Genomic DNA, 62320 nt, shown 5'->3' on the forward strand with positions numbered 1-62320 from the left:
CCTTGTGCAGGTCTACAATTTTATCCCTGATGTCCTTACACAGCTCTCTGGTCTTGGCCATTTTGGAGAGGTTGGAGTCTGTTTGATTGAGAGTGTGGACAGGTGTCTTTTATACAGGTAACGAGTTCAAATAGCTGCAGTTAATACAGGTAATGAGTGGAGAACAGGAGGGCCTCTTAAAGAAAAACTAACAGGTCTGTGAGAGCCGGAATTCTTACTGGTTGGTAGGTGATCAAATACTTATGTCATGCAATAAAATGCTAATTAATTACTTAAAAATCATACAATGTGATTTTTGTTTTAGATTGCGTCTCTCACAGTTGAAGTGTACCTATGATAAATATTACAGACCTCTACATGCTTTGTAAGTAGGAAAACCTGGAAAATCGGCAGTGTATCAAATACTTGTTCTCCCCACTGTATGTACATATTGCAGTGGAATCTTCTCCTCAGAGGAAGGGGAGGGCCATTGTAATGTAACATTTTAATTGTATGTGTCCACATAACTGAGTATGTGACTAACCTTGTGAAACTGTGTGAAACTGCCCTATTATAATCTCCTGTTCTTGGGAGTATAATCCTGTGTTTCAAACCAGTTTGCTCCTGTGTCCTTGTATAGATGAAAAGGGAACTGAGAGTCCCACCCAAGAACAGGAACTATAAAGATATGTGCTTATCACCCAATGCTTCAGATTTCAGACTGTCCACACTGCTCTGTGTAACTCCAGCAGATCCTTATTTTATAATATCCACCACAATTTGGCTGACATATGGCTCCAATATGACCTGTGGCTCCAAGGGTAAACTGCCGGCAGAGGCTCACTGAGCTGTGACTCTAGGGTAAATTCCTCCTCGCCAGACGAGGGAACGGAGAGACCCGCTTGAGGTCCACGGGAGTTTGCGCTAAGGGATAGAGGAGCATGCTCTACCGCATAGTGCAATGTGGGTAGACCGGTTAGGATGTCCTGTTAGACTAGAATATCAGGTTAGGGAAGGACTTACTAACCAGTGGACAGGAAGAACTGTTTCTCATACATTTGAAACTAAGTATAATAACAAAACTGTGTTTATGTAGGTACGATATCCATTTGGACGAGTTCTCCAGTGGTTCAACGACAAATTGGGCAATATTTTAGCAGTCATGCAATTGCATGGTTTAGGTTGCAGGAACTGATCACTCCTCTATGTTGTGTGTGAGTGTAAAAGAGATAGGAACTCAAGATGAGATCATCCTCGAGCAAAAAGTGTTTTGCAGCCACCACATGCTACACAAGGCCATTTAAAGTATTGGTAAGCAAATGGGGACCTATTGTTGCGAGGACGTGTCACAATGGCACAGTTTAACAAATCGAGATTTTCCCAAAGAAGGCACCCTCAATGTCATTAAGTTGAAATTAGTCAGAACGGTTGGATAAAGTAGGGAAAGGCAAGAAAAATAATATAGGATGGGATCATTTTATAAAGTGGGAAGTTGAAGCAGAGACAAGGACAGAGTGAGAGAGGATAAGTGCAGAGGTAATGATGAAATCTGAAAAAAAATAAAGGCAAAGCAAGTAGGAACAGACGTAAAGATGAACTGTATCAACATCATCTACCACACTACACTCCCCCCACCTCAACAACAGCTACCACCTCCACAACCAGGACCCCCAGCAGCAGGAGTGTGGGCTGTGGAGGCAGACGGCGGAGAATCTGAGGAAGACATAGAAGAAAAAGAAACACCTCTGACCACCATACACACTGAGTTCCTACACCTCAGGACCGCCCCCGCCGAGACCCTAAGCCTCCCAAATGACTGGTCACCAAAATGACCTGTTGAGTTTATCCAGACGTATCACCCCATCCACCTCCTGTTTCCACACTACCCTATGCTGCACTGCTTCCCCTGATGTCAATACCAAATCCAGTGGCAGGCCATGACGCAAACGCCACTCCAACCATCCTCCTGTTATAATCTCCTGTTCTTGGGAGTATAATCCTGTGTTGCAAACCAGTTTGCTCCTGTGTCCTTGTATCGATAAAAAGGGAACTGAGAGTCCTGCCCAAGAACAGGAACTATGAAGATATGTGCTTGTCACCCAATGCTTCAGAATTCAGATTGTCTACACTGCGCTGTGTAACTCTGTTATTCTCTCTGAGCTCAGAAATAAAGAATCTTGGTTTGACTTGGACTCCAGCAGATCCTTATTTCATCATTTCCATTATCATTTCCACCACACCATCCTACTCAATGAATTTCAGAAAAATGAAAAAGTTAAACATAAAAAATTATCCTTTTTAGATAAAACTATACTAAATATGTATATTCATGTCACCAAATAATTGATTGAAACACACTGTTTTTCAATGAAGGTATACAGTAGCCTCAGCAGCACTCTTTAGCATTGCACCATGGTGTAGCTGGAGGACAGCTACCTTCTGTCCTCCTCTGGGTACATTGAACAATTCAAAACCTACAGTAGGAGGCTCATAGTTCTCACCCCCTTTGATAGACTTCCGGGATGACATCCTCCAACCTATCAATCAATCAAATGTCAATCAAATTTATTTATAAAGCTAGTGGTTTGCCCTTTTACAAACAGCAAGCAATGCAGATGTAGAAGCACAGTGGCTAGGAAAAACTCCCTAGAAAGGATGGAACCTAGGAAGGGACCTAGAGAGGAACCAGGCTCTAAGGAGTGGCCAGTCCTCTTCTAGCTGTGCCGGGTTGAGATTATGACAGTACAGGGCCAAGATGTTCAAACGTTCATAGATGACCAGCAGGGTCAAATAATAATAATAATAATCACAGGGGTTGTAGAGGGTGCAACAGGTCAGCACCTCAGGAATAAATGTCAGTTGGCTTTTCATAGCCGAGCATTCAGAGTTAGAGACAGCAGGTGAGGCAGAGAGAGAGAGTCAAAAACAGCAGGTCCGGAACAAGGTAGCACATCCTGTGAACAGGTCAGGGCTCCATAGCCGCAGGCTGAACAGTTGAAACTGGAGCAGCAGCATGACCAGGTGGACTGGGGACAGCAAGGAGTCATCAAGCCAGGTATTCCTGAGACATGGTCCCAGGGCTCAAGTCGCCCAGGAGGTGAGCGAGAGGGAATTAGAGGGAGCATACTTAAATTCACACAGGACACCGGATAAGACATGAGAAATACTCCATACATAACAGACTGACCCTAGCCCCGCTACACAAACTATTGCAGCGTAAATACCGGAGGCTGAGACAGGAGAGCTCCCGTAATGGGGTTAAAATCAGAGAATCCCGGTGGAGAGAGGAACCAGTCAGGCAGAGACAGCAAGGGTGGTTCGTTGCTCCAGGGCCTTTCTGGTCACCTTCACATCCCTGGGCCAAACTACACTCAATCATAGGATCTACTGAAGACATGAGTCTTCAATAGAGACTTAAAGGTTGAGACCAAGTCTGTGTCAGACCATTCCATAAAATTGTTGCTCTATAGGAGAAAGCCCTGCGTCCAGCTGTTTGCTTAGAAATTCTAGGGACAATAAGGAGGCCTGCGTCATGTGACCGTAGCGTATGTGTAGGTATGTACGGCAGGACAAAGACAGAGAGATAGGTAGGAGCAAGCCCATGTAATGCTTTGTAGGTGAGCAGTAAAACCTTGAAATCAGCCCTAGCCTTTACAGGAAGCCAGTGTAGAGAGGCTAGCACTGGAGTAATATGGTCAAATTTTGGGGTTCTAGTCAAGATTCTAGCAGCCGTGTTTAGCACTAAGAGCGAGAGAGAGAGAACTATCTATGTTTCGTAGTGTATTTTTTTAACTTTTACTTTCATTACTTAGCTAGCAAATGCAGCTATCTAGTTTAGCCTACTCAAACACCTGGTTGAAACAGGGAGGGATGCTATGTTAGCTAGCTGGCTATGTGTGGCTGGCAGCCTTCCAGCTACCACAGAACTCCTGTACTTCATCCATTGTCAGTCTGCCTCCATCCCCACCAGCATCTTCAAAGGGAACTGGGACTTTGTCCGTGGACAAGGGGTCCTCAGATTAAGGGTTTTCAATGTTTGGGGGGTAGCTCCTCACTGTCACTGCCAGAATCTGATTACTGACTTTCAGGCTCATTGTTAGAATTTTTTAAAATCTCCAGAATTTCCGCATTTGTGAGTTGTCTCCTTTTGAAAGACATTGCTAATACTACAGCTTAGCTCACTAGCAACATACATAAACAACAACACTGAATGGTTCAGAGTGGGAGTGAGAGGTTACGTGATTGACTGCCTGCACGCACCATTTGTATCAAATTATTGATATATTTACTGTTTTATTCACGTTTAAGTACCGGGGATGAATCATGCATTACGATTATTGCGTAGATTGTAATATGCACATATTATGTGTGTAAAATACTTTTTTGAAGGTTGTACTGATTATGATGAGCTAAGCTAATTCCAGCTATATGTGTGGAGCCATGTTTGTTGACATACTATGCCTACTGGGTTTCACGTAATCATCTGTTGGACCGAAAATGTTATAGCAAAATGAGGGGCGTAAGGGTTCACTCATTTCTTGAGAACTTCTGGAAATGAATGGTGGGATGTGAACCATGGTGGACACTGACACGGAAAAATAATCACCCACAAAACACAGGTGGGAAAAGGCTACCTAAGTATGATTCTCAATCAGAGACAACGAACGACACCTGCCTCTGATTGAGAACCATACCAGGCCAAACACATAAACACAACATAGAAAAAAGAACATAGACTACCCACCCCAACTCACGCCCTGACCAAACTAAAACAAAGACATAACAAAGGAACTAAGGTCAGAACGTGACAACTCTATAGGCCACGGAGACCATACAGATATAGTTTTGGCTACACGGCTGGAAATGGTTCAACTCTGAGACTATCGATCACTACAGAATATGAGCAAATCCTAGACGTATAATTACTAGTCTGCAGCTGGAAATTACGTAAGTCTAGGACAAGAATACCGACAACCGCCGAAACATCTATTCTATAAAACATCCATGTGTATGCCTGACGTATCCATAATTTACATAACCAGAGACTTTCTGTCGGTTGACTCTCCAGCAGACGGACCGGATTCCAACAGAGAAGACAACAACATACGGGTGTAAATATTTACACTACCATTTAAAAGTTTGGGGTCTTTAGAAATGTTCTTGTTTTTGAAAGAAAAGCACATTTTTGGTCCATTAAAATAACATCAAATTGATCAGAATACAGTGTAGACGTTGTTAATGATGTAAATGACTATTGTAGCTGGAAACGACAGATTCTTTACGGAATATCTACATAGGTGTACAGAGGCCCATTATCAACAACCATCACTCCTGTGCTCCAACGGCATGTTGTGTTAGCTAATCCAAGTGTATCATTTTAATAGGCTAATTGATCAATTTGCAATTATGTTAGCACAGCTGAAAACTGTTTTCCAATTAAAGAAGCAATTAAACTGGCCTTCTTTACACTAATTGAGTATTTGGAGCATCGGCATTTGTGGGTTCGATTACAGGCTCAAAATATCTTAAAACAAAGTCCTTTCTTCTGAAACTCATCAGTCTATTCTTGTTCTGAGAAATGAGGGCTATTTCATGCGAGAAACTTCCAAGAAACTGAAAATCTCTTTCAACGCACTCTCTTCACAGAACAGCACAAATTGGCTCTAACCAGAATAGAAAGAGGAGTGGGAGGCCCCGGTGCACAACTGAGCAAGAGGACAAGTACATTAGAGTGTTGAACAGAAGTGCTGATTGTAAAGTATGTGTTCTAATGGTACTGTTTGTTTCTGTGTTCAGATACATCAGTGGTCATCATAGTATCTGGGAATGTGGTTATGCTGCTATTGGTGCTTGTGGTCAGGCTGCTCATAGTCTATAGATGTGAATTCAATAAGGAAACAGGTGAGAAACACTCTCACACACACACTGTGTTAAATAAGGGAAATTACTCTTTTCACATCCAGTTTTCAATTCCAAGAAACTATTTGCACATACAATCATCCTTTGGCCCTGAGAAATAGAGTTCTCATTGTGAACAGGGCTCTGTGTGTGTGTGTGTGTGTGTGTGTGTGTGTGTGTGTGTGTGTGTGTGTGTGTGTGTGTGTGTGTGTGTGTGTGTGTGTGTGTGTGTGTGTGTGTGTGTGTGTGTGTGTGTGTGTGTGTGTGTGTGTGTGTGTGTGTGTGTGTGTCTAAAATGTTCTAATCTATGTTCTCTATCAAAGACCCTCAGTTATGGAACAGCTTGCCCTCTCAGGTAAAAGGAGCAAAAACCATTGAGGTTTTTAAAATCACAGTTAACAATGTACCTTTTAGCTTGGCCTTCAATCAGTGACTGTTTTAGACGTCCTCTGTGATTTATGTTATTTTATTCATCCTTTTACTGCTTCCTGTTTGCTTCCACATTTGTAATTATATTGTTTTAATTATAAATTGTGTTGTGATTTAAAATGGACTTTTAATTAAAGGCCAGTGTTGTTAAAAACGTAATTTGATTTGTTTACATTGTTGACAAAAAATGACAATGAATTTTAATTCCATTTTGTAACACAATGAAACGTGGAAAAAAATCTACGGGTGTGAATACTTTCTGAAGGCACTGTAGCAGATGGTCTTATCCAGAGGGATTTACAGGAGCATTTAGGGTTAAGTGCCTTGTCAACGAGAACGCCCTAGTCAGCTCGGGGATTCAAACCAGCATCCTTTCGGTTACTGGCCCATAGGTTACCTGCCACCCTAACTAGTAAATCATTAACAAATCATTTAAAAGTTGTTTGAAAATCTGTCTATATACTGTATATGTTTTTATTTAATATTTATTGTAGGAATAAATGATTAATATGGTGATTTGCAGTGGTCTGATACTCCTTCCATTTCAATATTATTCAATATTATTGCTTGCACAGTGCTCCTTGGGATGTTTAAAGCTTAGGAAATCTTTTTGTATCCAAATCCGGCTTTAAACTTCTTCACAACAGTATCTCGGACCTGCCTGGTGTGTTTCTTGTTCTTCATGATGCTCTCTGCGCTTTTAACGGACCTCTGAGACTATCACAGTGCAGGTGCATTTATACGGAGACTTGATTACACACAGGTGGATTGTATTTATCATCATTAGTCATTTAGGTCAACATTGGATCATTCAGAGATCCTCACTGAACTTCTGGAGAGGGTTTGCAGCACTGAAAGTAAAGGGGCTGAATAATTTTGCACGCCCAATTTTTCAGTTTTTGACATGTTAAAAAAGTTTGAAATATCCAATAAATGTCGTTCCACTTCATGATTGTGTCCCACTTGTTGTTGATTCTTCACAAAAAAATACAGTTTTATATCTTTATGTTTGAAGCCTGAAATGTGGCAAAAGGTCGCAAAGTTCAAGGGGGCCGAATACTTTCGCAAGGCACTGTAAATGTCTTACAAATTGTTTATTGCCAGACGTTATTATAAAGTGTTACTGAGAAGTGAAATGGTTTCAGGAAGTACTTAGTGAAACAGCAGGACTTCTGTGGCTCAGCGTAGACACACTCACTCTCAGAGGGGTTCTCATACACACTGCAGGAGCAGACCTTCCTGTACTGGGAGAGTAACTGGACGTAGAGGTCTGAGGTGACTACCCTGCGTCTCTTATCCATATTTTTTGTTAAACTGCACTGTCGGTTAGGGGCCCGTAAGTAAGTATTTCACTGTAAGGTCTACACTTGTTGTACTCGGCGCATGAGACTAATACAATTTGATTTGATTTGATTTAACTGGAGTAAACAGGGTGTACAGCGTCTAAAGAGACTTGAACTAGCTGGGAGCCACAAGTCATCATGGTTATCCTGCTGGTCCTCACACTGAAGGTTGTCCTCCTCTTAGGTGAGTACATCAGTCTGAATGAACACATGTCCAGTGACTCCTCTCTATAGTTGGATACATTTGGTTGTAACATTTTACAGTGTAACTCCATTCACTCACTGATAATGCTGTTAGATAAAGGGGAGGGGACACTGAGGAACACAAGGTCCAGTATGTACTGATGGATGTGATGGTGATCACCAGTTGTGTACCAGACCAGAATCCCCTCTTACAGTATGTGAAATGGAAGCTGGGGTGTTTGTACTGTTTGTAATGAGACTGTTGGTGTGTCCTACAGCTGCTATGTGGAGTGTGTGTTCAGCAGAGTTGATCACAGTGGAAGGATATGAGGGGGGCAAGGCAGAGATCAGATGCCCCTACAAAGAGGAGTGGAGGAGCCACCAGAAGTACCTCTGTAAAGGGGATTGTCCTGTTTTTAATAAAGACAAAGTTATTAAGACTGAGGCAGGGGTAAACAGTGCTTCTAACGGGAGATACTCGATGAAGGACAACAGAGAGGAAAGTGTCTTCATTGTGACCATCACCAACCTGACGTTAAATGATGCTGGGAGATACTGGTGTGGAGTGGACACATGGGGACAAGATAACTACATTAAAGTGAACCTTGAAGTCTCTGAAGGTAGTGTAAACATTGGATCCTCAAAACTTTGTCACTTCCAAACTAAACATATTATAATATACATTCCTAATCAAGCTTCTGCTATTGACCTGAGTCTTAACTTGAGATCCTGCACATTATTCAATTTTTATGCATATTATTCATTGACACAATGAATGCATTGTTCAAATCAAATCAAATTTATTTATATAGCCCTTCGTACATCAGCTGATATCTCAAAGTGCTGTACAGAAACCCAGCCTAAAACCCCAAACAGCAAGCAATGCAGGTGTATTGTTCTGTTATGCGCATGTAACAATTGCAGGGGCAATCTGCAATTGCTACATAAAGTACCAGTCAAACGTTTGGACACACTTACACTTAATCAAGGGTTTTTCTTTATTTTTACTATTTTCTACATTGTAAAATAATAGTGAAGACATCAACACTATTAAATAACACATATTGAATCATGTAGTAACCAAAAAACTGTTAAACAAATCAAGATATATTTGAGATTTGAGATTCTTCCAAGTAGCCACCTTTTTCCTTGATGACAGCTTTGCACACTCTTGGCATTCTCTCAACCAGCTTCATGAGGTAGTCACCTGGAATGCATTTCAATTAACAGGTGTTTCTTTCCTTCTTAATGCAGTTGAGCCAATCAGTTGTGTTGTGACAAGGTAGGGGTGGTATACACAAGATAGCCCTATTTGTAGAATGCTGTAGTAGCCATGCTGGTTAAGTGTGGCTTGAATTCTAAATAAATCACTGACAGTGTCACCAGTAAAGCACCCCCACACCATCACCCCTCCTCCTCCATGCTTCACGGTTGGAACTACAAATGTGGCGATCATCCGTTCACCTACTCTGCGTCTCACAAAGACACAAAGGTTGGAACCCAAAATCTCAAATTTGGACTATTCAGACCAAAGGACAGATGTCTAATGTGTGTTGCTCATGTTTCTTGGCCAAAGCAAGTTTCTTCTTATTATTGGTGTCCTTTAGTAGTGGTTTCATTGCAGCAATTTGACCAAGAAGGCCTGATTCACACGGTCTTCTCTGAACAGTTGATGTTGAGATGTGTCTGTTACTTGAACTCTGTGAAGCATTTATTTGGACTGCAAATTCTAAGGCTGGTAACTCTAATGAACTTATCCTCTGCAGCAGAGGTAACTCTGGGTCTTATTTTCTTGTGGTGGTCTTCATCATTGATGGTTTTTGCGACTGCACTTGAAGAAACTTTCATCATTCTTAACATTTTCCGGATTCATGTCTTAAAGTAATGATGACTGTTGTTTCTCTTTGCTTATTTGAGCTGTTCTTGCCATAATGGGGACTTGGTCTTTTACCAAATATGGCTATCTTCTGTATCTCACCTCTACCTTGTCACAACACAACTGATTGGCTCAATCGCATTAAGAAGAAAGAAATTCCACAGGTGTGCCTTGTTAACTGAAATGCATTCCTGGTGACTACCACATGAAGCTGGTTGAGAGAATTCCAAGAGTGTGCAAAGCTGTATACAAGACAGAGGATGTGTCACGACTTCTGCCGAAGTCGGTCCCTCTCCTTGTTCGTTCGGTGGTCGATGTCACCGACCTTCTAGCCATCGCCGATCCACTTTTTATTTTCCAATGGTTTTGTCTTGTCTACCATCACACCTGGTTCCAATTCCATCAATTACATGTTGTGTATTTATCCCTCTGTTCCCCCCATGTCCTTGTCTGTAAATGTTTGTTGTCAGTTCTTGTGCATGTTTTGTTCTGGTGTGCGTCGGGTTATGTAGCCATGTATTTTATTGTTCTGTATCCGGTGGGATTTGATAATTAAACTTAGCCGTTGGAAACACAGTTTTGCTCTCCTGCGTCTGACTTCTCTGCCGCCAGTACGCACCCTTGACAGAATTACGGACCTCTACTATGGAGTCAGCAGGAGCAGGTACCCCGGTATTAGGGGTGAAGGAACGGGTCTTCCAGTGCCTCCACCAGCACAACTGGGGTCTCCACTGAGCGCCCCTCTTCATCCTGGTCCCAGTGGGATTCGTCTCTCCCTGCCCCAGGGATACGATGGGAAGGGTGTGAACTGCCAGGGGTTCCTTCTCCAACTGGACCTATACCTGGCCACCATCCACCCGGCTCCGTCGTGTCGTGAGAGGGTGTCCGCCCTCATCTCGTGCCTCACCGGGAAAGCCCCGGAGTGGGCCACCGCCTTATGGAGAGAGGGAGATGCAGAGTTTGGACCAGTTTGAGGAGTTCACCCGCTGTTTCCGGGCAGTCTTCGACCATCCGCCTGAGGGTCGAGCGGCAGGTGAGCGCCTCTTCCATCTGAGGCAGGAGACGAGGAGCGCCCAGGAATGCACCCTAGAGTTTAGGACCCTGGCTGCCGGCGCGGGATGGAACGACAGGGCCCTGATCGACCATTATCGCTGCAGTCTGCGCGAGGACGTCAATCGGGAGTTGGCCTGCAGTGACACCACCCTTACGTTTGACCAGCTGGTGGACCTGTCCATCCGGCTGGACAACCTGCTGGCTACCCGCGGACGATCAGATCGGTGTCTGGTGGTTCCATCCCCCCGCACTCCCTCTCCGATACCTATGGAGCTGGGAGGGGCGGTGCGCAGGGAGACCGGAGGGGGTTCCAGCTCGTGCACCATCTGTGGCCGCAGAGGTCACACTGCCGGTCGGTGCTGGGCTAGTTCCTCTGGGGATTGAGGTAACAGGCAGGGCGCTCTGGCGTCACCCCAGTTGAGCCGGCACCATTCTCATCCAGAGTCCTCTGTTGCTCATATGTTTGTCTATGTTACCTTTTCTGAGTTTTCCCCGCTTTCCCAGCATAAGGTGTTCGTCGATTCAGGCGTGGCTGGGAACTTTATAGATAGAGCGTTCGCCTATAGTTTAGGGATCCCCATTGTTCCCGTGGCTGTGCCCTTCCCCGTTCATGCCTTAGATAGTCGATCATTAGGGTCGGGTTTGATCAGGGAGGCCACCGCTCCTCTGGGTATGGTGACGCAGAGGGGGCACAAGGAGAGAATTAATCTCTACCTTATTGTTTCTCCTGCGTTTCCCGTGGTGCTAGGCCTACCCTGGTTAGTTTGTCATGACCCCACTGTTTCTTGGCCACAGAGGGCTCTCACAGGGTGGTCGTAGGAGTGCTCGGGGAGGTGCTCGGGGAGGTTTCCGTTGGTGCTACTACGGTGGAGAGTCCAGACCAGGTCTCCCCCGTGCGCATTCCCCCTGAATATGCCGATTTGGCTCTCACCTTCTCTAAAAAGAAGGCGACTCAATTACCACCCCATCGACGGGGCAATTGTGCAATAAATCTCATGGTAGATGCTGCACTCCCCAGGAGTCACGTGTATCCCCTCTCACAGGCAGAGATGGAGGCTATGGAAACATATGTCTCAGAATCCCTGCGTCAGGGGTACATTCGGTCCTCCACTTCACCCGCCTCCTCAAGTTTATTTTTTGTGAAGAAGGAGTAGGGAGGTCTATGCCAGTGTATTGACTATTGGGGTCTGAATCAGATCACTGTGAGGTATAGCTACCTGCTACCACTCATAGCTACAGCGATTGAGTCAATGCACGGGGCAAACTTCTTCACCAAACTAGATCTCAGGAGCGCTTACAACCTGATGCGTATCCGAGAGGTAGACAAGTGGAAGACGGCTTTCAGTACCACCTCAGGGCACTATCTCGTCATGCCGTATGGGTTGATGAATGCGCCATCAGTCTTCCAAGCCTTTGTAGATGAGATTTTCATGGGGGACCTGCACGGCCAGGGTGTAGTGATGTATATCGATGACATTCTGATATACTCCGCTACATGCGCCGAGCATATGTCCCTGGTGCTCAGGGTGCTTGGTCGCCTGTTGGAGCATGACCTGCACGTTAAGGCTAAGAAATGATGTTTATCTAGCAATCCGTCTCCTTCCGTGGATATCGCATTTCCAGTACAGGGGGTAGATGGAGAGTGACCGCATTTCAGCCGTGCGTAATTGGCTGACTCCCACCAAGTTAAAGGAGATGCAGCGGTTCTTAGGGTTTGCCATCTACTACCGGAGGTTTATCCAAGGTTTTGGTCAGGTCCATCCGGATCCCTCTTTGGCATTCATAGTGGAGGTGGACGCGTCCGAGGCTGGGATAGGAGCCATGCTCTCTCAGCGCTCGGGTACGCCACCGAAGCTCCACCCCTGTTCCTTCTTCTCGAAGAAGCTCATCCCGGCGGAGCGAAACTATTAAGTGGGGGACTGGGAGCTGTTGGCTGTCATCAAGGCCTTGAAGGCTTGGAGACACTGGCTTGAGGGGGCTAGACACCCTTTTCTCATCTGGACTGACCACCGCAATCTGGAGTACATCTGGACAGCGAGGAGAATGAACCCTCGCCAGGCAAGGTGGGCCATGTTTTCACCAGTTTTGGTTTTACCCTGTCCTACAGACCAGGCTCCCAGAATGTGAAGGCAGACGCATTGTCCCAGCTGTATGACACAGAGGGGAAGCCCATGGATCCCCGCCTCCTGCCTGGTGGCGTCGGTAGTGTGGGAGCTGGACACGGACATTGAGCAGGCGTTACGTGCAGAGCCTGCTCCCGTCCAGTGACACTGGACATCTGTACGTCCCGTCTGCTGTTCCTGACCTGTTGATCGATTGGGCCCACACGTCACTCTCTTCTCGTCATCCTGGGATCGGTCAGACAGTGCGCTGTTTGAGTGGTAGGTACTGGTGGCCTACCTTGTCTAAGGATGTGAGGGTTTATGTTTCCTCCTGCTCGGTGTGCGCCCAGTGTAAGGCTCCTAGGCACCTGCCCAGAGGTAAGTTACACCCCTTATCCATTCCACAGCGGCCTTGGTCGCACCTGTCGGTGGATTTTCTAACTGATCTTCCACTCTCACAGGGTAACACGATCCTGGTTGTTGTGGATCGTGTCTCATTCCTCTACTCGGTCTCCCGACAGCCCTACAGACTGTGGAAGCCCTGTTTACCTGAAGTGCCTGAAGATACAGTGTCTGATCGGGGTCCCCAGTTCACAACTAGGGTCTGGAAGGCATTCATGGAGCGTCTGGGGGTCTCGATCAGCCTTACTTCAGGTTTTCACCCCAAGATTAATGGGCAGGTGGAGAGAGTGAACCAGGATGTGGGTAGGTTTCTGCAGTCCTATTGCCAGGCACGGCCGAGGAGTGGGCGGCGTACGTGCCCTGGGCCGAGATGACACAGAACTCACTCTGCCACTCCTCCACTAACCTCTCTCCCTTCCAATGCGTACTGGAGTACCAGCCGGTTCTGGCACCTTGGCATCAGGGTCAGACCGAGGTTCCTGCGGTGGACGACTTGTTTATGCACGCGGAGGAGACATGGGAAGCTGTTTTTGTCTCCCTTCAGCAGGCCGTGACGCGCAGTGAGACCCCAGTGACGCGCAGTGAGACCACGGTGTTCGCACCAGGGGACCGGGTCTGGCTCTCGACCCGAAACCTGCCCCTCCGCCTGCCCTGCCGGAAGCTGGGCCCGCAGTTTGTGGGGCCATTTAAAGTCCTGAGGAGTGTGAACAAGGTTTGTTATAGGTTACAGCTTCCACCCAATTACTGTATTAACCCCTCGTTCCATGTGTCCCACCTCAGGCCAGTGGTGGCTGGCCCACTCCAAGAGTCTGAGGTGCGAGAGGTTCCTCCACCCCCTTTGGACATCGGGGGGGCCCCGGCCTACTCCGTTTGCTCCATACCGGATTCGCGGCATCGGCGAGGGGCCTTCAGTATCTTTGGAGTGGGAGGGGTACGGTCCGGAGTAGAGGTGCTGCGTTCCAGCCGAGGATGTGTTGGACCCTTCTATGCTGCAGGAGTTCCACCGTCTTCGTCTGGAATGCCCTGCGACTCGCCCTCCGGGTCATCCCCGAGGCCGGTGTCTCGGGGGTACTGTCACGACTTCCGCCGAAATCGGTCCCTCTCCTTGTTCGGGCGGCGTTCGGCGATCGACGTCACTGGCCTTCTAGCCATTGCCGATCCACTTTTCATTTTCCATTGGTTTTGTCTTGTCTTCCATCACACCTGGTTCCAATTCTCACCTGGTTCCAACTTTATTGTAAAGGACCATAGGAGGAGGCAGGTAGCTGGGTCCATGGGCAGGCAGAAGGTCATACAAAGGGGGACAACAAAATAACAGTACAGGAAGGGAAAGGCTAGTAATGTCGCCCGGGAGATCAGGCAATAGGTTGATAACAGGAAATCCGTTTTTGCCTGCCTCAATAGCCTATCATACACAGGAGGATTCAATTACGGGAAAAACAGAGCACCGAATAGAAGTGTGTCACAAAACAAACAATACCTCACAATGATGGGGTGCAAAGAACTGAACTAAATAGTGTGTGATAATGACATACAGGTGTGTCAACAGGTGATCAGAATTCAGGTGATTGGGATCTGGAGAGTGAGCTGCGTTCAGGGGATCTATGTGTTTGAGTGTGTGAACCCAGGAGACTTGAGTGTGTGAACCCAGCCAACTTATCTTAGGTCCAGGGCCAGCTCCTTCTTGACCTCTTGGTCAGCCAGTCCAAGTGGATTATTATTTGTTCAGATGGTGACGAAAAATAAATATGTAAAAAAATGAAAAGTAGAAAAAAAGCATGTCCAAACTAAAGACTCAAAAACAAACGAAAGGCCTCATGGCCAAACAAAATCCAGCAGCCTCATGGCTCTGCCAGCTGGGACACACCTTAATTGATAGCACCTGTGTGCAACTAGAAACTTGGCTCCGCATCTAGACTCGGTTGGTGCTGCCACCTGAGGATGTAGTGTGAAAGTGTATCATGGTAGTAGTGTGTTGTTTGTCAATGTTCTAACTCTAACCTTCCCTCCATATCATAACACTATCAACACACAATGGATCCTTTTTACACTACGCTAGTTTGTAAACATATTTTTGTACTGTAAAGAGACAGATCTGGTGTCAAATCTGATTCCTGCCTCTGAGTGGTATAGTGTACAAACAATGTCTCTCCGACAACACATCTGTCACCGATTCCCCGTACTCCTGCTCACTCCGTGCACCAGTTCCGGGGGTCTACGTCACCGGCCTCTAGGCGGCACTGAACTGTCCTATTACGCACACCTGGTTCCCATTCCCTCTGATTAGTAATTGTATATATGTGCCCTCTGCTCACCATTGTGTGGTTGGTTATTGGTCCCATGACCGTTGATCTTGTGAGTACATGTGCGGTGGTGTATTGTGTCCTCGTTATTATGGGTCTCGTCATTATGGGTCTCGTCCTGGGTATTTATTAGAGGTTTAACCTCTTGTTTGGGTTACATCCCTGTGTTTTTGTACATGTGGTGTGGTGTTTATTAGAGGTTTAACCTCTTGTTTGGGTTACATCCCTGTGTTTTTGTACATGTGGTGTTTATTAGAGGTTTAACCTCTTGTTTGGGTTACATCCCTGTGTTTTTGTACATGTGGTGTGGTGTTTATTAGAGGTTTAACCTCTTGTTTGGGTTACATCCCTGTGTTTTTGTACATGTGGTGTTTATTAGAGGTTTAACCTCTTGTTTGGGTTACATCCTTGTGTTTTTGTACATGTGTTTGTTTTGGACTTCATCCCTGTGCCTTTACATGGCATGTTGTATTTTTAGGTGGAGTTAAAACCCCGTATTACGTATTCCTGTCTCCAATCCTTTTCTACAACATCCCCCTGCAAGAACTACTTTAATACCAGTAGACAGCATTTTTGTTGTTAGCCAAGCAGAAAATGGAAAAGCCAAGTGGAAAATTGTCACTTTGTTTTGTGGTCCTTTTTAGCAGCACCAACAATCACCACCAAAACAGAACCTACTACAACCGCATCAAACCCTGGTTCACCAACTTCATCATCCTTAGCCATCTCACCACCATCATCCATCTCATCAACACACAATGGATCTGGTAAATAAGCTCTTATGGCTGTGTTTTTTTACTAATTCAATCAGATCAGCTCTGAAAAAGATGATTTGAAAATATCTGTGATTGGTTAAAAGTTGCGTGAACACAGCCTATGAGCCTTAACTACTGTATGCTGGTTTCTCTTTGAAACTGGTTTCACAACACGTACTTTTGTAGTCTAAGTTACTGATTTGGAGCCAAATCTGACTTTAGGTAGTGTGGGACACTTCTACAGACAGATTCCCCACTGAGTGGTATAGTGCAAAGACCATGTCTCTCGGACAACCCATTAGATATTTTTCAGAGCTGATCTGATTGGTCAAAATATCAATTAGTAAAAAAAAGATCAGAATTGGGTTGCCTGTGTAAATCAGCCTTAACCAAATAGGGGAAATGTCCACACCTGTGATTTGATGCATTACTTAAGTTTGCATTATGGTTTAGATGAGGAGCTCCTGTATAGTTGAACAGCTAGCCTTTTGGTAGTCTATATACTATGGTGTATGCTAATATCTGCACCAATGCATGAATGTTGGCCACTACTTCCAAGGCTAATGTAAGGATAAGATGTAAACAGAAAGGATGCACATAAAATGTAACATTTTATCAGAGGCAGATCTTGTATTACATATTAGTGTGGTCCTTCTGTAGCTCAGTTGGTAGAGCATGGCGCTTGTAACGCCAGGGTAGTGGGTTTGATTCCCGGGACCACCCATACGTAGAATGTATGCACACATGACTGTAAGTCGCTTTGGATAAAAGCGTCTGCTAAATGGCTTATTATTATTATTATAAAAAGGCCTTGTGTAAGTTAAATTGCTGATTGTGAAGTATTGGCACTACTTGTGTGTCTGTGTTCCAGGAGCATCAGTGATCATCATAGTATCTATGAGTCTGGTTACATTGCTGCTTGTAGTCGGTCTGCTTATAGTCTACAGATGGAAATGCAACAAGGAAACAGGTGAGAAACGCACACGCTGTCAAAACATATAAATGCCCCTTTTCACACTTCATTTCAAATAAATAATTAGCATATTCATGATTGCACATTTCGTCACTATTGTTTTGAGTGTTCTCTTGAACACTGACGAGTGCATTCTCAACTGACGAGTGCATTCTCAACTGACGAGTGCATTCTCAACTGACGAGTGCATTCTCAACTGACGAGTGCATTCTCAACTGACGAGTGCATTCTCAACTAGCACTGATTAAGATTTAGTCTAAAGTGCGTTATAGAGATTTGGAAAGAAATAATTAGTTGGAGAACGTTCTGTTATCATTGTGATGTCATCCGATTGACTTTAGGTGTAGTATAACGTTAGCTAGCTAAGAGTGTTAGTAAATTCACTCTGGCCATCTACTCTGATTTTAGAGCACTCATCTGTGACAGGAGTGCAGAATAACTGAATTTACGAACTGCAACACCTGTTGAATATGACCGGTGTCAGTAAACGTTGTCAAAGAAACGCCATTAAATTGTTGCAGTTATAGTATCTAAAGCTCTAGATAACATAAAGAGCCTAACTCTTCTGTACCTTGTCACACCACCCTGGATTACTGTCCTCTACCTGCCTGAGCCTGCCTATCGTTCTGTACCTTTCAGACTCTGCTCTGGATTACTGTCCTCTACCTTCCCCCCTGTTTTTGTGAAACTTTTGTTACTTTGAAACTGTCTGCATCTGGGTCTTCTCCTGAGCCTTGACAGAGTGAGAAATTCTCTCATTTGTGTCGGCAGTATCTAGCAAGTTGGCCAGTTAGCTTGGCCGCTTGACTGCTGTTGTGAAATCAGAATGCTTGGATCAACACTACTCCTCGGGCAGAGGATCCAGTCTTCTCTCTGAACTCTGAGAGAGAAACGCTCTGAATTTACTATGACAATCTGACAATGTTCTGAATTTACAAACGCCCAGAAAACACTGAGCGCACTCTGACACTCCAGAGTGAATTTACGAACACCCCCGTAGTATCATGTTAGCTAGCTAGATAAGAGGGAGGGGAGCACACTGAATTATAGCTAATTAACATGAGCATTGCTAGATAGTTTTGAAGAACTTTGCTAGCTAATGATGCCATTTCCATCTGTCTAAAGTAAATTACATATTGATGACAATTGTTTCCTACAAAATAACTGCATAATGGCAATGTCATGCATTTCCAAGCTACTATAGTGTAATTTAGACAACACTCATAGCCCCTGTTAAGAATGACTGGGCACCACTTGAATTGTGGGCATCAGTATGGCTGAGCGTCATGAGAATGTTGATGAACACGGCATAACACAGCTGAGTGACAGAGGTACAAATCATCCTTTGGCCCTGATTGAACAATAGAGGTCTCATTGTGAATAGTGTGCCCTCGGCTCCCTGTTCTTGGAAATGCAGCTCTCAAATCCACCTGAACAGAATGCTGGAGCCAAATAGTGAGCTGTGTTTTGTCTGTGTTCTACAGCTGTCTCCTCTGCATCGACGGTGAACACTGGGATCAACAGAGAGGTCAGTGTGTGTACCCTGTTGGTGGAAATGCAGCTCTCAAAACCACCTGAACAGATTACTGGATACCCAATACTGAGCAATGTATAACAGTGTAGCTTCTTGATATGCCACACCTGTCAGGTGGATGGCTTATTTTGGCAAAGTTTAAATGCTCACTAATGGATATACAAAATTAGAGAAACTTTTGTGCATATGGAACATTTCTGGGATCTTATTTCAGCCCATAAACATTTTTGTTACTTTGAAACTGTCTGCATCTGGGTCTTCTCCTGAGCCTTGACAGTGAGAAGTTCCCTCATTTGTCAGAAGTATCTAGCAAGCTAGCCAACTTTAGCCAGTTCGCTTGGGTGCTTGACTGCTGTTGTGAAGTCAGAATGCTCGGATCAACCCTACTCCTCGGCCAGAGCGTCCAGTGTTCTCTCTGAACGTTCCAGGAGTGAAATGCTCTGAATGTACTATGACAATCTGACAACATTCTGAATTTACGAATGCCCAGAGGGAATTTACAAACATCTAGTGTAATAAGAGTGAGGGGAGCACACCGAATTCTATCTAATTAGCATTGCTAGGTATTTGACAAACTTTGCTAGCTAATGACAACATTGGCATCTGTCTAAAGTAAATGTTACAATTTTGATTATGTTTCCTACAAAATATCTGCCTAATGTAGCAGTCATTGAGTGTGAGATCATGCTGTTTAATCAGCTTCTTGTCACACCTGTCAGGTGGATGGATTATTTTGGCCAAGTAGAAATGCTCACTAACTGATGTAAACAAATTTGTGTACAAAATGTAGACTTTTGTGCGTACGGAACATTTCTGGGGTCTTTCATTTCAGCTCATGAAACATGGGACCAACACTTGACATGTGTTTTTATTAAGTGTTTTTATTAAGTGTATGTTCTTCCCTCTCGTAAGTCCTCCCATCCCTCTCCTCATTTTCCTCCTTTCCAGGGTTGTGATGGTGACTATGAGGAAATAAATGACCAACCCCTACATTCCAACATCTACGCCAACTTACCCACGTGCCCCTCTGAATCTCAACTTCCACAAAGACCCCAGCTGCCCCAATGAAACCAGTGCTGTCATTTAAGAGGGCACTTCTTCTGGTGATGCCACTGTCAACGTTGGTCTCAACCCTGCCTACTCCTCCCATCTACTCCACAGTCAGCAAACCCAGACACACCTGAGTCACTGTCAACCAATCAGAAGGGACATACACACACTGGCAACCAATCACAGTGACCTGTTATTAACTATGTGTGCCACCTCTTGAGCGTTGAGATTTAATTTGAGCAAACATCTGCATAATCTGCTTCATGTCCTCAATCCGATGTGCTACTTTGACTTGGGTCTCATGTCTCATGTCTGAAAAAGTAGATAGCTGGCAAGTTTCCTAGATAGCTACAGTAGTTACCTAACCAAACAGACTTGCTACAGTAGATTAGCTAAGCAAACCATCAGTCCTAGCTTGCTATTAATGAAAATCAATATTGCCAATTATGTTTTCAATTTTACTTTTGCTTTCCAAAGCAGGTTAGACCCCTGGTAGTGTCAAATAGGTAGTCTCCAACCATGGTCGCCATTTGCCCCCCCACCATGTGCTCACTATGCCCACCATCATTTAATAGTTATTGACTTGATACCGGTACCCCCTGTATATAGCCTCGTTATTTTTTTTATTTTACCATTTTTACTTTAGTTTATTTAATATTTTTAACTTTTCTTGAACTGCGTTGTTGGTTAAAGGCTTTAAAGTAAGCATTTCATGGTAAGGTCTACTACACCTGTTGTATTCAGAGCATGTGACAAATACAAGTTGATTTGAACTGTAAATGAGAGGATCATGTTATGTAGAATTAAAACATGTTACATTCTGACTTAGTCTGATATACAGTGTATTTGAAAGGATCATAAATATAACGACGAGTAAAGCAGAAGAGACACTTGTGAAATGGGTAAGTGTGGATGGTTAGAGTGAAGCCCTTTTTAATCTTTTATTTATTAATCATTAAACATAGTTAGATTATTCATACCGGTGAACAATGACCACTTTTACTAAGGGACGTTCACGACATACATATTACATTATTATATACAGTGCAGTACAGTGGATCGTTATGTGTTGCCGGGGGAACGGGGAGGGAATGTGAAATTCCATTGGTTTCTTCTTCTTGTACCACAGCACAGTTGTTCTATAAAAGTTGCCCATTGAGTTACACATTTTCACAGCTACAGTAACTTAAGGGTGAATCTAGGGTAAAGCAACTCCTGTGGGGAATATGAATTGGGACACATTGTTGATATGAGTATGCTATTATTACGCTATAAAACATTCTAAGTTAGTCGAGCAGCTCCGGGGTTCAAGAGCCAGAGGAGAGGCATGAGATCAGCGTGCATGCGTGCTGCAGACATTCAGACAGGGCAGCCATCTTGAAAATGGACTGGCCCACTTCTCCCCATTTAAGCCTCATTTTTGGTGCTTTCCCTTTTATATAAAAAAATACAAAACATAACGGCGAAAATAATTCAAGTTTCATTCCATTTTCCCTTTTGTTTTTTTGTTTTTTGTTTTTTTCTTGTCCGGCACTTAGCTACATATTGACAAAGTATACAATATTTTACAACTGAAGACTGAAATAACACTTGATTCGTCTAATCGGATATATACGGTGTAAGGCCCATATCCAATTAGAAAAGCCAACTGGAAGCTAACCAGTAGGAAGCAACACAACAAGCCTATGGTGTGAAGAAAGATATCTGACAGCTCTGCATTAACACGAGCACCCGCCCTCTGGGACAGTGGGTTCTGCTGGTTTGTCCAGCTTTATGTCAATCACTGGAAAGTGTCCAATTAAGGAAAACTTGGGGAATACATAAATGGTTAAACATTATCTGCATATTCCATTCTAAATAACAAAACTGTAACATAACATCAACAAAAATGACTTTAATGCAATATAATAGACCCTCTTTCTTTCTCTCTCACACCCACACACACGATCACACAATTCCACACTATATGGAACTACAGTACGCCCTCCTTCCAACCACAATAGTGTATTCATCATGTCTCCCTAGTACAGCTCTGCTACACAACTTGAGCCCTAAGGGCCCCGACATTATACATTGGGTTAGGAAGGGACTGTTTTTTAAATCAATAACTAGGGTATTGGCCAGGCTTGGGTATCATTTTCAAGAATTATTCAATTGATCAATAACATTTTGAAGCTGAGCCATTCACACCCTCCTGCTCTTATTCACAGTGTCGCTGTACAATCATCTCTTAACATTATAACACGGTGTCAGAAGTGCTTCAACTGGAGAGATTATTTCACACTTTTGACAGAGTTTAGAGTGATCTAAAGAAGCTACTTAACAACTCAGTCAGTCCCTCTCTCGTCTAGTGAGCAGCCAACTCAGTCAGTCCCTTTCTCGTCTGGTGAGCAGCCAACTCAGTCAGTCCCTCTGTCGTCTGGTGAGCAGCTAACTCAGTCAGTCCCTTTCTCGTCTGGTGAGCAGTCAACTCAGTCAGTCCCTCTCTCGTCTGGTGAGCAGCCAACTCAGTCAGTCCCTCTCTCGTCTGGTGAGCAGCCAACTCAGTCAGTCCCTTTCTCGTCTGGTGAGCAGCCAACTCAGTCAGTCCCTCTCTCGTCTGGTGAGCAGCCAACTCAGTCAGTCCCTCTCTCGTCTGGTGAGCAGCCAACTTAGTCAGTCCCTCTCTCGTCTGGTGAGCAGCCAACTCAGTCAGTTCCTCTCTCGTCTGGTGAGCAGCCAACTCAGTCAGTCCCTCTCTCATCTGGTGAGCAGCCAACTCAGTCAGTCCCTCTCTCGTCTGGTGAGCAGCCAACTCAGTCAGTCCCTCTCTCGTCTGGTGAGCAGCCAACTCAGTCAGTCCCTCTCTCATCTGGTGAGCAGCCAACTCAGTCAGTCCCTCTCTCGTCTGGTGAGCAGCCAACTCAGTCAGTCCCTCTCTCGTCTGGTGAGCAGTCAACTCAGTCAGTCCCTCTCTCATCTGGTGAGCAGCCAACTCAGTCAGTCCCTCTCTCGTCTGGTGAGCAGCCAACTCAGTCAGTCCCTCTCTCGTCTGGTGAGCAGCCAACTCAGTCAGTCCCCCTCTCATCTGGTGAGCAGCCAACTCAGTCAGTCCCTCTCTCGTCTGGTGAGCAGCCAACTCATTCAGTCCCTCTCTCGTCTGGTGAGCAGCCAACTCAGTCAGTCCCTTTCTCGTCTGGTGAGCAGTCAACTCAGTCAGTCCCTCTCTCGTCTGGTGAGCAGCCAACTCATTCAGTCCCTTTCTCGTCTGGTGAGCAGTCAACTCAGTCAGTCCCTCTCTCGTCTGGTGAGCAGCCAACTCATTCAGTCCCTTTCTCGTCTGGTGAGCAGCTAACTCAGTCAGTCCCTCTCTCGTCTGGTGAGCAGCCAAGCGGAGCCATTGTTATGGATACTCACACATGTAGAGAGCGTATTGGAGCAGATAGACGCAGCAGTGCAGGGATGGAGTGGGGGACAGACAGGGAGGAGCAGCTAACTGTACAGGCCAGGGAACGGTAGGGCCTGAATGTTGTGGGTATTGTAAATGTCATGCCTGTGCAGGGCTCTACTCCCTAGGTACAGGGGCCTACCCTACTATACTGTCACTAGGCTGCTATCCTGCTATAGCATCATTAAGGGGGATCCTTTCCCCTTGTCCTATACTGCCCTACAAAACCTTTCATCTGTTGTAAAGGCCAGATATGTTATCTGATTAATGTGGTATTTAGTTACCTGAAACAAGAACAAGCCAATCGATCAAAATACATCATGAAGTACCATAACGTAGTTAGTGAACTTTGTAGGGCAGTATAGATTCCATACAAACCGATCGTATTACTGGTTCACTGCAATGGAGATGGCAGCCAATTTTTGCCTACTTCCTTATTACCGTGCCAGCAACCACGATGAGTTAAAGGATTTGTTCCCTCTACTGAGTTTCTCTTCGTTGTTCTAAGCCTTGATTAACGGTGTTGAATCACTCACTCTCTGTTCTAAAGGATACTGCCTTCAGGGTTCACATCGTCCAAACTCTCCATCCCAGGTAAGGTTGCTGCAACACGCCGAAACAGCTGGAGAGGGAGGGAGAGGGAGAGGGAGGGAGGGAGGGAAAGAAAGAAAGAAAGAAAGAAAGAAAGAAAGAAAGAAAGAAAGAAAGAGTGAGAGAGAGAGAGAGAGAGAGAGAGAGAGAGAGAGAGAAGAGGGAGGGAGGGAGGGAGGGAGGGAGGGAGGGAGGGAGGGAGGGAGGGAGGGAGGGAGGGAGGGAGGGAGGGAGGGAGGGAGGGAGGGAGGGAGGGAGGGAGGGAGGAAGAGGGAGGAAGTGAAAGAGAGAGGGAGGAAGAGAGAGAGCGAGAGAGGAGGGGAAATAGTTTGAAAGAATAGAATCAAACTAACATAATAAAACGACATACTAGAAGGAATTTCCACAATCTAAATCTTATGTTTGAGTGAGTGACATGAAGCAAATTAAGAAGCTAAAATTCTGAAATGTTGACTGCCTAATTAAGAAATGCTAAATTTATATAGCAAGAATCACCTGTTTGACATTGGTGCCTGTCTTGGCACTAGTTTCGATGAACATCACGTTCAGTTCTTTGGCTCTCTGCTCTCCCGCCTCAATAGTGATTTGCCTGTGAGAGAATCAGACCATAGCATGCATTCAAATGTTTCAAGGGAAATACTTGTTAGACTTCTTAAACAGTTTATGTAGAACCAATGACGTTGAACAATTGATCCATAATTGAATCAAATCAGGTGACTCATGTTCACGCTGTAAATGAATATATAATCAATTTAAAGGGATTGAAAAAGTAGCATTAAGGCAGACAAACTACCCCTCCGGAAAGCTTATACAGGGATGCTGGCCCGTGTTGACTCCAATGCTTCCTACACTTGTGTCAAATTGGCTGAAAGTCCTTTGGGTGGTGGACCATTCTTGATACACAAAGGAAACTGTTGAACGTGAAAAACCCAGCACCGTTGCAGTTATTGAAACATAAAACAGGTGTGTTTGTCACCTACTACCATACAACATTCAAAGGCACTTAAATATTTTATCTTGCCCATTCACCCTCTGAATTGCACGCTTACACAATCCATGTGTCAATTGTCTCGAGGATTTAAAATCATCCTTTAACCTGTCTCCCTCCCTTCATCTACACTGATTGAAGAGGATTTAGAAAGTGACATAAATAAAGGATCATTGCTTTCATCTGGATTCACCTGGTCGGTCTATGTCATCCTAAGAGCATGGGTTCCTAATGTTTTGTACAGTCAGTGTAAATGTAATACATTTATCAGATATAAACTAGAGCAGGGATCATCAACTAGTTTCATACAGGGATCATCAACTAGTTTCAGACATGGATCATCAACTAGTTTCAGACAAAGATCATCAACTAGTTTCCGACAGGGATCATCAACTAGTTTCCGACAGGGATCATCAACTAGTTTCAGACAGGGATCATCAACTAATTTCAGACAGGGATAATCAACTAGTTTCAGCCAAAGATCATCAACTAGTTTCAGCCACGGATCATCAATTTGTTTCAGACACGGATCATCAACTAGTTTCAGCCATGGATCATCAATTTGTTTCAGACACGGATCATCAACTAGTTTCAGACAGGGATCATCAATTTGTTTCAGACACGGATCATCAACTAGTTTCAGGCAGGGATCATCAACTAGTTTCAGACAGGGATCATCAACTAGTTTCATACAGGGATCATCAACTAGTTTCAGACATGGATCATCAACTAGTTTCAGACAGGGATCACCAACTAGTTTCAGCCACGGATCATCAATTTGTTTCAGACAGAGATCATCAACTAGTTTCAGACACGGATCATCAACTGGTTTCAGACAGAGATCATCAACTAGTTTCAGACAGGGATCATCAACTAGTTTCAGACAGGGATCATCAACTAGTTTCAGGAAGGGATCATCAACTAGTTTCAGTCAAAGATCATCAAATAGTTTCAGACATGGATCATCAACTAGTTTCAGACAGGGATCATCAACTAGTTTCAGGCAGGGATCATCAACTAGTTTCAGACAGGGATCATCAACTAGTTTCAGACAGGGATCATCAACTAGTTTCAGCCACAGATCATCAACTAGTTTCAGACAGGGATCATCAACTAGTTTCAGACATGGATCATCAACTAGTTTCAGACAGGGATCATCAACTAGTTTCATACAGGGATCATCAACTAGTTTCAGACAGGGATCATCAACTAGTTTCAGACATGGATCATCAACTAGTTTCAGACAAAGATCATCAACTAGTTTCCGACAGCGATCATCAACTAGTTTCCGACAGGGATCATCAACTAGTTTCAGACAGGGATCATCAACTAATTTCAGACAGGGATAATCAACTAGTTTCAGCCAAAGATCATCAACTAGTTTCAGACAGGGATCATCAACTAGTTTCAGCCACGGATCATCAATTTGTTTCAGACACGGATCATCAACTAGTTTCAGCCACGGATCATCAATTTGTTTCTGACACGGATCATCAACTAGTTTCAGGCAGGGATCATCAACTAGTTTCAGACAGGGATCATCAACTAGTTTCATACAGGGATCATCAACTAGTTTCAGACATGGATCATCAACTAGTTTCAGCCACGGATCATCAATTTGTTTCAGACAGAGATCATCAACTAGTTTCAGACACGGATCATCAACTGGTTTCAGACAGAGATCATCAACTAGTTTCAGACAGGGATCATCAACTAGTTTCAGGCAGGGATCATCAACTAGTTTCAGTCAAAGATCATCAAATAGTTTCAGTCAAAGATCATCAAATAGTTTCAGACAGGGATCATCAACTAGTTTCAGACAGGGATCATCAACTAGTTTCAGACAGGGATCATCAACTAGTTTCAGACATGGATCATCAACTAGTTTCAGACAGGGATCATCAACTAGTTTCAGACATGGATCATCAACTAGTTTCAGCCACAGATCATCAACTAGTTTCAGGCAGGGATCATCAACTAGTTTCAGACAGGGATCATCAACTAGTTTCAGACAGGGATCATCAAATAGTTTCAGACAGGGATCATCAACTAGTTTCAGACAGGGATCATCAACTAGTTTCAGGCAGGGATCATCAACTAGTTTCAGACAGGGATCATCAACTAGTTTCCGACAGGGATCATCAACTAGTTTCAGACAGGGATCATCAACTAATTTCAGACAGGGATAATCAACTAGTTTCAGCCAAAGATCATCAACTAGTTTCAGCCACGGATCATCAATTTGTTTCAGACACGGATCATCAACTAGTTTCAGCCATGGATCATCAATTTGTTTCAGACACGGATCATCAACTAGTTTCAGACAGGGATCATCAATTTGTTTCAGACACGGATCATCAACTAGTTTCAGGCAGGGATCATCAACTAGTTTCAGACAGGGATCATCAACTAGTTTCATACAGGGATCATCAACTAGTTTCAGACATGGATCATCAACTAGTTTCAGACAGGGATCATCAACTAGTTTCAGCCACGGATCATCAATTTGTTTCAGACAGAGATCATCAACTAGTTTCAGACACGGATCATCAACTGGTTTCAGACAGAGATCATCAACTAGTTTCAGACAGGGATCATCAACTAGTTTCAGACAGGGATCATCAACTAGTTTCAGGAAGGGATCATCAACTAGTTTCAGTCAAAGATCATCAAATAGTTTCAGACATGGATCATCAACTAGTTTCAGACAGGGATCATCAACTAGTTTCAGGCAGGGATCATCAACTAGTTTCAGACAGGGATCATCAACTAGTTTCAGACAGGGATCATCAACTAGTTTCAGCCACAGATCATCAACTAGTTTCAGACAGGGATCATCAACTAGTTTCAGACATGGATCATCAACTAGTTTCAGACAGGGATCATCAACTAGTTTCATACAGGGATCATCAACTAGTTTCAGACAGGGATCATCAACTAGTTTCAGACATGGATCATCAACTAGTTTCAGACAAAGATCATCAACTAGTTTCCGACAGCGATCATCAACTAGTTTCCGACAGGGATCATCAACTAGTTTCAGACAGGGATCATCAACTAATTTCAGACAGGGATAATCAACTAGTTTCAGCCAAAGATCATCAACTAGTTTCAGACAGGGATCATCAACTAGTTTCAGCCACGGATCATCAATTTGTTTCAGACACGGATCATCAACTAGTTTCAGCCACGGATCATCAATTTGTTTCTGACACGGATCATCAACTAGTTTCAGGCAGGGATCATCAACTAGTTTCAGACAGGGATCATCAACTAGTTTCATACAGGGATCATCAACTAGTTTCAGACATGGATCATCAACTAGTTTCAGCCACGGATCATCAATTTGTTTCAGACAGAGATCATCAACTAGTTTCAGACACGGATCATCAACTGGTTTCAGACAGAGATCATCAACTAGTTTCAGACAGGGATCATCAACTAGTTTCAGGCAGGGATCATCAACTAGTTTCAGTCAAAGATCATCAAATAGTTTCAGTCAAAGATCATCAAATAGTTTCAGACAGGGATCATCAACTAGTTTCAGACAGGGATCATCAACTAGTTTCAGACAGGGATCATCAACTAGTTTCAGACATGGATCATCAACTAGTTTCAGACAGGGATCATCAACTAGTTTCAGACATGGATCATCAACTAGTTTCAGCCACAGATCATCAACTAGTTTCAGGCAGGGATCATCAACTAGTTTCAGACAGGGATCATCAACTAGTTTCAGACAGGGATCATCAAAAAGTTTCAGACAGGGATCATCAACTAGTTTCAGACAGGGATCATCAACTAGTTTCAGGCAGGGATCATCAACTAGTTTCAGACAGGGATCATCAACTAGTTTCAGACAGGGATCATCAACTAGTTTCAGCCACAGATCATCAACTAGTTTCAGACAGGGATCATCAACTAGTTTCAGACATGGATCATCAACTAGTTTCAGACAGGGATCATCAACTAGTTTCAGACAGGGATCATCAACTAGTTTCAGACAGGGATCATCAACTAGTTTCAGACAGGGATCATCAACTAGTTTCAGACAGGGATCATCAACTAGTTTCAGACAGGGATCATCAACTAGTTTCAGACAGGGATCATCAACTAGTTTCAGACAGGGATCATCAACTAGTTTCAGACAGGGATCATCAACTAGTTTCAGACAGGGATCATCAACTAGTTTCAGTCAAAGATCATCAACTAGTTTCAGACAGGGATCATCAACTAGTTTCAGTCACAGATCATCAACTAGTTTCAGACAGGGATCATCAACTGGTTTCAGACAGAGATCATCAACTAGTTTCAGACAGGGATCATCAACTAGTTTCAGACAGGGATCATCAACTAGTTTCAGGCAGGGATCATCAACTAGTTTCAGTCAAAGATCATCAAATAGTTTCAGACATGGATCATCAACTAGTTTCAGACAGGGATCATCAACTAGTTTCAGGCAGGGATCGTCAACTAGTTTCAGACAGGGATCATCAACTAGTTTCAGACAGGGATCATCAACTAGTTTCAGCCACAGATCATCAACTAGTTTCAGACAGGGATCATCAACTAGTTTCAGACTTGGATCATCTACTAGTTTCAGACAGGGATCATCAACTAGTTTCAGACAGGGATCATCAACTAGTTTCAGACAGGGATCATCAACTAGTTTCAGACATGGATCATCAACTAGTTTCAGACAAAGATCATCAACTAGTTTCCGACAGGGATCATCAACTAGTTTCCGACAGGGATCATCAACTAGTTTCAGACAGGGATCATCAACTAATTTCAGCCACGGATCATCAATTTGTTTCAGACACGGATCATCAACTAGTTTCAGCCATGGATCATCAATTTGTTTCAGACACGGATCATCAACTAGTTTCAGACAGGGATCATCAATTTGTTTCAGACACGGATCATCAACTAGTTTCAGGCAGGAATCATCAACTAGTTTCAGACAGGGATCATCAACTAGTTTCATACAGGGATCATCAACTAGTTTCAGACATGGATCATCAACTAGTTTCAGACAGGGATCATCAACTAGTTTCAGCCAGGGATCATCAATTTGTTTCAGACAGAGATCATCAACTAGTTTCAGACACGGATCATCAACTGGTTTCAGACAGAGATCATCAACTAGTTTCAGACAGGGATCATCAACTAGTTTCAGGCAGGGATCATCAACTAGTTTCAGTCAAAGATCATCAAATAGTTTCAGTCAAAGATCATCAAATAGTTTCAGACAGGGATCATCAACTAGTTTCAGACAGGGATCATCAACTAGTTTCAGACAGGGATCATCAACTAGTTTCAGACATGGATCATCAACTAGTTTCAGACAGGGATCATCAACTAGTTTCTGACAGGGATCATCAACTAGTTTCAGACAGGGATCATCAACTAATTTCAGACAGGGATAATCAACTAGTTTCAGCCAAAGATCATCAACTAGTTTCAGACAGGGATCATCAACTAGTTTCAGCCACGGATCATCAATTTGTTTCAGACACGGATCATCAACTAGTTTCAGCCACAGATCATCAATTTGTTTCAGACACGGATCATCAACTAGTTTCAGACAGGGATCATCAATTTGTTTCAGACACGGATCATCAACTAGTTTCAGGCAGGGATCATCAACTAGTTTCAGACAGGGATCATCAACTAGTTTCATACGGGGATCATCAACTAGTTTCAGACATGGATCATCAACTAGTTTCAGACAGGGATCATCAACTAGTTTCAGCCATGGATCATCAATTTGTTTCAGACAGAGATCATCAACTAGTTTCAGACACGGATCATCAACTGGTTTCAGACAGAGATCATCAACTAGTTTCAGACAGGGATCATCAACTAGTTTCAGGCAGGGATCATCAACTAGTTTCAGTCAAAGATCATCAAATAGTTTCAGTCAAAGATCATCAAATAGTTTCAGACAGGGATCATCAACTAGTTTCAGACAGGGATCATCAACTAGTTTCAGACAGGGATCATCAACTAGTTTCAGACATGGATCATCAACTAGTTTCAGACAGGGATCATCAACTAGTTTCAGACATGGATCATCAACTAGTTTCAGCCACAGATCATCAACTAGTTTCAGGCAGGGATCATCAACTAGTTTCAGACAGGGATCATCAACTAGTTTCAGACAGGGATCATCAAATAGTTTCAGACAGGGATCATCAACTAGTTTCAGACAGGGATCATCAACTAGTTTCAGGCAGGGGATCATAAACTAGTTTCAGACAGGGATCATCAACTAGTTTCAGACAGGGATCATCAACTAGTTTCAGCCACAGATCATCAACTAGTTTCAGACAGGGATCATCAACTAGTTTCAGACATGGATCATCAACTAGTTTCAGACAGGGATCATCAACTCGTTTCAGACAGGGATCATCAACTAGTTTCAGACAGGGATCATCAACTAGTTTCAGACAGGGATCATCAACTAGTTTCAGACAGGGATCATCAACTAGTTTCAGTCAAAGATCATCAACTAGTTTCAGACAGGGATCATCAACTAGTTTCAGCCAGGGATCATCAACTAGTTTCAGACAGCGATCATCAACTAGTTTCAGACAGGGATCATCAACTAGTTTCAGACAGGGATCATCAACTAGTTTCAGACAGGGATCATCAACTAGTTTAAGCCACAGATCATCAACTAGTTTCAGACAGGGATCATCAACTAGTTTCAGACATGGATCATCAACTAGTTTCAGACAGGGATCATCAACTAGTTTCAGACAGGGATCATCAACTAGTTTCAGACAGGGATCATCAACTAGTTTCAGACAGGGATCATCAACTAGTTTCAGCCACAGATCATCAACTAGTTTCAGACAGGGATCATCAACTAGTTTCAGACATGGATCATCAACTAGTTTCAGACAGGGATCACCAACTAGTTTCAGCCACAGAACATCAACTAGTTTCAGACAGGGATCATCAACTAGTTTCAGACATGGATCATCAACTAGTTTCAGACAGGGATCATCAATTTGTTTCAGACACGGATCATCAACAAGTTTCAGGCAGGGATCATCAACTAGTTTCAGACAGGGATCATCAACTAGTTTCATACGGGGATCATCAACTAGTTTCAGACATGGATCATCAACTAGTTTCAGACAGGGATCATCAACTAGTTTCAGCCATGGATCATCAATTTGTTTCAGACAGAGATCATCAACTAGTTTCAGACACGGATCATCAACTGGTTTCAGACAGAGATCATCAACTAGTTTCAGACAGGGATCATCAACTAGTTTCAGGCAGGGATCATCAACTAGTTTCAGTCAAAGATCATCAAATAGTTTCAGTCAAAGATCATCAAATAGTTTCAGACAGGGATCATCAACTAGTTTCAGACAGGGATCATCAACTAGTTTCAGACAGGGATCATCAACTAGTTTCAGACATGGATCATCAACTAGTTTCAGACAGGGATCATCAACTAGTTTCAGACATGGATCATCAACTAGTTTCAGCCACAGATCATCAACTAGTTTCAGGCAGGGATCATCAACTAGTTTCAGACAGGGATCATCAACTAGTTTCAGACAGGGATCATCAAATAGTTTCAGACAGGGATCATCAACTAGTTTCAGACAGGGATCATCAACTAGTTTCAGGCAGGGATCATAAACTAGTTTCAGACAGGGATCATCAACTAGTTTCAGACAGGGATCATCAACTAGTTTCAGCCACAGATCATCAACTAGTTTCAGACAGGGATCATCAACTAGTTTCAGACATGGATCATCAACTAGTTTCAGACAGGGATCATCAACTAGTTTCAGACAGGGATCATCAACTAGTTTCAGACAGGGATCATCAACTAGTTTCAGACAGGGATCATCAACTAGTTTCAGACAGGGATCATCAACTAGTTTCAGACAGGGATCATCAACTAGTTTCAGTCAAAGATCATCAACTAGTTTCAGACAGGGATCATCAACTAGTTTCAGACAGGGATCATCAACTAATTTCAGACAGGGATAATCAACTAGTTTCAGCCAAAGATCATCAACTAGTTTCAGACAGGGATCATCAACTAGTTTCAGCCACGGATCATCAATTTGTTTCAGACACGGATCATCAACTAGTTTCAGCCACAGATCATCAATTTGTTTCAGACACGGATCATCAACTAGTTTCAGACAGGGATCATCAATTTGTTTCAGACACGGATCATCAACTAGTTTCAGGCAGGGATCATCAACTAGTTTCAGACAGGGATCATCAACTAGTTTCAGACAGGGATCATCAACTAGTTTCAGACAGGGATCATCAACTAGTTTCAGTCAAAGATCATCAACTAGTTTCAGACAGGGATCATCAACTAGTTTCAGCCAGGGATCATCAACTAGTTTCAGACAGCGATCATCAACTAGTTTCAGACAGGGATCATCAACTAGTTTCAGACAGGGATCATCAATTTGTTTCAGACACGGATCATCAACTAGTTTCAGGCAGGGATCATCAACTAGTTTCAGACAGGGATCATCAACTAGTTTCAGACAGGGATCATCAACTAGTTTCAGACAGGGATCATCAACTAGTTTCAGTCAAAGATCATCAACTAGTTTCAGACAGGGATCATCAACTAGTTTCAGCCAGGGATCATCAACTAGTTTCAGACAGCGATCATCAACTAGTTTCAGACAGGGATCATCAACTAGTTTCAGACAGGGATCATCAACTAGTTTCAGACAGGGATCATCAACTAGTTTCAGCCACAGATCATCAACTAGTTTCAGACAGGGATCATCAACTAGTTTCAGACATGGATCATCAACTAGTTTCAGACAGGGATCATCAACTAGTTTCAGACAGGGATCATCAACTAGTTTCAGACAGGGATCATCAACTAGTTTCAGACAGGGATCATCAACTAGTTTCAGCCACAGATCATCAACTAGTTTCAGACAGGGATCATCAACTAGTTTCAGACATGGATCATCAACTAGTTTCAGACAGGGATCACCAACTAGTTTCAGCCACAGATCATCAACTAGTTTCAGACAGGGATCATCAACTAGTTTCAGACATGGATCATCAACTAGTTTCAGACAGGGATCATCAATTTGTTTCAGACACGGATCATCAACTAGTTTCAGGCAGGGATCATCAACTAGTTTCAGACAGGGATCATCAACTAGTTTCATACGGGGATCATCAACTAGTTTCAGACATGGATCATCAACTAGTTTCAGACAGGGATCATCAACTAGTTTCAGCCATGGATCATCTATTTGTTTCAGACAGAGATCATCAACTAGTTTCAGACACGGATCATCAACTGGTTTCAGACAGAGATCATCAACTAGTTTCAGACAGGGATCATCAACTAGTTTCAGGCAGGGATCATCAACTAGTTTCAGTCAAAGATCATCAAATAGTTTCAGTCAAAGATCATCAAATAGTTTCAGACAGGGATCATCAACTAGTTTCAGACAGGGATCATCAACTAGTTTCAGACAGGGATCATCAACTAGTTTCAGACATGGATCATCAACTAGTTTCAGACAGGGATCATCAACTAGTTTCAGACATGGATCATCAACTAGTTTCAGCCACAGATCATCAACTAGTTTCAGGCAGGGATCATCAACTAGTTTCAGACAGGGATCATCAACTAGTTTCAGACAGGGATCATCAAATAGTTTCAGACAGGGATCATCAACTAGTTTCAGACAGGGATCATCAACTAGTTTCAGGCAGGGATCATAAACTAGTTTCAGACAGGGATCATCAACTAGTTTCAGACAGGGATCATCAACTAGTTTCAGCCACAGATCATCAACTAGTTTCAGACAGGGATCATCAACTAGTTTCAGACATGGATCATCAACTAGTTTCAGACAGGGATCATCAACTAGTTTCAGACAGGGATCATCAACTAGTTTCAGACAGGGATCATCAACTAGTTTCAGACAGGGATCATCAACTAGTTTCAGACAGGGATCATCAACTAGTTTCAGACAGGGATCATCAACTAGTTTCAGTCAAAGATCATCAACTAGTTTCAGACAGGGATCATCAACTAGTTTCAGACAGGGATCATCAACTAATTTCAGACAGGGATAATCAACTAGTTTCAGCCAAAGATCATCAACTAGATTCAGACAGGGATCATCAACTAGTTTCAGCCACGGATCATCAATTTGTTTCAGACACGGATCATCAACTAGTTTCAGCCACAGATCATCAATTTGTTTCAGACACGGATCATCAACTAGTTTCAGACAGGGATCATCAATTTGTTTCAGACACGGATCATCAACTAGTTTCAGGCAGGGATCATCAACTAGTTTCAGACAGGGATCATCAACTAGTTTCAGACAGGGATCATCAACTAGTTTCAGACAGGGATCATCAACTAATTTCAGACAGGGATAATCAACTAGTTTCAGCCAAAGATCATCAACTAGATTCAGACAGGGATCATCAACTAGTTTCAGCCACGGATCATCAATTTGTTTCAGACACGGATCATCAACTAGTTTCAGCCACAGATCATCAATTTGTTTCAGACACGGATCATCAACTAGTTTCAGACAGGGATCATCAATTTGTTTCAGACACGGATCATCAACTAGTTTCAGGCAGGGATCATCAACTAGTTTCAGACAGGGATCATCAACTAGTTTCAGACAGGGATCATCAACTAGTTTCAGACAGGGATCATCAACTAGTTTCAGTCAAAGATCATCAACTAGTTTCAGACAGGGATCATCAACTAGTTTCAGACATGGATCATCAACTAGTTTCAGCCACAGATCATCAACTAGTTTCAGACAGGGATCATCAACTAGTTTCAGACATGGATCATCAACTAGTTTCAGACAGGGATCACCAACTAGTTTCAGCCACAGATCATCAACTAGTTTCAGACAGGGATCATCAACTAGTTTCAGACAGGGATCATCAACTAGTTTCTGACAGGGATCATCAACTAGTTTCAGACAGGGATCATCAACTAATTTCAGACAGGGATAATCAACTAGTTTCAGCCAAAGATCATCAACTAGTTTCAGACAGGGATCATCAACTAGTTTCAGCCATGGATCATCAATTAGTTTCAGACACGGATCATCAACTAGTTTCAGCCACAGATCATCAATTTGTTTCAGACAGGGATCATCAACTAGTTTCAGACAGGGATCATCAATTAGTTTCAGACAGGGATCATCAACTAGTTTCAGACAGGGATCATCAACTAGTTTCAGACAGGGATCATTTACGGGGATCATCAACAGTTTCAGACATGGATCATCAACTAGTTTTTCAGAGATCATCAACTAGTTTCAGACACGGATCATCAACTAGTTTCAGACAGAGATCATCAACTAGTTTCAGACAGGGATCATCAACAGTTTCAGGGATCATTAGTTAGTTTCAGTCAAAGATCATCAACTAGTTTCAGCCACAGATCATCAATTTGTTTCAGACAGGGATCATCAACTAGTTTCAGACGGATCATCAACTAGTTTCAGACAGGGATCATCAAGTTTGTTTCAGTTTCACACGGATCATCAACTAGTTTCAGGCAGGGATCATCAACTAGTTTCAGACAGGGATCATCAAATAGTTTCAGACAGGGATCATCAACTAGTTTCAGACAGGGATCATCAACTAGTTTCAGGCAGGGATCATAAACTAGTTTCAGACAGGGATCATCAACTAGTTTCAGACAGGGATCATCAACTAGTTTCAGCCACAGATCATCAACTAGTTTCAGACAGGGATCATCAACTAGTTTCAGACATGGATCATCAACTAGTTTCAGACAGGGATCATCAACTAGTTTCAGACAGGGATCATCAACTAGTTTCAGACAGGGATCATCAACTAGTTTCAGACAGGGATCATCAACTAGTTTCAGACAGGGATCATCAACTAGTTTCAGACAGGGATCATCAACTAGTTTCAGTCAAAGATCATCAACTAGTTTCAGACAGGGATCATCAACTAGTTTCAGACAGGGATCATCAACTAGTTTCAGACAGGGATCATCAACTAGTTTCAGACAGGGATCATCAACTAGTTTCAGACAGGGATCATCAACTAGTTTCAGTCAAAGATCATCAACTAGTTTCAGACAGGGATCATCAACTAGTTTCAGTCACAGATCATCAACTAGTTTCAGACAGGGATCATCAACTAGTTTCAGACAGGGATCATCAACTAGTTTCAGCCAGGGATCATCAACTAGTTTCAGCCACAGATCATCAACTAGTTTCAGACAGGGATCATCAACTAGTTTCAGCCAGGGATCATCAACTAGTTTCAGACAGGGATCATCAACTAGTTTCAGCCAGGGATCATCAACTAGTTTCAGACAGGGATCATCAACTATTTTCAGACAGGGATCATCAACTAGTTTCAGACAGGGATCATCAACTAGTTTCAGACAGGGATCATCAACTAGTTTCAGCCACAGATCATCAACTAGTTTCAGACAGGGATCATCAACTAGTTTCAGACATGGATCATCAACTAGTTTCAGACAGGGATCATCAACTAGTTTCAGACAGGGATCATCAACTAGTTTCAGACAGGGATCATCAACTAGTTTCAGACAGGGATCATCAACTAGTTTCAGCCACAGATCATCAACTAGTTTCAGACAGGGATCATCAACTAGTTTCAGACATGGATCATCAACTAGTTTCAGACAGGGATCACCAACTAGTTTCAGCCACAGATCATCAACTAGTTTCAGACAGGGATCATCAACTAGTTTCAGACATGGATCATCAACTAGTTTCAGACAGGGATCATCAACTAGTTTCAGCCACGAAACACATTTTTTTTGAGGATGGTCGGGGGGCCGGAACATAATTACTCAAATTTGTACAAATTGACCGCAAGAAGCCCACACAGATATAATGTTTGACTAAAACATAATCATTACAAACCTTGCTTATTTGTATACAATCATGTGTCTTTCTAGTATGCATGGGAACACTTGGGAACAGATTTCTTACATGAAAATAACTTGGAGCTGATTTCCTGGTGTTTTTACAGTCGTACAGTCCTAGGGTGGCAGGTGGCCAAGTGATTAGAACATTAGGCCAGTAACCAAAATGTTGCTAGATTGAATCCCTGAGCTGACAAGGTAAAAATATGTTGTTCTGCCCCTGAACAAGGCAGTTAACCCACTGTTCCTAGGATGTCATTGTAAATAAGAATTTGTTCTTAACTTACTCGCCTAGTTAAATAAAGATTAAATGAATAAAAATTATGTCCAACAACTTGGGGGGCCAAATATTACCACCCGTGGGCCAAATTCGGCCTGCAGGCTGCCAGTTGGGGAACCCTGAACTAGACCTACCTCTTCTCCTCCAGGTCTGTCTTGTTGCCCACTAACATGATGATGACATCACTGCCCCTCTCTGTTCGAACGTCATCAATCCACTTACAGGTCTGCTGGAACGAGTTCATGTCTGTAGAATACATTATTTACAACCTTTTTACTGTATTTTACTGTGTACACCAAAATGACAAGCCCCTATAGTACACAGTGTGTGTGTGTGTGTGTGTGTGTGTGTGTGTGTGTGTGTGTGTGTGTGTGTGTGTGTGTGTGTGTGTGTGTGTGTGTGCGTGTGTGTGTGGTTCTGCTTGGTGTGTGAGTTGTAATGCTCACTTGTGATGTCATACACCACCACAGCGACAGTAGAGTCCCGTATGTAGCTAGGAATCAGACTCCTGAAGCGCTCCTGGCCAGCTGTATCCCACAGCTGCAGCCTCACCTAGATAGATAGCATACACAGAGATACAGTACTGGCTAAATAACAACTCTGTATTAAGACATTTACTTCAGTTCATTTCACCAGGTAAGTTAAATGAGAGTACATTCTCATTTATGAATGCCTCGTCGATGTAATTAGTATGTAGTATGTACAAGTATGTATAGTTCAGTGGAGGCTGGTGGAAGGAGCTGTAGGAGGATGGGCTCATTGTAATGGCTGGAATGCTATTGTACTAGTTAGCGTGCCAGGCCACTAAAAGTGTAGAAATCATGTAGTCTGTGTTGATCTGTGTGTTCCTTTCAGGAAACTGACAACGTTTCTTACTGTTCGGTCCTCCAGGTACATGGTCTTTGATAAGAAGTCAATCCCAATGGTTGCCTGTCAAAGAAAACAACAGGAAAGTGATATTAGCAATAATAGAACAATAAAAATGTGTCCCACAGGGTACAGTGTTTCACCCTCTATAGTTTGTTATTCACAAAAGAAAATATGTATTGTGATAGATAGGAAACATAAAAAGCTATTCAGTGTGTAGGCCAAGCACTGACATCTAATCAAATCTATGGTAATTAGATTTGTATTGCCCTTTGTACTTTGTACTCTAATTGATGTCCTGTAATTTGTTTGTAATTTATGTCCTGTAATTTGTTTGTACCTGAACATTAAATAAAGGAGCCAAGTTTTACCTGATATGTGTTGTCGAAGCTGTCGTACATGAACCTGGTGATCAGTGATGTTTTCCCCACTGGAAGATGAACAGAACACAAGGGTGAACATACAGTAGATACATACATACATACATACATACAGTAGTTACAGTACATACAGTAGATACAGTAGATACAGTAGATACATACATACATACATACATACATACATACATACATACATACATACATACATACAGTAGATACAGTACATACAGTACATACAGTAGATACATACATACATACATACATACATACATACATACATACATACATACATACAGTAGATACAGTAGATACAGTATATACATACATACATACATACATACATACATACATACATACATACATACATACATACATACATACATACAGTAGATACAGTAGATACATACATACATACATACATACATACATACATACATACATACATACATACAGTAGATACATTAGATACAGTATATACATACATACATACATACATACATACATACATACATACATACATACATACATACAGTAGATACATACATACATACATACATACATACATACATACATACATACATACATACATACATACATACATACATACAGTAGATACATTAGATACAGTACATACATACATACATACATACATACATACATACATACATACATACATACATACAGTGCATTCAGAAAGTATTCATACTCATGGACTTTTTCCACATTTTGTTATGTTACGGCCTCATTTTAAAATGTATTAAATTGGGGGGATTTTCTCATCAATCTACACACAATACCCCATAACGACAAAGCAAAAACAGGTTTATACATTTTTGCAAATGTATACAAAATAAAAAACTGAAGCGCACTGGAGCAGGTTTTCATCAAGGATCTCTCTGTACTTTGCTCCGTTCATCTTTCCCTCGATCCTGACTCTTCTCCCAGTCCCTGCCGTTGAAAAGAATCCCCACAGCATGATGCTGCCACCTCCATGCTTCACCTAAGGGATGGTACCAGGTTTCTTCCAGACGTGACACTTGGCATTCAGAACAAAGAGTTCAATCTTGGTTTCATCAGACCAGAGAATCTTGTTTCTCATGGTCTGAGAGTCCTTTAGGTGCCTTTTGGCAAATTCCAAGCGGACTGTCATGTGCCTTTTACTGATGAGTGGCTTCCGTCTGGACACTCTACGATAAAGGCCTGATTGGTGGAGTGCTGCAGAGATGGTTGTCCTTCTGGAAGATTCTCCCATCTCCACAGACGAACTCTGGAGCTCAGTCAGAGTGACCATTGGGTTCTTGGTCACCTCCCTGACCAAGGCCCTTCTCCCCCGATTGCTCAGTTTGGCCGGGCGGCCAGCTCTAGGAAGAGTATGGTTCCAAACTTCTTCCATTTAAGAATGATGGAGGCCACTGTGTTCTTGTGGACCTTCAATGCTGCAGAAATGTTTTGCTACACTTCTCCAGATCTGTGCCTTGACACAATCCTGTCTCGGAGCTATACAGAAAATTCCTTTGACCTCATGGCTTGGTTTTTGCTCTGAAATGCACTGTCAACTGTGGGACCTTATATGAACAGGTGTGTGCCTTTCCAAATCATGTCATTATGGGGTATTGTACATAGATTGATGTTTGATTTTTTAAATCAAATACATACATACACACACACACACACACACACACACACACACACACACACACACACACACACACACACACACACACACACACACTCACACTCACACTCACACTCACACTCACACATACATACATACATACATACATACATACATACATACATACATACATACATACATACATACATACATACATACATACGTACATACACACATATAGGTAACTGCCAAAATAATTCTGGAGTCGTGCCTGAGACAGCGTTTTCCACCACCGTCAACAAAACATCAAATGATGGAATTTCTTGTGGAAGACTGGTGTCGCATCCCTCCAATAGAGTTCCAGACACTTGTGGAATCTATGCCAGGGTGCATTGAAGCTGTTCTGACACACCCTATTAACACATGTTATGTTAATGTTTCCTTTATTTTGGCAGTTACCTGTACATACCGTGCAGGACATACATTGTCCACATTGTCTACACATACATACATACATACATACATACATACATACATACATACATACATACATACATACATACATACATACATACATACATACATACAGTAAATACATAATGTTTTGAAATCAATAACTAGCCTATGGACAGCTTTGTCTAGGTGTCTTAGGCTCCTTGTAGCTAAGTACATCACAGTTAGTGACCTACAAAAGGCTATGGGCAGTGGCCATTACAGGCTTGAAATCAGCACCACACCGCTACATTACAACATACCTTACAGAAAGCCATTAGGGTGTTAGCTAAATACAAATGCAATAACACATGCACACAAACACACACACACACACACACACACAGACACTCACACACACACAGTACATACACACACACACACACACACACACACACACACACACACACACACACACACACACACACACACACACACACACACACACACACACACACACACACACACACACACACACACACACACTGTACATACACACACGTACACGTACATACAGTACACACACACACACACACACACACACACACACACACACACACACACACACACACACACACACACACACACACACACACACACACACACAGTACATACACACACACACAGTATACACACGCACACACACCACACACACAGAACCCATTCTATTACAAATAAACCACTAGTATTTTTCACTTCCATGATTGTACCGAAATGTGTATAGCTATTCCGACTGTATGATGTCTGACCAGTGACCACATATTCCAAGAGGTTTATAGCGCTAAACCATTATCGACCTAGACTCCTGAATCTGTGTCATATCAACCACGTAAACAGTCATTATTCCCTAAATGATTGAATTATTGAATACAGCATCATGTTACGAAACGGAAAAACCATTCGTGACTATCATTATGTTACCGAACTGTGAGTCAAGTGATGGAGATTGGAGACAGTGACTGCGAGGTTTATACATTCTACAGACATCGCCAACCTGGGTGTGTCCCGAACTGACACATGGGAACTGTTTGTCTATTTATCCCTTTTAAACCTAACAAAAAATTATAGCTTGTCATGTCATATATTTTAATGTTACATTTACGCCTATAATCAACGATGGAACTGTGATAACATGTTATTATAATCTTGGAACAGAACGAATCTTTCTGCCGGTCACTGCACCACATCAAAACATCCACATTCGTATTTCACGTCGTCTACTGTATTCTTTCTCTAATACCAATGATACATTAAAATAAAACATGTTTAAATAGAGAAATGGGTTTAAATTAAAATTAACATCTGGAAAACCGGGAAGATAGATTTATTTCATGACGTTTTAGATCACAATGGATGACTAATCAAATTTTCTACAAAAACAAAATCGTGACAGGAACCGGTGAATTGGTTGATTGGGCTAACATATTACACAACCTCTCAAAACATTTACAAAACAGTGAAAACTTTCAAATAGACCAAATAACACAGTTATGGCCTTCAGGATGCATTAGCGTGTTTGGCAACTGATAACCAAGCAAGCCTCCAAGCCAAGGCTCTCCAAAATGCTCGACTCACCGCTCTGTTCTCCTAAAAAGACGAGTTTAAATTTCCTCAGAGGGTTCCCCAAGTCTCCTCCGGCGGACATGGTTACAGCGATAAAGCTCTATCGGATTATAATACAGGTTTTCTGATCCAGAGGCGTTGTTTCTTTCACTATCGGTGTGCTGGGATCCTCCTCTGCTCATATGATGATGGGAATGCAGCTTAGCATCGTCCTGTCAATTTAGGATGCGTGTGCGCCTGTGCGCGACCTCACCTTATTCGTTCTCTCACCTTCTGAAATATTATGGCATTTTCTACCGTTATTCCTTACATTTACACAGTGTATGCATTTTCAGAAAAGCAAGTAACGTAATGCAATAGCTGTGTTTTCGGGTTAGTTTTTATTTCCAAACACATTGTATTATAAAAAAATTGTTATAGTAATATGACATTCACATTCATTCACAAATAGTGTCATTGATACAAATCCTCATAAAAATTAAAAACATGAGAATACCGTACAATAAACCCGTAGCATATACCGTTTTTCATGATAAACAAACCGAAAACATCCCTTTATCAAAACCATATGAAGTTATCAAAAGTCCCTTCTAAATGGAAGAAACTGCTATGTTCATTTGTGTTATAGTTCAAAATAAAATATTCAATGTTGATACTACGTAATATAATAATATGGTCATTTAGCAGGCACTTTTATCCAAAGTGACTAACAGATCTGCCATTGACAGTGGCACATATTCAGCTTAATTGGCCAATGCGGGAATTGAACCTGCAACCATAGTGTTTCCAGTATTGTGATCTAACTTGAGCTGAAGGACCAATGGCCTTGACACTCTCAGGCTCAGTGCCTTCCTCTTACTCCGGCCTCCCAGGCTCCTTCGCAATACTCAGGCCAGGCCTGTGATGGCTGTAATCTCCAGCCAGCCAGGAATAAGAGCACTGACCCAAGGCACTTATAACCCACCTGTAGCCCAATACCCCGAAAGGTTGCTGGTTCGAATCCCCAAAACTGACTAGGATAAACATCTGTCGATGGGACCTTTAACAAGGCACTTAACCCGGACCGCTCCTGTAAGTTGCTCTGGATACGAGCATCTGCTAAATTGCTAAAATGTGTAAATAAAATGTTCACAAAAAACAAGGACAACAAGACTTTGTTCGTGGTGACCCCTAATTTACAAGCACATCAAGTGCATCTGCACCTGATCCAAATGATGTTGTTTGTTGTAGTAGTAACCGCAGGTGCTCAGTTTATTCCCACAGGCCTGCTTCCACCAGACACAGGAGTAGTCAATGGCCAGCTTAAACACAGCAAGGGCTGGCAGCCAGGCTGAAGTATATATGAAATGTATGGGTTGAAACATATTTGGAATCTATACTGAACAAAAATATAAATGCAACAATTTCAAAGATTTTACAAAGTTACAGTTAATATAAGGAAATAGGTCAATTTAAATAAATTCATTAGGCCCTAATCTATGGATTTCACATGACTGGGCAGGGGTGCAGCAAAGGGTGGGCCTTGGAGGGCATAGGCCCACCCACTTGGGAGCCAGGTCCAGCCAAATCTAATGCATTTTTCCCCACAAAAAGGCTTTATTACAGACAGAAATACTCCCCACCTGTCAGGTGGATGGATTATCTTGGCAAAGAAGAAATGCTCATTAACAGGGATCTAAACAAATGTGTGAACAAAATTTGAGAGAAATAATGTATGGAACATTTCTGGGATTTTTTTTTCTCAGCTCATGAAACATGGGACCAACACTTTACATGTGTTGTTTATATGTTTGTTCTGTGTAGATGGGGTTGTGGGATGAATCCAGTGAAGATCATGAGGATCATGGAGGGCAGGAGATGGGGGTTGCTCTTGGCAGAGGAACCTGGATGGCCAGTGCCCATACCCATGACAGCATTATATGGGGATGCTGTCATTATATTATAATATATAATAATAATAATAATAATAATATTCTCTAATAATCATCTCTAATAATAATCTCTAATAATAAAAACTAACCTATAATAATAATAATAATCTATAATAATAATCTATCATAATAATAATAATCTATAATAATAATCTATAATAATAACAACAATCTCTAATAATAATATACAACAATAATCTCTAATAATAATCTATAATAATAATAAGAATAATAATCTCTAATAATAATCTCTAATAGTAATAATATCTTATAATAATAATCCATGGGACTTTTGTAGCACTTTTCAAGGACCCAAAATTGCTTTACAATTGTAGAAACTTAACAGATCAAACAAGGCAACACCAGACGAGCAGCAGGGAGAAACAGAAACATGAAACAAAGAGAAGGGGGAGGTGTTTAAGCAGGGAAAAGCTTTAGGAGGGACTGAACGATGGTGATGGGCTTAGAGTCACAGATGGCTGGAGGGAGGGAGTTCCAGAGCCGTGGAGCTTGGACTTGGGAACGGCAAGGTGGCCTGCTGGGGTGGAACAGAGTGAGCATGTGGGTTGGTAAGGGAGAAGAAGGTTGGAGAGGTAAGGGTGGGGGGGGGGGCAATGTGGAGAAGAGCTTTGTACGTCAGAAGGAGGATCTTGTAGTTAATGCGTTGAGAGACAGGAAGCCATTTGGAGTTTATGGAGGATGGGGATGATGTGCTGCCAGGACTTTGGGCTGGAGGAGTCGGGCTACAGAGTTCTGAACCATCTGGAGCTTATAGAGGGAGCTTGCGTTGATGCCGGTAGAGTAGGAGATTGATGCATGTATGAGGGTTTCAGCGGCAGGACGGGAGAGGGAGGACCTGACTTTGGAAATAATGTGGAGGTGGAACAATCAAGATTTGACAGGGGATTTGATATATTTATTTGATATACAGTATTTGACATGGAATTTGATATAGTGATATAACTCAAGGATGAACTATTCAGTACCTGGACTCTGTGAGAGTTTAGTGGGTCGGTAGTGACATTAGTGCAGCCAGTGTGACAGAGAGAGATGTACTCTGTGCTGTTCACTCCACACACAGGGTTAAAGACATAATTCAGACAGGAACAGTTGGAGTTACAGAGAGGGAGAAACCTGGTAAAATAATAACAGAATAGAACAGACTAGAATATTTGCCAACCTATCAGTGATGGTTGCTTTGGCTACAATGGTGCAACATGTTGAGTACACAATGCAGTCAGTGGTCTATATAAAGTGAGTGACGTAGAGACAGCATAGGGAGACTGAACATTAATAATTGTACCGCCAAAGGAAATAAATGTCAAACAGTAAAGTGCCACACAGTAATGAGGGGTATTTTCATACAGTCCACTAGTCCAGTGTGTCACTGTAGCCCACGTTGACCCCTGCCACTCTCTGAGTGGAACAGCCCATGAAGACGAGAGGTACACAGAGCAGGATGGAGAGAAACACAGCTTCATCACCACCCCGCCCAGCAGCAGCCCTACAGCAACAGTGGGCAGGTTGATGCCCCTGGAGAGAACCAACAGGGTGGAGGTCACAGTTGGGTTTAGGGTCAAAATAATTAAATGTTTCAAACTATACATTTAGAGATTGTGTGTGTGTGTGTGTGTGTGCGTGCATGTGTGCGTTTATGTTTGTGTTTGTGTTTGTGTGTGTACAGTAAGTGTGTAGCGTACGTAGCACATCATCCATGAGCAAGCTGCCGTAGGCGGCGGTGGTGCCATACTGGTGCTCCAGGAACTAGCTGAAGAAGGTGGTGAGGCCAGCAAAGGAGGAGGAGTGAGAGAGGGATGGGGAGAGAGGGATGGAGGAAGTGGGATGGGGGAGAGAGGGATGGAGGAAGAGGGATGGGGAGAGAGGGATGGAGGAAGAGGGATGGGGAGAGAGGGATGGAGGAAGAGGGATGGGGAGAGAGGGATGGAGGAAGAGGGATGGGGGAGAGAGGGAGGGAGGAAGAGGGAGGGGGAGAGAGGGATGGAGGAAGAGGGATGGGGAGAGAGGGATGGAGGAAGAGGGATGGGAGGGAGGGAGGGAGGGAGGGAGGGAGGGAGGGAGGGAGGGAGGGAGGGAGGGAGGGAGGGAGGGAGGGAGGGGGAGGGAGGGAGGGAGGGAGGGAGGGAGGGAGGGAGGGAGGGAGGGAGAGGGATGGGGAAGAGGGATGGAGGAAGAGGGATGGGGGAGAGAGGGATGGAGGAAGAGGGATGGGGAGAGAGGGATGGAGGAGTAGAGGTAAGAGGGGATGGGGAAGAAGGATAGGGAAGAAGATTAATGGTTGGAGAGGATGGGGGAGAATAAGGGGGTTATCGGGACAGGAGCAGAGAGAGTATGGTAGGGGAAAATTCCATTGAATTTGAAAGTCATTGCTTCATATTTTTCTGGCTGTATGTGCTCTTCTTATTACTAACGGTGGAGCAGTGACATACTTAAACCTATCTTGTCCACGTCTACATAGATTCAGAGCATCATGAAACCCAGGAGGTACCAGAAGGCTGGCCCAAAAACAGAGATGGCGAGCGGGGTGGCTGGAAGACACAATAAATTAATTGTGAATCAAATATCAACCAGGTGATACTTAAAATATAACTCATCACCAGGGCCAGATTCAATGAACCCCTAGAAATTATTTCATTGATAAAACGCTCAGATCAAATCGATATCCTCAACAAAACATTTCACAACAAAACATTTCACTGTTAGTCTACTCCTGTTGTTTACGAAGCATGTGACAATTATTTATTTTTTTAAACTAAAGAATGTGTCAATGAACATTTTGTCTGGTTCTCCTATTAGAAACTTCACTATAGATTCAGGCAGTACTGTTGCAGTAGCTTACCAACGTCCACATAGGAGATGCCAAACAGCACCTGGGAAGCAGCTAGGGTCAGCCACCGTGTCCGCTCCTCAGAGGGGTGTCCGCTGCCCCCCTGTCTGCACACCTCAGGGGCAGAGGAGTTCTCCCTGGGAACACACACGTCCCACAACCCTTCGGCTAAAAACAACAACACATGCATATATTTCTCTGTAATCTGTTCAGTATTTTTGAGAAACATGCAGTGAGCGTTATTATTGCTTGTGCCAACCCATACACATGAAGTACGAAAACATTTAAATATATATATATTTACACTACACGTCAAACATTTTAGAAAACCTACTCATTCAAGGGTTTTTATTTTTTTTTTCTACATAGAATAGAAGTGAAGACATCAAAACTATGAAATAGAACATATGGAATCATGTAGTAACCAAAAAAGTTTTAAAGAAATAAAAAAAACAGCAGAATGCTGTGGTAGCCATGCTGGTTAAGGGTGCCTTGAATTCTAAATAAACCATAGACAGTGTCAACAACAAAGCACCCCCACACCATAACACCTCCTCTTCCATTCTTTACGGAGGGAAATACACATGCGGAGATCATCCTTTCACCCACACCGCGTCTCACAAAGACACGGCGGTTGGAACCAAAAATCTCCAATTTCGACTCCAGACCAAAGGGCATATTTCCACCGGTCAAATGTCCATTGCCAAGTCTATTCTTCTTATTAGTGCCCTTTATTAGTGGTTTCTTTACAACATTTTGACCATGAAGGACTAATTCACACAGTCTCATTTGATCAGTTGATGTTGAGATGTGTCTGTTACTTTAACTCTGTGAAGCATTTATTTGGGTTGCACTTTCTGAGGCTTGTAACTCTAATGAACTTATCCTCTGCAGCAGAGGTAACTCTGGGTCTTCTATTCTTGTGGTGGTCCTCACGAGAGCCAGTTTCATCATAGCACTTTGTCACGTCCTGACCTTCGTTTTTTTTTATGTCTCTATATTTGGTTTGGTCAGGGCATGAGTTGGGGTGGGCATTCTATGTTTTCGTTATATGTTTTGTAATTCTGTGTTTGGCCTGGTATGGTTCCCAATCAGAGGCAGCTGTCTATCGTTGTCTCTGATTGTGAACAATACTTAGGTAGCCTGTTCCCACCTGTGTTTGTGGGTAGTTGTTTTGTGTTTTGTGTTTCTTCACCTTACAGAACTGTTTAGTTTCGTTCACTCTCTCTCTATGTTGTTTTTTGGTTATTGCAGTGTTCAGTTTATTTATTAAAATTAACATGGACACTTACCACGCTGCATTCTGATCCTTCCTATTCCTCATCCGAAGAGGACAACAATCGTTAAATACTTGATGGTTTTTGCGACTGCACTTGAAGAAACGATCAAAGTTCTTTACATTTTCTTGATTGACTGCCCTTCACGTCTTAGAGTAATGATGGACTGTCGTTTCTCTTTGCTTATTATGGCAAGCTGTTCTTGTCATATTATGGACTTGGTCTTTTACCATATAGGGCTATCTTCTGTATACCTCCACAACCTTGTCACAACACAACTGATTGGCTCAAATGCATTAAGAAGGAAAGAAATTCCACAAATTCACTTTTAAGAAGGAACACCTGCTAATTTAACTGCATTCCAGGTGACTACCTCATGAAGCTGGTTGAGAGAATGCCAATAGTGCATGTCATCAAGGTGGCTATTTGAAGAAACTCAAATATAAAATATATTCTGATTTGTTTAACATTTGTTTTACTACCTAATTCCATAAACAGCGCAATGCTTGAAGCACAGTGAAGAGCTGCTGGCAAAACGCACTAAAGTGCTGTTTGAATGAATGCTTACGAGCCTGCTGCCGCCTACCATCGCTCAGCCAGACTGCTCTATCAAATATCAAATCATAGACTTAATTATAACATAATAACACACAGAAATACGAGCCTTTGGTCATTAATATGGTCAAATCCGGAAACTATCATTTCGAAAACAAAACGTTTATTATCGCATATTCCGTGACTCTGCGTGCAATGAACGCAAAAGAGGTGACACAATTACACCTGGTTAATATTGCCTGCTAACCTGGATTTCTTTTAGCTAAATATGCAGGTTTAAAAATATATACTTCTGTGTATTGATTTTAAGAAAGGCATTGATGTTTATGGTTAGGTACACGTTGGAGCAACGACAGTCCTTTTTCTGCGAATGCGCACCGCATCGATTATATGCAACGCAGGACACGCTAGATAAACTAGTAATTATCATTAACCATGTGTAGTTAACTAGTGATTATGATTGATTTATTGATTGATTGTTTTTATAAGATAAGTTTAATGCTATCGAGCAACTTACCTTGGCTTCTTACTGCATTCGAGTAACAGGCAGGCTCCTCGTGAGGCAAGCGGTTAGAGAGTTGGACTAGTTAACTGAAAGGTTGCAAGATTGAATCCCCGAGCTGACAAGCTAAAAATCTGTCGCTCTGCCCCTGAACAAGGCAGTTAACCCACCGTTTCTAGGCCGTCATTGAAAATAAGAACATTCTTAACTGACTTGCCAAGTTAAATAAAAGTGTAACGTTTTTTGTTAAAGATATAAAAAAATATCGGCCAAATCGGTGTCCAAAAATATCGATTTCCGATTGTTATGAAAACTTGAAATCGGCCCTAATTAATCGGCCATTCATATTCATTGGTCGACCTCTAGTTGGGAGCTTCAAATTCCTTGGTGTCCACATCAACAACAAACTAGAATGGTCCAAACACACCAAGAAAGTCGTGAAGAGGGCACGACAAAGCCTATTCCCCCTCAGGAAACGAAAAAGATTTGGCATGGGTCCTGAGATCCCCAAAAGCATCTGCAGTTGCAACATCGAGAGCATCCTGACCGGTTGCATCACTGTCTGGTACAGCAATTGCTTGGCCTCCGACCGCAAGGCACTTCAGAGGGTAGTGCGTCCGGCCCAGTACAACACTGGGGCAAAGCTGCCTGCCATCCAGGACCTCTACACCAGGCGGTGTCAGAGGAAGGCCCTAAAAATTGTCAAAGACCCCAGCCACCCCCAGTCATAGACTGTTCTCTCTACTACCGCATGGCAAGCGGTACCGGAGTGCAAAGTCTAGGACAAAAAGGCTTCTCAACAGTTTTTACCCCCAAGCCATAGACTCCTGAACAGGTAACAAAATGGTTACCTGGACTATTTGCATTGTGTGCCCCCCCAACCCCTCTTTTACGCTGCTGCTACTCTCTCTTTATCTTATATGCATAGTCACTTTAGCTATACATTCATGTACACACTACATCAATTGGCCCGACCAACCAGTGCTCCCGCACATTGGCTAACCGGGCTATCTGCATTGTGTCCCACCACCCGCCAACCCCTCTTTTTACGCTACTGCTACTCTCTGTTCATAATATATGTATAGTCACTTTAACCATACCCACATGTACATACTACCTCAATAAGCCTGACTAACAGGTGTCTGTATATAGCCTTGCTACTCTTTTTCAAATGTCTTTTTACTGTTGTTTTATTTCTTTACTTTATTTCTTTACTTACCTACACACACACACACACACATACTTGTTTTTTGTGTGTTTTTTTCTCCACGCTATTGGTTAGACCCTGTAAGTAAGCATTGCACTGTAAGGTCTACACTACACCTGTTGTATTTGGCACATGTGACAAATACAATTTGATTTGATTAGATTTTATATATATACAGTGCCTTGCGAAAGTATTCGGCCCCCTTGAACTTTGCGAACTTTTGCTACATTTCATGGCTTCAAACATAAAGATATAAAACTGTATTTTTTTGTGAAGAATCAACAACAAGTGGGACACAATCATGAAGTGGAACAACATTTATTGGATATTTCAAACTTTTTGAACAAATCAAAAACTGAAAAATTGGGCGTGCAAAATTATTCAGCCCCCTTAAGTTAATACTTTGTAGCGCCACCTTTTGCTGCGATTACAGCTGTAAGTCGCTTGGGTTATGTCTCTATAAGTTTTGCACATCGAGAGACTGAAATTTTTCCCCATTCCTCCTTGCAAAACAGCTCGAGCTCAGTGAGGTTGCATGGAGAGCATTTGTGAACAGCAGTTTTCAGTTCTTTCCACAGATTCTCGATTGGATTCAGGTCTGGACTTTGACTTGGCCATTCTAACACCTGGATATGTTTATTTTTGAACCATTCCATTGTAGATTTTGTTTTATGTTTTGGATCATTGTCTTGTTGGAAGACAAATCTCCATCCCAGTCTCAGGTCTTTTGCAGACTCCATCAGGTTTTCTTCCAGAATGGTCCTGTATTTGGCTCCATCCATCTTCCCATCAATTTTAACCATCTTCCCTGTCCCTGCTGAAGAAAAGCAGGCCCAAACCATGATGCTGCCACCACCATGTTTGACAGTGGGGATGGTGTGTTCAGGGTGATGAGCTGTGTTGCTTTTACACCAAACATAAGGTTTTGCATTGTTGCCAAAAAGTTCAATTTTGGTTTCATCTGACCAGAGCACCTTCTTCCACATGTTTGGTGTGTCTCCCAGGTGGCTTGTGGCAAACTTTAAACGACACTTTTTATGGATATCTTTAAGAAATGGCTTTCTTCTTGCCACTCTTCCATAAAGGCCAGATTAGTGCAATATACGACTAATTGTTGTCCTATGGACAGAGTCTCCCACCTCAGCTGTAGATCTCTGCAGTTCATCCAGAGTGATCATGGGCCTCTTGGCTGCATCTCTGATCAGTCTTCTCCTTGTATGAGCTGAAAGTTTAGAGGGACGGCCAGGTCTTGGTAGATTTGTAGTGGTCTGATACTCCTTCCATTTCAATATTATCACTTGCACAGTGCCCCTTGGGATGTTTAAAGCTTGGGAAATCTTTTTGTATCCAAATCCAGCTTTAAACTTCTTCACAACAATATCTCGGACCTGCGTGGTGTGTTCCTTGTTCTTCATGATGCTCTCTGCGCTTTTAACGGACCTCTGAGACTATCACAGTGCAGGTGCATTTATACGGAGACTTGATTACACACAGGTGGATTGTATTTATCATCATTAGTCATTTAGGTCAACATTGGATCATTCAGAGATCCTCACTGAACTTCTGAGAGAGTTTGCTGCACTGAAAGTAAAGGGGCTGAATAATTTTACACGCCCAATTTTTCAGTTTTTGATTTGTTAAAAAAGTTTGAAATATCCAATAAATGTCGTTCCACTTCATGATTGTGTCCCACTTGTTGTTGATTCTTCACAAAAAATACAGTTTTATATCTTTATGTTTGAAGCCTGAAATGTGGCAAAAGGTCGCAAAGTTCAAGGGGGACGAATACTTTCGCAAGGCACTGTATATACTGTATTCAGTGACTGAGGATTTACAAAATAATCGCTTGATAACCTGTTGAAATATAACTAAACTAGTGTCATGGACTTCCTGCACTGTAATGCTTTGAATTTTGGCAAAAATGCACTGTAATATATTGAGTAAAATATTTGGGTTTGTCTTCTTACCAGCTAACATAGAGTGGTACTGATAGGGCTTGGACAGGAAGTGAGGTAAGGTCAGGGTGGCAGCAGCACAGGACATTGAACAGCCCTCCCAGGCCATTGAAAAGAGGCCGTTGGACCCGGCTCCTAAAGTGACTGACAAACACCACTAGCACCATGTTCCCCATCTGCAGGACACACACATGCAGTCACAGCCCAGTGGGCTTACTACAGTGGGCTAAATTAGAGTGTTTCTTAGTCATCTTAAAACACATCTACTTTGAAACAAAAGTATACACCTCACACATATGGTTATGGGCTTACAGAAAATAACACCTATACCATGTCAGATATAGATTTGAAAGAGTTTGCATCCCAATATTACAATTCAAATATGCAGTGCATTCGGAAAGTATTCAGATCCCTTGACTTTTTCCACATTTTGTTAAGTTACAGCCTTATTCTAAAATGGGTTAAATACGAGTTTTTCCTCATCAATCTACACACCCATAATGACAAAGCAAAAACGGGATGTTTTTTTAGGTCGAACAAATTGTCTGTAGAGCTCCGAGACAGGATTGTGTCGAGGCACAGATCTGGGGAAGGGTACCAAAACATTTCTGCAGCATTGAAGGTCCCCAAGAACACAGTGGCCTCCATCATTCTTAAATGGAACAAGTTTGAAACCACCAAGACTCTTCCTAGAGCTGGCCACCCGGCCAAATTCAACAATCGGGGGAGAAGGGCCTTGGTCAGGGAGGCAACAAAGAACCCAATGGTCACTCTGGCAGAGCTCCAGAGTTCGTCTGTGGAGATGGGAGAACCTTTCAGAAGGACAACCATCTCTGCAGCACTCCACCAATCAGGCATTTATGGTAGAGGGGCCAGACGGAAGCCACTCCTCAGTAAAAGGCACGACAGCCCACTTGGAGTTTGTCAAAAGGCACATAAAGGACTCTGACCATAAGAAACAAGATTCTCTTGTCTAACGAAACCAAGATTGAACTCTTTGGCCGAAATGCCAAGTGTCACATCTTGAGGAAACCTGGCACCATCCCTACAGTGAAGCATGGTGGTGGCAGCATCATGCAGTGGGGATGTTTTTCAGCGGCAGGGACTGGGAGACGAGTCAGGATTGAGAAAAAGATGAACGGAGCAAAGTGCAGAGAGATCCTTGATGAAAACCTACTCCAGAGCGGTCAGGACCTCAGACTGGGGCAAAGGTTCTCCTTCCAACAGAACAACAACCCTAAGCACACAGCCAAGACAATGCAGGAGTGGCTTCGGAACAAGTCTCTGAATGTCCTTGAGTGGCCCAGCCAGAGCCCAAACTTGAACCCGATCAAACATCTCTGGAGAGACCTGAAAATAGCTGTGTAGTGACACTCCCCATTCAACCTGACAGAGCTTTAGGGGATCTGCAGAGAATAATGGTGGAAACTCCCCAAATACAGTTGTGCCAAGCTTGTAGTGTCATACCCAAGAAGACTCAAGGCTGTAATCGCTGCCAAAGGTGCTTCAACAATGTACTGAGTAAAGGGTCTGAATACTTATGTAAATGTGATAATTCTGTTTTAATGTTTTTTATATATTTGTTAAAGTTTATAAAAACTGTTTTTGCTTTGACATTATTGGGTATTGTGTGCAACTTGATGAGGGGGAAAAAAACATTTAATCCGTTTTTAGAAAAAGGCTGTATCCAAATGTGGAAAAAGTCAAGCGGCCTGAATACTTTCCAAATGCTCTGTACATCCATAAAGACTGAAATATAACAAAAATGTTTGTCATAGATACACCGTCTTTTCAGCTGTTTAAAAAAAGTGTATTAATTATGAAATTATGACAAATATTAATAACATTCCCTTCAGCTAGTGCTGGAGATATTTTGCAGTTACATATTACTTTGTGCTATCCCAGTTGAGAACGGAAGAGGTGCTGTACCTCATGCAGGGAGGAGATGGTGCCCATACTGTAGATGTGCTGTTGAAACCGGAGGGGTGCTCTGTGGTGGTGATGCAGCTCTTGACGTAGGCACTTTGCAGCAGCTAGATGAGCTGGAGCTAACTGTGACACAGCACAAATAGCTTGGGGGGACAGTGAGGGAGGAAGAGAATGGAGAGAGGGGTGTAAGAGAGGGGGTAGAGAGATAAAGAAGAAAGGAGACATGCAGAAAGAGAGACGAAGAGAGAGAGACAGAAAGAGAGAGGAAGAGAGAGAGAAAGAGAGAGAGACAGAAACAGAGACAAACAGAGAGATACAGAAAGAGAGACGAAGAGAGAAACTAAGAGAGAGACAAAAAGAGAGAGAGACAGAGAGAGACAGAGACAGAGAGATGAAGAGAGAAACTAAGAGAGAGACAGAAAGAAAGACAGAGACAGAGAGAGAGACAGAAAGAGAGACAACGAGCGGGACAGAGAGAGAAAGAGAGGCGAAGAGAGAGAGACAGAGAGAGACAAAGAGAGACAGAGAGAGAGAGAAAGAAAGAGAGACGAGGAGAGAGAGACAGAGAAAGAAAGAAAGAGAGACGAAGAGAGAGGCAGAGAGAGAGAAAGAGAGGCAAAGAGAGAGAGAGACAGAGAGAGAGAAAGAGAGGCGAAGAGAGAGAGAGACAGAGAGAGAAAGAGAGACGAAGAGAGAGAGAGGCGAAGAGAGAGAGAGACAGAGAGAGAGAAAGAGAGATGAAGAGAGAAGAAGATTCTTGGCCGTTTTATCTCTGGTAGACGTTTGTCTACATTTGATATCTTGCTGTGGCTACAGAATGAGGGCAAACTGTTTTTGATCTTTACTTTCAGCATGAATATAGACATTTTGCAGTCCGTGCAACACGTGGAACTGAAGAAGTCTAGACTCAGACCAGAAAGTGACTGATTTCTTTATATGAACTGTGTCATGACGTTGGCCTGGGGGGGTCGGTTAATGACAGTCATAAATACCTCTTCCCCCCCCTTTTCCTCTCTCTACCCTACTGAGGTTACATTTGCAAAACCCTTGGTTAACATAGAGATTCTGGGAACATCAGTAGGTGGGGGGAAATGAACTATATTCTGGTAATCCGAACAATTGAACATATGCGGTGGTACTTAATGAATATGATGTCAGTTCGGTTGTCATCTGAGACATTCTCATCAATGATAAGAGGACATAAACTCTACAGTGGAAAGTCTACACATCAGAGTTATCAGATTCACATGGAATTGTTGTTCAATTTAAATGCTTGAATATGAAATTATTCATGATGGGATGAAATGTGATTTTAGCTTCTAAAATGTGAGATTTGGGTTTTCATAAGACAGGGCTCTGCTCAATCAGTGGCCTGCCCCTGTGAAGTGACATGGGCTATAAAACTTTTCAAACACGCCCTCATCTCCCTTCCTATATAAGCCCTTGACGACAATATAACATCCTGTTCCGAGGATGTAGGACGACGGTCCGATGTCAGAATGGTTCAGAAAATAACTACAGAACGAAGCCAACATCAGCGTGAGCTTTGGTTGCGAATGGTATGAACTTTGAACTCTTATTCACTACAGAAGTGATACCTCCTAGCCGTTGAGTTAGCAACAGCAGATGCTACGAGGGTTGGGAAGAAACAGACAGAGTATCCCGTCTATCACCCAACGATGTTACTACAATGTATCCAATTGACAACCAGAGACATTCTTCAAAGGACTCGGTTTGGCAACACGGCCTTCCATCTACCACCAACCTACCGAAGCGCAGCTCAGAGTACATATTTATTGCATTTTCTTTTTCCAAATGGGCGGTCATTTAGAATGCATCAGATACTGTATTTACGATAGCACAGCTTCTCCATGTGTCCCTCAGTCTTCCCGCTCTTTCACTCAAACCCAGCCCTTTTCCTTTGTGTAACAAGCTGTCATATCGGTTCCGCCCGCTAGGGACGTTTTCCTGTATGACGTAATTTGTAATCAAGTTATGATTTAATTATGTGTATGTGTAATTCTGTGTGATTAGTTAGGTATTTAGTAAATAAATAATTAAACCCAATTTTGTATTGCTGATTCAAATTGTTAGCCAGGGTTCGTGCAGATAACCAAGAATGTACAACTTTCAGATGAGACTGAATTAAGATGACGATTGATATTGACTGCTATTGATGTAAAATATTACTAGGTCTTTAAGAGTTTATTCGGAAGATAACAGCTCTATAAATATTATTTTGTGGTGCCCGACTCTCCAGTTAATTACATTTACATGATTAGCTCAATCAGGTGATATTAATTACGGAGAAATTATTTTATAGAATAGCATGTCATATCACTTAATCCGGCATAGCCAAAGACACGACAACTGTAACTCAGTAAAATCTTTGAAATTGTTGCATGTTGCATTAATATTTTTGTTCAGTATAGCATTAGGCACTGTTGTAATGAGTCAATGCAAAAACAGTTTGTAATTTGTACTTGGGCAGACATCAGGTTATGTTATAGGGGCTTATGTTATTGCTGATTTTAAAACACATAAAACTATTGATGTAAAACAGACTTTCCATGAGATAGATTGTGGATTGTGTATGTGTGCCAATCAGAGGGTGAAAGGGCAAGACAAAATACAGTATATAATTGCCTTTGAACAGGATATGGTAGTAGGTGCCAGGCACACTGGTTTGAGTATGTCAAGAACTGCAACGCTGCTGTTTTTTTTAACCCTCAACAGTTTCCCGAATGTATAAAGAAAGTACCACCACCCAAAGGACATCCAGCCGACTTGACACAACAGTGGGAAGCATTGGAGTCAACACAGGCCAGCATCCCTGGAGAAAGCGTTCGACACCTTGCAGATTCCATGCTCAGACCAATTGAGTCTGTTCTGAGGGCAAAGGGGGGTGCTGATAGTCCCAGGTTGAAAATACAATCTAGAAAGGACTTTCTAATCAGCAGGCTTGCATGGGCTTTCCATGGTGACATCACCATAAGGTAAATTGGTTAGTAGACCAATTCCAAACCTCTGCCAATAACAGCTAGTTTGTCCCTCTCCACTCAGACTATTCTCAGACAGTCCAAGCAAAATTCTTGCTTGAACACTTTTTGGGGGGGGGGATTTTAATGTAAATCTATTACAGTAATGTACTTAATTGTTACCAGAAATGATTTTATATTGATATAAAAACGGCTGATTAGGGAATTTACTATCCAACAAAATCAACAATCTAAAAGCTGTACTGATATCATGATCAAGAATGTATTCAGCTTCTTTCAATTGATTTGCAATGACATTACACTCATGCACACTCATTCTGAATTAATAGTCTCTCCAAAAGCCCCAAAATGCACTGAACAGTCTAACAACACAAACAAGTTTTACAAAAAAATATCAAAAGACAAAGTGAAAACCAGGACTAATGTTTGAAATCCTTACAGAAAGCAGGCTGTGGTTGATGTATTTACAGATCTTGTTGCTGCTGAAACAGGACAATTCTGTGGCGCTGCTACACTTTTGAAGCTTTTCTTCCGGACTGGCAGTCTACACTATGAACTAGCCTTGTGCCCAGACACTGACACTCTCTGGTGCCCCCTGGATGGTACCTTCCATGTGCTGCAGCAGTCCCAAAGAACGGGGCTTTGATGTCCTCAAATCTGTCAAGCCATAGTCGCTTCCCTTCCTGGATCTCCCGGAGGACCGCCTTGTGGAAGTCCCCGACGGTCTCTCATGGGAAACCCCCTACGTGGTAGAAGACATCGTCTCACAGCAGGTGCCCTCATTTTAAGTCCCTCAGCTGTCAACTCCTGCTCCAGGATGTGGAAGTAGCCCAGCATGTAAAGGTCAATGGTCAAGCTACCGTAGATCACCTGGAGAGGCAGGAAGTGCTTGGAGCAAGAGGTGGTGGGGCGATGCTGGCTTGGGGATATCGGAGAATAGGGGTGTTGACCATCTTGTCCACTGCAGTTTTTACGTGGTAAAAGTAGAAGAGAGAGCTGGTCCGGTGTGGCATCCCCGGTTGTGTTTTCGTCCAATGTTGTGTCCTGGACTGTGTCGAGTTCATTGTGTCGACCACGGCCTCGTTCGACCGCCTCCTATCTCAGCCTGGCTCTCATGGAGATGGCTTACACCGACTTCAGGAACAGAACAACGATGTGCTCTTGTCTCAAGAGTTGGACCTCAAACTCCTAACCGACACCCGAGACTGCTGATCTCCCTCTCCCCTCCCTCTGCTGCATATTTATAGTACCAATCAAAAGTGTGAACACCTACTCATTGCAGGGTTTTTCTTAATTTGTACTATTCCCTACATTGTAGAATCGTGAAGACAAACTATGAAATAACACATTAGGTTACTACAATTATGTAGTAACCAAAAAAATATTATTCAAAGTCTGCCTTGATGATAGCTTTGCACACTCTTGGCATTCTCACAACTAGCGTCATGAGGTAGTCACCTGGAATGCATTCCAATTAACAGGTGTGCCTTCTTAAAAGTTCATTTGTGGAATTTCTTTCCTTCTTAATGCGTTTGAGCCAATCAGTTGTGTTCTGACAAGGTAGGGGTGGTATACAGAAGATGGCCCTATTTGGTAAAAGACTATGTCCATATTATGGCAAGAACAGCTCAAATAAACAAAGAGAAACAACAGCAATAGCAGCCCATAATCACAACTCAGATAGGGCACCTTCTGAGTGTTAATTATTCAACGGTGGGATTGGATGTCCAGGGATGAGGAAGTACAGTAAATCAAAGGAGACTGGTGGGAGGAGCAATAGGAGGATGGGCTCGTTGTAATGGTAAATAAATATATGTAAACCATGTTTGACTCTGTTCCATTTCAGCCATAACGAGCCAATCCTCTTATAGCCCCTCCCACCAGCCTCTGCTGAGTAGGCCAATGGCTATGTGGATGTACAGTTGAAATCGGAAGTTTACATACACCTTAGCCAAATACATTTAAACTCAGTTTTCACAAATCCTGACATTTAATCCTAGTACAAATTCCCTGCCTTAGGTCAGGTTAGGATCACCACTTTATTTTAAGAATGTGAAATGTCAGAATAATAGTAGAGAGAATGATTTATTTCAGATTCATCACATTCCTCGTGGGTCACTGAATTAGTATTTGGTAGCATTGCCTGTAACGTCGTTCTTCGTTTGTAGAAAGAGAGTCGGACCGAAATGCAGCGTGGTGGTTACTCATGAATTTAATGGAAAAAGTGACACATGAAATAACCATACAAAATACAAAACAACAAACGGAACGTGAAACCTAATTACAGCCTATCTGGTGAAACTACACAGAGACAGGAACAATCACCCACGAAATACACAGTGAAACCCAGGCTACACTGTGTGCCTATACTAGACACACCCCTAATCAACCACAATCCCAATGCCTACAAAAACCCCAATACGACAATACAATAACCCCATGTCACACCCTGGCCTGAACAAATAATTAAAGAAAACACAAAATACTAAGACCAAGGCGTGACATTGCCTTTAAATTGTTTAACTTGGGTCAAACGTTTCGGGTAGCCTTCCACAAGCTTCCCACAATAAGTTGGGTGAATTTTGGCCCATTCCTCCAGACAGAGATGGTGTAACTGAGTCAGGTTTGTAGGCCTCCTTGCTCGCACACGCTTTTTCAGTTCTGCCCACAAATTTTCTATAGGGTTGAGGTCAGGGCTTTGTGATGGTCACTCCAATACCTTGACGTTGTTGTCCTTAAGCCATTTTGGCACAACTTTGTAAGTATGCTTGGGGTCATTGTCCATTTGGAAGACCCATTTGCGACCAAGCTTTAACTTCCTGACTGATATCTTGAGATTTAGCTTCAATATATCCACATACTTTTCCTCCCTCATGATGTTATCCATTTTGTGAAGTTCACCAGTCCCTTCTGCAGCAAAGCACCCTCATGACATGATGCTGCTACCCCCGTGCTTCACGGTTGGGATGGTGTTCTTCGGCCTGCAAGCCTCCCCCTTTTTCCTCCAAACATAACGATGGTCCTTCCTGAACGGTATGACGGCTGCATGGTCCCATGGTGTTTATACTTGCGTACTATTGTTTGTACAGATGAACATGGTACCTTCGGGCATTTGGAAATTTCTCCCAAGGATGAACCAGACTTGTGGAGGTCTACAATTTATTTCTTAGGTCTTGGCTGATTTCTTTTGATTTTCCCATGATGTCAAGCAAAGAGGCACTGAGTACCTACTGAAGGTAGGCCTTGAAATACATTGACAGGTACACCTCCAATTGAATCAATTGATGTCAATTAGCCTATCAGAAGCTTCTAAAGTCGTGACATCATTTTCTGGAATTTTCCAAGCTGTTTAACGGCAACTTAGTGTATGTAAACTTCTGACCCACTGGAATTGTGATACAGTGAATTATTAGTGAAATAAATCTGTCTAAACAATTGTTGGAACAATTATTTGTGTCATGCAAAGTAGATGTCCTAACCGACTTGCCAAAATTATAATTTGTTAACAAGAAATTTGTGGAGTGGTTGAATGACTCCAACCTAATTGAATGTCAACTTCAACTATATTGTTACTCAGGGTGGGGCAGGTGAACCCAAGTGCAGACTCAGATGAGGAGACTGGGACAAGGTTACCAAGGTATTTATTGAAAAGTGTGTGTGTGGGGGGGGGGGTGCAGGCCAGGGGGAGCTCAGGCGGGTAGCAGGTAACCAGGAACTGACACTGGAGCAAGAGAAGTAGGGGCAGGGTAAGCAGGTCCGGAGCAGAATCCAAGGAAGCAGTAGAGCGGGGGTCCAGGACAGGGTAGCAGGACTGACGAGACCAGGGACAGGGACCAGAGTCAGAGTGGACAGAAGTGTAGCGGAGAGAAAAGCAGCATCAGGCTAAGGAAAACAGGCACCACAGGATAACAAGCTCTATGCAGGCGCAAACAGCTAGAAATGCAGACTGAGCAGAGGCTACGATCTGGCAGCACGGAAGTGGCAGGGCTGAGTATTTGTAGAGGTCTTGATTATGGAACAGGTGGTGCTGGTGGGGATCTGCTCTGACTCCAGCACACCTGTCTCCACAATCAGATACACACATAGAGAGA

The 62320-nt window shown here is 42.8% G+C and overlaps 2 protein-coding genes across 2 annotated transcripts; one reads left to right on the forward strand and one right to left on the reverse strand.

The window, feature by feature from the left end:
• The first annotated feature begins 7521 nt into the window (after positions 1–7521).
• LOC127907594 (CMRF35-like molecule 5) lies at positions 7522–20704 on the forward strand. The gene is made up of 6 exons (XM_052463460.1): positions 7522–7833; positions 8111–8452; positions 16213–16335; positions 17195–17293; positions 18781–18824; positions 19779–20704. The coding sequence occupies exons 1-6, from the start codon at positions 7788–7790 to the stop codon at positions 19896–19898; spliced, it is 774 nt and encodes a 257-aa protein (XP_052319420.1). The 5' UTR covers positions 7522–7787; the 3' UTR covers positions 19899–20704.
• Positions 20705–20807: 103 nt separating this feature from the next.
• Positions 20808–43253, reverse strand: LOC118395180 (ras-related protein Rab-6B). The gene is made up of 8 exons (XM_052463465.1): positions 43042–43253; positions 39351–39409; positions 38989–39042; positions 38559–38664; positions 38247–38358; positions 24394–24487; positions 23863–23929; positions 20808–21663 (listed from the first exon to the last, which is right to left on the reverse strand). Exons 1-8 carry the CDS (start codon positions 43109–43111, stop codon positions 21599–21601), a joined length of 627 nt encoding a protein of 208 aa, XP_052319425.1. The 5' UTR covers positions 43112–43253; the 3' UTR covers positions 20808–21598.
• Between the last annotated feature and the right edge of the window lie 19067 nt (positions 43254–62320).

Source organism: Oncorhynchus keta, chromosome 15, assembly GCF_023373465.1.
Source record: "Oncorhynchus keta strain PuntledgeMale-10-30-2019 chromosome 15, Oket_V2, whole genome shotgun sequence".
In the NCBI taxonomy this organism is placed as follows: domain Eukaryota; kingdom Metazoa; phylum Chordata; class Actinopteri; order Salmoniformes; family Salmonidae; genus Oncorhynchus; species Oncorhynchus keta.

What these genes read in the sequence shown, in the direction of transcription:
- LOC118395180 (XM_052463465.1), bottom strand. Translation starts at nt 43,111, where the DNA reads ATGTCCGCCGGAGGAGACTTGGGGAACCCTCTGAGGAAATTTAAACTC. An exon ending in CTTTTTAGGAGAACAGAGCG is followed by an intron (nt 39,410 to 43,041) that starts GTGAGTCGAGCA and finishes TTCATCTTCCAG; the next exon opens with TGGGGAAAACATCACTGATC. An exon ending in GGTGGTGTATGACATCACAA is followed by an intron (nt 38,359 to 38,558) that starts GTGAGCATTACA and finishes TGTATTCTACAG; the next exon opens with ACATGAACTCGTTCCAGCAG.
- LOC127907594 (XM_052463460.1), top strand. Translation starts at nt 7,788, where the DNA reads ATGGTTATCCTGCTGGTCCTCACACTGAAGGTTGTCCTCCTCTTAG. An exon ending in GAAGGTTGTCCTCCTCTTAG is followed by an intron (nt 7,834 to 8,110) that starts GTGAGTACATCA and finishes TGTGTCCTACAG; the next exon opens with CTGCTATGTGGAGTGTGTGT. An exon ending in ACACTGGGATCAACAGAGAG is followed by an intron (nt 18,825 to 19,778) that starts GTCAGTGTGTGT and finishes CCTCCTTTCCAG; the next exon opens with GGTTGTGATGGTGACTATGA.